Here is a 69,518-nt window from a genome sequence, read left to right on the forward strand (position 1 = left end):
TGGTGGCAGTGGTGGTGGCGGTGGCGCAGACCATTAATCCCAGCATTCAGGAGGCAGGTGGGATCTCTGAGAATTCCAGGCCAGCCCAGGCTTTATAGCAAGACCTTGAAGATAAATAAATTTTTTAAAAAATGTGTGTGTATACGCACACACACACACACACTTGGAGTAAATAAAAATCTATTTCCTCATTCTTAGGATGCATCTGGGTGTGTTGTCAGAGCACAGAGCTCAAACGTGACTTGAAATCACCCATTGTGTGGCGGCCTCATCAGTTTTAATGAGCTAGTGCTCCACCCCCCAATTTGGCTTAATTTATCTGGAGTGAAATGTTTATATATATGAAAGTCACGCTGAACAGCAACCATAATCAGAGCAAGGTGTGTGGTGACACGTGCTTGATGGGATGAGCCTGGGGTGCAGACGAGGAGACCCTGTCTTCCCCAAAACACAAAAGCTAAAACCCAGAGAAGTTATAACAGAGTCAGCCCTGTCTGAGCCACCCTGCTTCTCCCCAGCTTCTCCCCAACCGTGTATCATCTCTCTGGATGTTTGTGGGAAGCGACATTGAGTCCAGAGGACACATCAGTTAATTACGCAGGCCAAATAAACGGCAGAAAGTTTTACCTCAGACTGAGGACAGCCATGCACCTGTGAGTCATTGGCTCTCATGCAGCAAACATACTAGTGGGGCTCAGAGGTGTGCTGGGCAGAGGTGGGGCAGGGTGCCCCGGGATGGATTCCAGAGAACCAGGTGACCCATTCTGTGACCCCAGACACTATCTTAGACACCTCTTGTGCAAGGTAAGGTTGATGGTGTCCACTTCCAAGCGCTGTCAGGACTAATTAAGAGTACAGATGACACGGCTAAGTTCACAGAGGGCCCCTGTGCTGAGCCGTGGCACCCCAGCAAAGCTATTGTCCCATGATTCCCATCCTGTGGATGTAATCTACCAAGGCAATGAAATGAATTCCTGCTCCAGTCTCTGAACCTTTATTGTAGCCAGGCACCTGTACATGTTTGTCAAGGGCCAAGACTTGGGTGAGGAAGTGGTTCATCCCACGCTAGAACACGCTGTGAGCTGGGATGTGTCTCAGTAGTAGAGTTCCCGCTCAGACAGCACGAGAGTCCTGGGGGTGGCCCTGGGTCAAGCTGGGCCCAAGGAAGAAGGGAAGGTATATGGTACAGAGATGTTACAAAGATGCTCGCCCTGGGTCTTGAAATGGGAGTGGAACTTCATTAGCGCTGAGTGGGAGAGCATTAGTCCCAGCAGGGAAAACAAGTGGGAAGGAGGTCTAGAGGTCTGGTCTCACTTGACATTCTGGGGTGGGGGTGGGGGTTGGGAGGCAACGGGAGAAGTTAGGCAAACCATGGCAGCTGAGGAGGCTGGGTCTCTTTATACAGATGCTGACCGGAACCCAAGAAGGTTCTTCTACTTCCTGCTATCTGCAAGCAGGTCATCTTTAAAAACAAAAACAGCCGGGCGGTGGTGGCGCACGCCTTTAATCCCAGCACTTGGGAGGCAGAGGCAGGCGGATCTCTGTGAGTTCGAGACCAGCCTGGTCTACAAGAGCTAGTTCCAGGACAGGCTCCAAAACCACAGAGAAACCCTGTCTCGAAAAAAAAAAAATTAATTAAAAAAAATAAAATTAAAAAAAAAATAAAAACAAAAACACAAAACAAGTACCTGTAGGCATAGTAGTGTGTATGTGGACATGTGTGTGTGTGTAAATGTGTATGTAAGCAGTTAGCATGCATCTATGCATGAACTCACACGGAGGCCAAAGGTTGATGTTGATTGTCTTCCTCTATTGCTGTCTAATTTATTTTCTGAGAGTCAGACCTCTCTGGATGGCTAGACTGATACCAGCCCGTGTCCACTTGCCCAGCACTGGTGTTACAGGTGTGTGCTGCCAGACCTGGCTTAAAATGGGTGCTAGGCATAGAACTCAGGTCTCCGCCTTCAGGCAGCAGGCACTGTTGACAGTCATCTCCAAACTTTCTTCTCTTTAAATTTTTTTCAAGCTAATGTTTACATGTATAATGTATACACACGTTTATACAGGTGTTCAAGAAGTCCAGAAAGGGTGTTGGATCCCTTGGAGCTGACAGTTCGAGGCAGTGTGAGCTCTTTCATCTGGTGCGGGTGCTGGGACCAAACTCCAGTCTTCTGCAAGAGCAGTAGTGCCCCTAGCTACTGGGAGCTATCTCTGCACACCCTCTTCTACTATTTCTTTCTCTCTCTCTCTCTCTCTCTCTCTCTCTCTCTCTCTCTCTCTCTCTTCCTTCCTTTCTTTTTCTTCCTTCCTTTCTTTTTTGAGACAGTGTCTTTCCATCTATTTGGTTTTTGTTTTCTTTTTTTTTCTTTTTGGTTTCTCGAGAGGATTTCTCTGTATAACCTCCCTGGCTGTCCTGGAACTCACTCTAAGAGTGTAGACCAGGCTGGCCTCAAACTCACAGAGATCCACCTTCCTCTGCCTCCCGAGTGCTGGGACTAAAGGCGTGTGCCTGGCAGAGGCAGTGTCTTCTCACTCTGAGGCAGAGGGTAGCCTTTAATGCACAGCTATCCCGTCTTGGCTAAGATGAAAGGCATGAGCAATCTCCACATCGTCTCTGAGATCTGGCTTCCTCATCTATAACGGAAACACACAAGTCTCTCAGATGCTGCTGTCTCTCTTTGCTCGACTACCTCGGTACCCACTCGCCTGACTTTGCCGCCAGCTCCTCTGTGAGTTGAAGCAGACATTGACGGATATTCATTTGAGGACAGTCGTGGCAGGGAGACTGGAAGAAGGACTAGGGAATTCTTATTTATGGTCACCACCTAGGCAGGAGGCAAGGATGCTTGAACTGCCGGGTTACATTGCAGGAGGATATGAGAGCATAGAGAGAGAAAGCTAGGAGTGGGCAGGGGCTCTGAGGGAGGGGCAGAGCATCTAGAGGAGGCTTGGAATAAAGGTGATGTCAGTGGTTTTGAGCCACTTTGAGGCTGGCAGAAAAGAAGTCTCCATTGACCAGATTCCTTTTAGAATCTTTTTGTTTTTTGTCGGGGGTTGTTTTGTTGTTGTTTTTTTGTTTTGTTTTTTGTTTTTCCGAGACAGGGTTTCTCTGTAGCTTTGGAGCCTGTCCTGAACTAGCTCTTGTAGACCAGGCTGGTCTCGAACTCCCAGAGATCCGCCTGCCTCTGCCTCCTGAGTGCTGAGATTAAAGGCGTGCGCCACCACCGCCCGGCCTCCTTTTAGAATCTTTAAAAGAAACTTTTTTTTTTTTTTTGCCAGTCTGTGGTGGCACATGCCTTTAATGCCAGCACTCAGGAGGCAGAGGCAGGGAATCTGAATTTGAGGCCAAAGTAGTCTATAGAGCAAGTTCCAAGACAGCCAGGACTATATTATACAGAGAAACCCTGTGCCAAAAAACCAAATATATATATACATATATATATTTGAGTGTATGTGTCTGTGGGAGTACACCACATATGTGTGCAGGTGCCCTCCAAGGCCAGAAGAAAGTGTCAGATCTCCTGAAGCTGGAGAGGCCACTAAAAACCAAGCTCAAGTCCTCGGGAAGAGCAGAATGCACTCATTCCAGCCTTGTGGCTTCTTTGATGCGGACGAAAGGGTCCCATGCAACTGTGTGCCCATGCACCACAGGCTGCTGGGACAGGATGGCTTCCCAGTTCAGTCCATTGCCTTCCACACAGGTAGGCCATGCTCAGCAAACAGCCGTCTGATGGTGTTAAAGAGTCAACCTGGAGGCTGCAGGGGAGAACACTGTCCCTTTAAGGAGGCCTCACTGGTTGGCAGCAGCAGGGCTCCTCCCTGCCTTTTGGAGAATGCTTCTCAGGTAATTATACCTTCAGGGCTTCTCATCCAGCACCTTCAAAGCACCTGTGATTCTGGTGAGCCCCACCCTTGCCTTTGAAGTCAGGTTTACCTGGGCAGGCAGAAGGTTTAACAAATGAGGGCAACTCTAGACTTGGGACACCCAGGCCTAGCCCCTCAGCTCCCGATATGGCCCCTACATGCTCAGGGGGATTTCTCCTGTATTAGTTGCTTTTCTTCCTTTTGTGACAAAATGTCAGACATAGTTTAAGGAAGGAAAACCGCATTTCGACCTGTCATGATGGGGCATCATGGCACCCGGAGCGGGAAGTTGGACACACCGCACCCAGTCAGGAAGCTGGGAGAGATGAAGTCTGGGGCTCAGCTCACTGTCCCTCACCCTCTGTCCGGTCAGTAGGACAATGCTGCCCCCTTCAGTTAAAGCTTTCTAGAGACACACCTGGACGTGTCTAGAGTCACACCCAGAGGTTCTAAATCCTTCACACCGACAAGGATAAGCCACCAGCTTCCTTCTTTTTTTTTTTTTTGGTTTTTCGAGACAGGGTTTCTCTGTGGTTTTGGAGCCTGTCCTGGAACTAGCTCTTGTAGACCAGGTTGGTCTCGAACTCACAGAGATCCGCCTGCCTCTGCCTCCCAAGTGCTGGGATTAAAGGCGTGCGCCACCACCGCCCGGCACCAGCTTCCTTTCTTAAGGGCCTTGTTTCTCACTCTCAGCTGCCAGCACAGCCCAGCCCTGGACCTGCACGCCCTTAGCATGTCTGTGTGTGCGGACGGCTTTAGCAGGGGTTTCACCCCTCCAGGGTTCTAGGGACAGGTATGGGTGCAGCTGGGAGACACAGAGAGTTCTCTGGGTCTCCAATGCGGGCTCACCTCGCCGATTCATTCACACATCCCCAGATGTTCCCTCAGGAGCAGCCTTGTTCTGTTTCCTATTGACCACCTGTACCCTAAATGTTACCGCAAATGTCACCACTTCAACAGGAAGGATGGCCTGGGTTTTCTAATGCTGACTGGTCACCGGCTCATGGGGTGGGAACATGTCCTAGATTCATTTCACAAGTTGTCATTAGGCTCACTGTGTGCAGGGCCGCTCAGGGTGACTGAGTCCTTGTGCCTCGGTTTTCTCATTTGTCAAGTGGCAGTCACTGTTGCTTACTAAGCTAACAAGGCTCTGTGAATTTTAACTCCAGTTCCAGGGGATCTGATGCCCTTTTCTGAGTTCGGGTCCCAACACTCACAAAAGACAGCTTATGGCTGCCTTTAACTATACAGTCCCTGACCCCTGTGGCCTCTGCAGGCAACTGCACAAGCCCACACAGAGACATATGCACACACATACACATAATTCATAAAATAATTTAAAAATATTTTTTCAGTCAGGTGGTGGTATGCACGCCTTTAATCTCAGCACTCGGGAGACAGAGGCAGGTGGACCTCTGAGTTTGAGGCCAGCTTGGTCTACAGAGTGAGTTCCAGGACAGCCAGGGCTACACAGAAAAACCCTGTCTAGAAAACAACAACAACAACAACAAATACATACACGTAATTTTTTCTTTGTTTGAGACAGTATCTCATTGTGGAGCCCTGGCTGGCCTGAAGTCATCGTACAAACCAGGTTGATCTTGAATTCACACAGACCTATCCACCTCTGTCTTTGGAGCTCTGAGATTAAAGGTGTGCCCATAAAATATCTTAAAGAAAGAAACTGCCCACACATTTTAAATCACACACAAGTTTGCACAAATGAGATGCCCAGTGTGTGTCTTATGAATAATATTTTCCTTTTGTTAAAAACAATTTATTTATATTTTTGTGTATGTGTGTCTGTATATGTCTTGTGTGCTCAGGTGTGTGTGGAGGCCTGAAGAGGAAGTCAGGGTCTCTGAAACTAGAGTTAGTTATAGGTAGACTTGGGCTGCCCGACATGGATGCTGGAAACTAAATTCTAGTCCTTAACCACTGAGCCGTCTCTCCAGTTCTTATCTTTTCTTTCTGTACTGGAAGTTGAACCTAAGATCCTGTGTATGTGAAACCTCACCACCGAGTTAAAGACCCAACCTTTCTTTTACTTTTCGTTTTGAGATAGAATCTCATAAAGCTGCCTAGACTATCCTCAAACTCATTCTGTAGCCCAGGCTCTCTTTATGCTCACTCTGTAGCCCAGGCTAATCTCAAACTACTCTGTAGCCCAGGTTAACCTCAAACTCACTCTGTAACCCAGGCTCTCCTTATGCTCACTCTGTAGCCCAGGCTAACCTCAAACTCACTCTGTAGCCTAAGCTCTCCTTATGCTCGCTCTGTAGCCCAGGCTAACCTTAAACTCAATTTCGCGCCAGGCCAGCTCTATTCTTTCCTTCTCTTAGCTTCTCTAGACGCCTCTCTTCCTCCCCTCACGTTTCTTTCCCTGCTTTTTATTGCATTTATTTATTTTGTGTGCACGCATGTGTAAAAGGACAACTTGCAGGCGTCTGTTCTTTTACACGTCTTTTACACGTGGGTTCCAGGAATTGAACTCAGGTCATCAGGCTTGCGCAGCAAGCAGCTTTCCTTACTGAGCCATCTCACCAGCTCCTCTCTTTAGAGACAGGCTCTCACCCTGCAGACCAGGGTAACCTGCACTCACCATGTAGCCTAGGCTAGCTCCATGCTTGCGACAGTCCTCCTACTTCAAGCTGTAAGTGTCCGGGACACTGGCGGGAGCTACTGCAGCTCCCCTCCTTTTATTTTCAGGTTTTGGAGACAGGGTCTCATGTACCTGAGGCTAGGCCTTGAATTTGCTATGTATCCAAAGCCGGATTTGAATTCCTGATCCTTCTGCCCCTGCTTCTCAAGTGCTGATGCTATCGGCGTGCTTTCGCATAACCAGACTGTGCGGCACTGGCCCTGAAAGAGGGCTTCTGGGGCAGCTGAGGAAACAGAGGTTTCCTGGGGCTGAAGGACTTGCCCAAGGTTGCTCTGCCTCAGTGGCAGACTGGGGCTTCAAACCAGGGGGTTTGGCCACTGTACAGGCTGTGGGCCTCCGAAGAGCCACCCTATCCTGATGGCTTTGCCCTACTTCCTGTTTCTCTGCTCTGGGTGAGGTAGCATTTCAGTCCCAACAAGGCTCTTCTTTTCTGGGTGTCCCTAGAGGAGTGGCCTCAACTTCCTGATCTGCTCCCCTGCCCCCAGGCAGTTTCTTCCCCGTGCTCTTTCTCCCCTCAGCTGTAATCCTGCCATTCTTCAGGTACTCGCCATCTCCCTCTAGAGTTCCCTGGGTTCGGAAGAACTCACCCCGCCATGTCTCTTGAGGCATGACCTTTGTCCAGCCTGGCTCATCACACACACTGGCATTTCCTCTCTTCAATGATTGGCTCAGAGATGGGACCCTTATCACAAGCCGGGCCAATCAGGCAATCCTAAGACAACTGGAATTCTTGGGAAAGAGGTACACTCTCAGTCAGGGGGTGAAAGGCCAGCTGGGAATGCAGCCAACACACACACACACACACACACAGCGGGAGAGTGAGCAAGAGACAGAAAAAGCAAGGCACCCCGTTTGCCCCTGTATTGTAGCCCTCAAGTCCTCCACCTTGAGCCTAAGTGAGCCCATCACATCTGTGTTTAGCTTATTTTGTATTAGATATCAGTCTGCTGTCACCAGAAGGTTTGACTCTGAAAGGGCTTAAATAGGAGGTTCAGCAGCCACTGCTCTGGACACAGCAGCGAAATACTTGAAGTTGGGGAACTTAAGCTCAGAGGACAAAGTTACAGGCCTAAGGCCATTCTGCTGGGAAAACTCCTGCCTGCTAAACAGACGGACTCTCTGGTTACCAGACTTGGTCTCCTACAGTGTGCCTGTAGACACAAGGATAATACAGAGGCTGTGGGAGAGCCGGGTCCCTCATCAGCATGTATGCCCGAGGCCTCTGCTCTCTCCTCCCTACCTTCCTACCAGGAGCCAGGAATGGACTGGAAGGAGGCCGAACCTGACACTGGACTTCAGTCTCCTTTCCAGTATTGGGTAGACTTTGTCTGTGGCTCTTTACTGAGCTGAGCATGGGAGCTTACAGAGAGACAGTGACCCTGCATCCCCACCCCACAGAGGGCCTCTGTCTCCGCAGCAGACAGATGACGTGTGGTGTACAATGGGAAGAAAACACAGATGGGCCAAGGCATCACTTCCCGAAATAACTCTTTGCTAAGTTCGGAGATATGACATGCTCTGGAAAACAAATTATGGAAAATTAAAAAAAAAATCACTACTCACAACTCTGCCACTTGCGCGGATGCTTTGACAGCCCATCTGCTACAGCTCCTGCCGACCTTTTCCTCTCCGCGCCTTTGAAAATAGAGTTCAGGCCAGGCCGCCACACAAACTTCTTCTGACCTTTATCATATGATACCATCCCTAAGAATTTCCTCCACGGCCAGGCTAACCATGTTGAGAGACGATGTTTTAGACTGTATAATTACTTTTAACTTTGTATATGTGTGTAGCATGAATAATGAAAACCCAGAGACAGATACTGGGGTTCAAGCTGAAGATCAGAAAAGCAAAACAGCCGAGTCATAGGAGAAGTCTTATCTCTACCAAGGATGGGCGACTTCAGACTGAGCCCTGAGCGCTGTCTCCTCCCGTTTTATATTCCCCTTTAGCGCTGGGATTAGAGGCATGTGACCCACGAGTACCGAGATAAAGGTGTGAGCCACCACCACACGGATCCATTTCTGCATTGATCTTGTGTAGCCCAGGGTGTCCTCGAACTCACAGAGATGCCTCTGTCTCCCGAATCCTGGGATTAAAGGTGTGAGCCATCACTGCCTGCCTTCTCGTGGCTTAGTTTAACCCTCTGATCTTCAAGCAAGCTTTATTGATTAAAACATAAATATCACTCTATATGTGTGTGCACGTGCACACACACACACACGAGTGCCTATGCCATGCAGGCCATAGCAGTGATGTTATGTTCATATGTCCATAGCAGGGAACTGAAGTTTTGTGCTCTGCAAGAGCAGTACATGCTCTTAAGGACTGAGCCTTTCTCCAACTACATTAAGAGACAATTTTTTTTTAAGTTTTTTTTTTTTTTTTTTTTTTTAAAGATTTATTATTTACTATGTATTCAGTATTCTGCCTATATTCTGCCTGCAGGCCAGAAGAGGGCACCAGGTCTCATTACAAATGATTGTGAGCCACAATGTGGTTGCTGGGAATTGAACTCAGGACCTCAGGAAGAGCAGTCAGTGCTCTTAACCTCTGAGCCATCTCTCCAGCCCCCATTAAGAGACAATTTTAAGGGGATTGGCAAGATGGCTCAGCAGTTAAGAGCACTGGCTGCTATTTTTAGAGGATCTTAGTTCAATTCCCAGCACCCGCATGGCAATTCACAACCATCTGTGACTCCAGTTCCAGGGAATTGACACCTTGTGAGGGCACCAGGCATGTACATGCAGGTGAGACACTCATACATAATAATAATGATAATAGTGATAATAATAATAATAATAATAATAATAATAATAATAATAGAGGCTGTTATCCAGCAGTGTGTGGTGGTGCATGCCTTTAATCCCAGCACTTGGGAGGCAGAGGCAGGTGGATCTCTGTGAGATCGAGGTCAGCCTGTCTGGTCTTCATAGCTAGTTCCAAGACAGGCTCCAAATATAGAAACCCTGTCTCAAAAAACCAAAAGAGAGAGAGACAGACAGACAGACAGACAGAGAGCGAGACAGAGAGAGAGAGAGAGACAGAGAGAGAGAGATTGTTGTTTTAATGTCTACGTTGAATGTCATTGTGTGGATTGTGTGGATCACCCAGTTTCTTTAGCCTTTCTTTGGTGACTGCCAGGTTGTTTCTAAGATTTCCTTAGGGAAAAATGAACTCAAGAAGAACAGGGAGCTGTCTGTAACCCCACAGTCACCATAAATTAGAGGTCAGTGTTGGCTACATAGTAAATCCCAGGCTGAACTGAGCAACCGAATGAGGCCCTGTCTCAAAACAGGACCAAGGACAGAACAGCTGTGGTCCGGCTCAGCGGTACAGCAGCGTGCCCTGCATGCAAAGACCTTGGGTTCTAGTCCCTGTCGCAGAATAAGTGAACAAACAGGACGAAAAGGAACAAGAAAGTGATACCTGCTGTGCTCCCTGAAGGAAGCTGGTGGGTTCCAGAATAGAAAGGGGGCGGAGCTGCGGGCGGGAAAAGACTTCCTTCGTCTTTGATGGGCAGGTGTAAAGGAGATTGGCCTAGAGGCTGAAGCAGGGTAGCGGCTGCAGACTTGGAGAGAAGGCTGGCCCCCAGCTCCTTGTTAAACAGCCTAAGTGGTGAGGGGAGCTTTTCCTTCAAAGAGGAGCAAACAGCCCGGCAACACCCGCCGCCCCCGCACCCTACCCCACCCCCGCCCCGTGTGCCATCTGCCAAAATCTTGGTCACCAGGTAAGGTGACTGTCTCGGGGCCTTTTCTGGCAACTCCTGCCTAAAATACCCACCACCTGCCTGCACCTCTGCCAGACAAGGCTTCTGTAAATTGAGCCTGAGTACCCCTGGCCAGCAGAGACTAAAAATCTGGATTTGGATGTGGTTTGGCCCAACAGCTCTGGAAGGGACAGGAGCTATCAGAGTGAGTCTGGTTTGTAAGCGGAGTTGATGAGGTGTGGGGGGGGGCAATTTGCCCTAGAGAGAGCATAGCAGGTCTGGAGGGGGAACCAGGAAGTTGTGAATAAACAGGGATTTCAAACCTGGATTGGAAAGATGCCTTTCTTTCTTTCTGATTATTTACTTATTTACCTTTTGGATTTTTGAGACAGGGTTTCTCTGTGTAGTCCTGTCTGTTCTGGAACTTGCCTGTAGTCCAGGCTGGCTTTGAACTAAGAAATTCACCTACATCTGTCTCCCAAGTGCTAGGATTAAAGGTGTGTGCCACCACTGTCCAGTTTATTTTTTTTGAGTGACTGTCCCACTATCACTGGCCTTGAACTCACAGAGACCCACTGGTTTCTGCTTCCCAAGTGATACAATTAAAGGTGAGTGCTACAATTCCTGGCTTTTTTTCTTTGAAAAAATATGTATGATGTATGTATGTATGTACTTATCAATCTATCTATCTATCTATCTATCTATCTATCTATCTATCTATCATCTATCTGTCTGTCTATTATCTATCTATCTATCTATCTATCTATCGTCTGTCTGTCTATCTATCTATCTATCTATCTATCTATCTATCTATCTCTCCATCTAGTGTTTGTGTCACTGTGTGTGCATGTAGGTCAGAGGACAACTTGTAGGAGCCTGTTCTCTCTTTCAATCATATAGGACCTAGCAGTCGAGCTCAGGTGGGCAAGCCTTCCGTCCTGCACAGGGGTTCCCCCTTGGACCTTGCTATTGTATTTGTACATGTTACAGATACTTTCTGCACATTTGCCATGCCGGTTTCTATCAGGAAACGAAGGGTCAGACATCTTTGCCCTTGCTACACTCACTTTTCCTGGTCCCAGGAAAGACACCAACCCCAGAACACAGAAATGCCCCTGCCCAGTGTACCTTGGTGAACCAAGGAGTTTAGCACAGCTGCTTTTAGGAGAAAGAGTGAAGGGTTGCTTACAGATGCATGGGTGAATAGAAAAAAAAAAGGTCATACCAACTCAGCGTGGGTAGTGATCTCCCCATAGCTTTACAGGAATGCCCCTCCCTTGCATTCATTTTCTGCCTCCTAAATACTGCAACACTCTCAGAGGCCACAGGCAGCGGGGCTGCGAGACCCACATCACACATCGCAGCTGTCACTAAGCCCTCACCCATGTCGCCACAGTCGGTTCAGTAAACTCACTGCTTCACAGAGGGAGTTTTGTGTGGCATCGTTGGTCTGTTGTGGGTGCTCTCCCCTCACATCTGCCAAGGAAAATTTTTTTTTGTTTTTCGAGACAGGGTTTCTCTGTGGTTTTGGAGCCTGTCCTGGAACTAGCTCTGTAGACCAGGCTGGTCTCGAACTCACAGAGATCTGCCTGCCTCTGCCTCCCGAGTGCTGGGATTAAAGGCGTGCGCCACCACCGCCCGGCGTGCCAAGAAAATGTTAATGCAACCGTCTTTCTGGAACTTTCTTCTCCTGGAAGAAGACGAAGAATAAAATATAAAAACGATGTGCTTCGCCTTTAATCCCAATACTTGGGAGGTAAAGGCAGGCAAACCTCTGCCTTCAAGGCCAGCATGGTCTACAGAGTGAGTCCCAGGACAGCCAGGGCTACCCCCTGGTTCGAAAAAACCAAACCAACCAAACAAAAGCCAATGTGCTTATAGGACAGGACTCAGTAAAGTTTTGGATGTGGAGTGCCTGTGGGGCTCGGCAACCTTATTCTGGTAGACATTTGTCTCAGAACAATCCTGCCTGGGCTTCGCTAGTGTAGCCAGCAAAACAACCTTTGCAGGTGTGGCTGGGGAAACTCCAATCCCCACAGGTGCAGAGGCATGGAAGCTGAAGGGCATCGCTGACTGTGGGGACAGCAAGAGGCCTGTGTCCAGGGAAAGGAGGAGGTGGAGTCAGGCATGCCTTGGGAGGGAGAATGCCAGACCAGGGCCTGTGCAGACATCTGAAGATGTTGGTGTCTATTTGGGATTTAGTGAGGAACTGGTGGAGGCTTTTGAGCAAAATGCTATAGTGCAACTTGGGTTTTGTTTTATTTATTTTATTTTATTTTTGTGGCATAACAAATCAAACCCAGGGTGTAATGAATGCTCCTCGATTTTTTTGTTTGTTTGTTTCCTTGTTTTTTTTTGTTTGTTTGTTTGTTTGTTTTTGTTTTTTTGAGACAGGGTTTCTCCGTGTAACCCTGGCTGTCCTGGAATTCCCTCTGTAGACCAGGCTGCCCTTGAACTGCCTGCCTCTGCCTCCCAAGTGCTGGGGTTAAAGACCTGTGTCACTACTGTCCGGTTTAGACCTGGGCTTTAAAGGAATCCCTCTAGTTCCTACATGGACAGATTGGCAGAGGACAAGGTTAGAAAACCCGAGCTATCTTAGTTCACAATACCTGGTCAGAGCCTGAATCACATGGTAGGAGTCAGGTGGGATGTAGGGGGTCAGAGTCTAGGGGTACAGAATGTTCTACCCAAACGGATGGGGGCGGGAGGGGATTCAAGGATGATTCCAGACCTTCTGACCTGGGGACTGGAAGTAGAGACGCAGGAATGCTGTGGGAGGGGAGGCTGCTGAGCCCTCTTAAGTAAGAGGCGTCGGTAGACAGTTGGAGCTGGAGATAAAAATAAACTTGGTTGCATATTACGCATTTCAGTTAACTGGGTAAGACGTTTGGGACCTCGCAGATCAAAATGGGGTAGGGGACTGGAACGACACTTGCAGAATTTGGTTACTTAGGCCGCCTGAACGAGTTGGGGCAGAACCCAAGGGATCTGGGTGGAGTGGAAAGAAAAAGCCTCTTTTGGTGCTTTGCAGTTTCGTTTTGAACAACTGCACAAAACGCTCCGTGGAAGCCCGTTCCATAGTCCCACACCCACCCTACACGTCGCAAATGGTCACTAGATTTCCTTTCGCCTTCAGCATAGGCTCAGGAAAGGCTTCAGAGAATTTGAAGCGCTAACCAGCCCACGGGTGTTCAGGGCAGAGTCTGTACCCAACGGGTCAGTCTGTGCATCCCAGGACCGTGATGGGTGGGACTCGGAAATCTGGGCCTTAGATCTTTCCCAGAGCGTCTGCGAGTTGCGAGAGGACAGAGCCCAAGATTCGGTCGTGGGGCTTCGCAGCGCGCGTCCCCTTTAAGGCTCGGCGAGTGACCTCAGTCGCGCGCTCCGGCCCCGCCCCCGCCAGCGGCGCTGCCAGCGCGCAGGCGCGTCCAGGCGGCACTCGGCGGGGCTCAGGACGCGCCAGCGGCGGCGAAGGTACCGGGCTGCGGCGCCGCCTGCTCCGCCCGCAGTCGCCAGCGCCATGGGCTCTTGAGGTACCCGGGCGGCGGGATGCGCGGGATGAGCGGTGACCCGGCCAGGGCTGCTCCTTGGGGAGAGCCCCTCATTGGGGGCTCCCCGCGGGGAGGAAGGGACTCACAGGCCCCCGCGCGGCCCGTGGGTGTGCCTGTTCCGCCAGCGTGGCGGGGCCCTGAGAGTAACCGGACCTGCCCATGGGGGAGCAGGGATGGGCGGCGCGGGGCCCAGCCTCTTACCGGTGGGACTATGGGCACCGCGGTGGGTATGCTGCATCCAGTCTGGCACGGCCGTCGAGGCGTCTGTCCCCTGTGTGGTGGCCTTGACCTGGCCAGGTGGCCGACCCTCGGAGCGGTACAAGCGTACACGGGGGATGTGAGAGCCTTGCCCACAGGTCAAGTAAATTTGTAGGTGGACAGATAGGAATCCGGGGACCCCAGGAAGTCGGTGTTCAAAGGAACCCTAGAGATTGGTTTGAGAGTGTGCGTCCGACCAATGTGTTGTGCCTGTATTTTCCTGGGCACGCCCTTTGGACACTTTGCTTGAATAAGACCCAGCGCTAAGGGGCTCCGGGCGGTTGCAAGGCAAGGGAGTCTGGGGAATGGGCCCGAATTTCTGGTCTGTAGCCTTTCTGGAGGACTGTATGAGGCCGGTCATCTCATCCTGCCCTCCCTTGCAGGCTGTGGTGGGGCAAAGCAGGTGTCTGCCTGCCAGATACCTGTGTGTGAGGTGAAGGGCCATGTATTATTCATCTGGCTGCCAGGTGCTGTATGTAAGGAGAGAAGTAGCAATCTGTGCCCTGGAGGCTAATACTTGCAGACTCAGTCAACACACACACACACACACACACACACACACACACACACACACACACACGGTGGTAGCAGCAGCATCAGTGAAGGTGCATGTCGTAGAGGTTCGGCTTTCCTTTTTTTCTTTTTGTTTTGTTTTTCAAGATGGGGTTTCTCTGTGTAGCCCTGGCTGTCCTGAAATTCACTCTGTAGAGCAGGCTGGCCTCAAACTGGGAGACCTGGGATTAAAGGTGTGCCCCGGGATTAAAGGTGTACACCACCACCACCTCCTCCTGAGGTCTGGCTTTCTTGACAGGCTGTTCGCAGCATCCCTTCCCATGTCAACATGGTGGGTCCTTGGGCTCTTTGCACATCTAAACATCTTGAGAGTTCTGTGTTGTGCCAGAGTTCGAAGGGAAGAGTGGTGTTCACCAGGACACAGATTGGATGATCCAGGCATCTGGGAACTCTGAGGTGGCAGGGCAGAAACTGACTTGGAAATAAGTAACTCCAGGGATTCCAGAAACGCAAGACAAAGGCAGAGGAGTGCAGAGGTGGGTTTAGAGCTGGGTGTCTGGGGACAGGCCAGCGAAAAAGACTTCAGCAGGAAAGGACAGTTGAGCCCAAGCTGGGCGACTGACATTCCTCAGGGCCTTTCTGTTTTTCATGTGTATTTTCCGTGTGAGTAATGTATTGTGCATAGTTGTGGATGAGGAAACTGAGGCAGCAGGTGGGGGGGCATTAGTGACTCACTTGTCAGTGTGATACAAATAGACTGGTGGAACCCATCATCCTTGAGTCAGGAACTGTGTCTTGCCAGGCTGCCTTAACTTACTGAGCATCTACTGTGTGCCAGGCTATCTCTAGTCCCTGCTATGTCCAGTTTCTCCTTGATGTCCCTGGAGTAGAACATGGAGGGAACGGACCTGTTACCTGCCTCTAGGGGCTCCCCATCTGCGGGGGAAGTGGACATAGATGGCGACCCCACTGGCCAGTGTGGGTGGAGAGGCTCTAAGAATTGTCTAGGGGCTGGACTGGTACCCTTGTGCAGTCCTGCGGGATGGATTGTCAGTTGCTCCCAGGGCGGTGGGGTTGAACTAGGAAGGAGTAGAGGGAGTTCTAGATGAGAAGGATGTGAGTGACCAGCTTGTCCTAGTTCAGGGCATTGGCTGAGTTCTGTGGACCTGGACTCCTGTCTAGGGATTGCTCTCTCTCTCTCTCTCTCTCTCTCTCTCTCTCTCTCTCTCTCTCTCTCTCTCTCTGAATTGGGCTAAGGCACTCCAGGCGCTGAGCCATGTCCTCAGCTCTCTCACATTCTATCTTCGAGGTTTTGCTCCTGTTTGCCGGCCGCCCTGCCCAGTCCTCTCCCCAAGAGGTGCTCGGTGCTATTTCCAGTCTCTGCTGTGCTCATTTCTCTCTGTACGCTCCCTGGAGTAGAAACTGCTAGGCAAGGCAGGGTACAGCCCTTTATTGTTTTGAAAGCGAGTAGCAGCAAATGAGACTGGGGATTTGGTGTGAGTGCTAGAAGGCCTGGATCTGGGCTCTCAGAGTTCTATATGGGGTCTGCCCCAGGACCTTGGCCGAGGCTTTGGGGACAGCAAATACTGAGTATCACGTGTGTGCCCAAATTTGCTGGCTGTCGGGGAAGTGAGACCAGAGTCCTGGGTTGGCTGAGGTAGCCCAGTGTGTAACTAATACATTTGAGACAGTGCTCTGCCTGTGGTAGGAAGAGGGCACTGAAGGGGCCCAGAGGACAATAGGAACAACAGTTTGTTTCTTGAGTGCTTGCTGTGTGCCAGGCACAGTTCAGAATGCTTTCATGACTTATCTTTTCATCTCCACCATCAGGTGAGGTGGGCTCACCTTTCAGATCACAGGTGAGTTGGTCCCATCTCCATCTTGTTCTTCCCCTCTGCCATGGGGTATGCTGAATGTCTTGCTAGTCCCAAAGGACTAGGGATTTGGTACTGAGGAAGAAGAGGAGGCCTCTAGGTAGCAGGAGCCCCGAGCAAACATGGAGGCCTGGCATGCCTCCCCTCTCAGAGGGTTTTGATTTGGTCCTGGTGTGGTCAACAAAGAGCCTTTGAAAGTTTGAGAGGAAGTGACAGGCACAGCCCTGTGTTACGAGAGGCTGTATCATCACCCTGCATCTTGCTTCCTTCAGTCTGGCAAATAACTCCAAGATGACCTGCCTCCTTCCTGTTTGTAGCCCCTTTGGTCCCTGGTTTCCCTTTAGTCTCTGCATCTGGTTTTCTTTTGCATCTTCTGGGCTGAAGGTTACTGTGCCCCAGGTCAGGCCTCTGAACCTTCCCTTGGAACAGTTACCTGCTCTCCTGCTGGCCTTTTCTGCTTTCTGTCATTTGGGCTCACTGAACAAAAACCTGTTGGTTGGTTGGTTATTTGAGCAGGGTCTCATGTATTCCAGGCTATTGACTATGTGGCTAAGGATGACCTTGAACTTCTGATCCTCCCAAATGCCTAGTATTACAGGCATGTGCCATCTGCCCAGTGTATGTAGTGCCGCACATGACAGGAGGTACTTCACCTGCTGAACCAACCCCAAACTTGTTTTCCTAAGGAGTTCATGGAGAACTCCTGATTCTCCAGGGATCCTGGGGTCATAGCTTCTCACATCCCAGCTTTCAAATATCCTTGTGATTTAGGGTCTGTTATCCACCGTCTGTGCTCTGAGCACTCAGGTACAGCAAATAGAGCTGGTAATGGAGCCAGGGAAGCTGGGTGTAGCTGTGAGCTCCGTGAAGACTTGCCTGCTCTACTTTACTAGGGACCAGGCTGCCTGGCTTTTGATACAGTGACTTGCCAGTCCTACCAGAGTGTGAGGAATTAGACGCATCCCTTATCTGGACAGAGGCTGTGAGATTGTGCATGCCCCACTGGAGGGTCTTTGCAGAATACTGCTGAAGTGCAGCTGTGTGAGGAGGCGGGGGCTGTGGGCTGTAGGACATGGCATGAGAGTTGGGGGAGAATACCAAGTTGAGTGCCCTAGCATGGGCAGTTGAGCTGTCAGGAATCTGGGCCAGCGAGGTGGCTCAGTGGGAAAAGCACTTGCTGTGCAAGGCTGATGACCCATCTTTGATCCCCAGAGCTTGTGGTGGAAAGAGAGAACCAGTTCCTGAAAGTTGTCTTCTGACGTCCGCATGTGCGCTGTGGTATTCCTGTGTGCACATTCACACACACACACACACACACACACACACACAATAATAATAGTAATGGAAAAACTAAAGTTTAAAATTAGAGACTTCATAGAAGGTTTGAAAATGGTTAGTGAGAGCAGGAGAGAGGGAGCTAATGAGCTGAGCCTTCTGGTGACCTGGAAAGAGAATGAGGAGTTGCAGGTCAAATCCATGCTTTTGTTAGCACCGTGTCCTTGGGCAGGTTGCTTACCAGCTGTAATTCATGTTTTTTAAAATTAAGGTAGTCAGGCATGGTGGCACATGCCTTTAATCCCAGCACTCTGAAGGCAGGGGTAGAGTAGATGGATGTCTGTGAGTTCTAGGCCAGTCTGGTCTACATAGCAAGTTCCAGGACAGCCAGCCTGCATAGTGAGACTTTGTTTTATTGAGATAATTGTTCCAAGCTATAAAGCAACAAATAGTTAAGGTTGTGGTATTGCTGCACATAATCCCACTACTTGGGAGGTTGAGGCAGGAGGATAAGTTCAAGGCCAGCCTGAGAAGCATAGCCTTACAACAGTACCTAGCAGGACTGTCATGCATGTTCATTGAAGGTGATTTCTGCTTCTCAGAGACCAGAACAGGAAGACAGAGTTGGCACCATGGAGGGATCTGAGTGGGGCCCCCTAATTTTAGTTTGTCTCCTGATTCCTCCTGTACTGTTTCTGCTGTGTGGAGTGTGGGATATAATATATGTCTTGCCCAACGCACACTGAGAAGTCATGGGCAGCGTTTCTTTGTTTTGTTTTTTAAGATTTATTGATTTTTATTTTGAATGGATGAGTGTTTGCCTGCCTGTGTACCACGTTCCTAGGGAGGTCAGAAACAGGTTTTGGATCCCTAAGAACTGGAGTCACAGATAATTGTGAGCTGCCATGAGGGTCCTGGGAACTGAACCTTGTCCTGCAGGAGCAACCAGTGCTCTTAACCACTAAGCCGGCTCTCCAGGCCCAGTCGGCAGTGTTCATAGCAGCCACCGCTGGAACTCTGCTTTTCAGAGCCACATGTGGAGGGCATTCAGGACTTGGCCTGAGCACTCAGGCAGAGGTGCTCACATCCCTAGATGCTGCCCGAGAGCAACATAGCCAGCTGGCATGCAACATCCAGCGGCATCTTCTGCCTGCAGTTAGCAGGTGTCCTGTCCGGCATGAAGCCTGCACTGAGGAGGTGCTGAGGTGGTTTTGAGGGAGCAAATGGAACAGTGGGCTGTTAATGGCTCTGCTCTTCAGGACTGTTCTTGAGGTATGGTGGCTCCTCCATGGTGATCAGGACATCCTGTGTGTTTCCTTGATTTACTTAGGTTTTGTTTGTTTGTTTTGCTTTTTGAGACAGGGGTCTCTCTGCATAGCCCTGACTGTCCCTGGAACTCATTATATAGACCAGGCTGGACTTGAACTCACAGAGATCCATCTGCCTTTTCCTTCAGGGTATGGGACTAAAGGCATGTGCCACTATGCCCAGCAGTTTGTTTTATTTATCTAATAATTTTATTTATTTATTTTAGACAGGGTCTCTCTGTATATTCCTGGCTGGCCTGGGACTCTCTACATTGATGAGGCTGGCCTCAGACTCACAGAGAGCTACCTGTCTCCGCCTCCGAAGTGCTGGTATTAAAGGTGTATACCACCATGCCTGGTTTGTTTGTTTGTTTGTTTGAGATAAGGTGCCATGTAGCCTGGGAGCCCTGTAGCTCCTGGTCTTCTTCTGAGTGCTGGTATGTACCACCGTGTCCAGCTCCAGAACAGGCCTGTCTGTTGGGGCTGAGGTTGCATCACTGGGGCTAGCAGTGCCCAGTATCCTCCTGCAGGGGATAAGGGAGGTCTCGGGCTTGTGAGAAGGCAGGAAGCCCAGCAGACACCCCCTTTTCCTTCTCTGGAGTGGAAACCGGAGGGGGAAGATCCCACCCAGAAAGCCTTTGTGCCTGACCCGCGTCACTTCCAGCTCTCGTGTGTGTTAGAGAAAGCCACACACAAAGAGGTGAACACTGACATAGCGAGAAGGTCTGTAGTGTGGGTCCGGCGCCCTGCTGGTGCTGGTGGGGTGGCTCCTGTTGATTAAAGCCACCTTGGGTCATACAAGACCCCATTTAACCCCTCCACACTTCCCCATAAAAGAAGGGATTGCCGTTGAGTTTGATATATTCTAGGTAGGAACTTACACTACCTCACTGCTTACTGAGTGTGGGGTCACAGGCATTTGCCTAGGTTGTTATAAAGTTGGCTACAAGCCGGGCGGTGGTGGCGCACGTCTTTAATCCCAGCACTTGGGAGGCAGAGGCAGGCGGATCTCTGGGAGTTCGAGACCAGCCTGGTCTACAAGAGCTAGTTCCAGGACAGGCTCCAAAACCACAGAGAAACCCTGTCTCGAAAAACCAAAAATAAATAAATAAAGTTGGCTACAGGTAGAGAAAGTGATGGTTCTGGTACTTTGCTTGAAGTTCTGTGGGAAAGATGAAGTCTCCAGCCTCCATCCTGGCCAGTACCATGGTGTGAATGATGGGCAGTGCATCCTCAGAGCAGGGCATCCTCAGAGCTGGAAATTGGAGTGACCTTAGGACACTTGTTCTTCCTAACTTCCCTTCATAGTGGGCTTCTTAGCCCTCTGCCCACCTCCCTGTGCCAGGTGGGTTACCAGTCAGAAAGCCTGGTCAACAGCAGGAGGGCCACAGTTTGGAGGGTTGTGAAGAAGGGTGTGCATACACCTGTTGTTTCTGTTTCAACCTCAAGTCTGAACAATGATCTAGTGAAGACTTTCTCTTGCTGAGACCAGCAAGCCCTTTACGTGGGTGTCATGGCCTATTCCAAGATGGCTATTCTCTTCTCTCTCCCTCCCCTCTGAGGTAATTGCATCTGTCATTCTGAAAGGGATTTTCAGATCAGACGGCTTCCCCACCCTGAAGTACATCTGGCACCTGTATTTTCCTCCTGGTAAACCCCTATGGGCAAACTGCACCCTGTCCTCTGGCAAATGACTGAGGCCTCTCACTCTGCAGGGCACAGCTGTTCTCCAAGGCCCATGGGTCATTTATAGAAAAGCTCTGAAGGCTCTGCTGTATCTGCTGTAGCCTCTGGTTTGCATCTCTGTTTATCTCCAGTGAGCAGTAAACAGGGATCCCAACAGCACCCTCAACACAGTGATGGGTGCTGGCAGTGTGTGTGTGATCATCTTTATATTGTTACTATTGACATGTATTTATTACCCTAATTCCATCTTCAGTATGATCTGTGTAGGACTTTGCAAGTGACGCTTCCCAGTGGCCTCGGCCCTGGGAATCAGTATTCTTATTCTGTGGATGGAGAAACTGGGACTCAGGGTGAAATGCCTATGGTCCTAGAAGGGAGCCCCAGGCTTTCTGGCTCTTCCTGACCTGACCTGAGTGTCCACCAGTGTTGCTCTCCCCCAGATAGCTTGCAGCGTCTGGGAAAAGCCAGGCATACCAACTTGCCAGAGTGGAAAGTGTATTATGAAGGTCCTGGTTGATCTGTGAGGACCCAGGAGGCAGCAGCAGTGTGCTCTGCTTGGGGTGGGCTGACAGGCAGTTGAGTTGAAACTGTGGATGGGGGATCATGGCTCTTGGAGAAGAAGGGAGGTCCTTCAGACAGTGGGGCCATGTGGAACACACCGAGACCTGGGACACAAGCAGGTGACATAGCCCGGAGGTGAAGTGAGCCTTGAAGTGAGTTTGGGGTTCTGTCTCACCTCCAGGAAGGCGTTGCATGATGCGTGAGTGTTACAGTGTGCTTCAAGGGAGCAGGCTTGTGACAATTGGGATTTGCCTCGACTGAGTCTTTGCTTTATGAAGCAGCCACCCTAGTGGAGTTGGGGCCTCGGTGTTTTGTAGTTCTGCATGTCTGTGGGGTTGGGGCTTCTGTGTGGAGACAGGTGGACCACCTGGCTCTCTCTGGCAGAGGTTTTTTCTAGTAGCTATGCCTGATTTGGGGAAGAGGAGGAAGCCCCATCCTGCTGGCTGCATGTTCTCAGTTGCCCTCATTCTCAGGGAGGACATTTGGATTAATGCCTGAGACTACCCCCATCCTCCATGACTGACTGACTGGAGAGCAATGCTTAGGGGGGTGGCTGTTGGGCACGTGAGTTATGTAACAGTAATGGCTCAGGAGTAGGGAGGGTGGATGTCATGTGAGTGTCTGTCTGACTGTGATGTCCCCACAGCTTCGGCAGGAAGGCTGATGAGAGGGGCTTTTCTCTCACTTGGGAATGCTAGACTGGAAGCTAGAGGCCTTCGGCTCTCTGTCCCACCACCTGGCACTCCCGGCACTCCCTTGCATACCAGTACCTTCATTCAGAGGCATCAGTTAGAACTGGATGACTTGGTGACATCAGAGCTGGAGGTGGGAAGGGATGACTGTCTAAGTCTGGTCTTTTCATTCTTCCTTTTTGGCAGTGCTGGGGTAGACCCTGGAGCTTGTGCATTGCTAGGCAGGGGCTCTACCTCTGAGCTGCACCCCCAGCCTGGGTCTCCTCTCTTTTGTGTAAGTGAGGAAACTAGTTCATGGGCAGAACATTGAGCAGGTTGGGTCTGATCTAATGCAGTACTATCACTCAGAGCTCTGTTTGTTGAAAACTCAGCTTTTCTCTGTCCTTTTCCCCCACCACCTCAAGTGTCATTTTCAATACCAAGATTCGTTCCCTAGGTGAACAACTTAAGTGCACTCCCCCTCTATCTGAAGGTACATTTCTGAGCCGCCAGAAACCACGTGAAGATTAGCCTGCAGAGGTGTTACTATATGAGCAGAGTGATCGGTTTACATGGCTGGGCATTGCTGTCACTTTTGGACTCAACCTCAGAGTCTATTTACAGGGAGACACAAAGAAATTATGGCCTGTCCAAACATGGGATCCTGTGCAGTCACGGCAGAGCTGATAATGGCTCAGGGGCTGTCACAGATAAACCATTGAATGAAAGCAGCAGGTGGAGGGCGCAGCGTAAAACAAAGGAGGTGTTTCTGTATGTAGAGGGTCTCTGGGCAGCCACTTAAGAAGCTGCGCCTCTGGGCTGGGGTGTGCTGGTGCTGGCCTTGCTTGGTGAATGTCCTGTGTGCCTTCTTCCACCCACAAGGAACAGGGGCTTGAGAACCTGCCCATAGCTGGTCCAAAACTCCTTTGTGCGATCTTCCTGCCTCAGCTTCCCGAATGCCACCAAGCCTAGCTCCCCGTGTACTTCCGATGGCTGAAACATGTGAATGTTCCATCCTTTGCAGAAAATCAGACAGGCTTAACTGAACTCACCTCTGACTCAGTGTAGGAAGGCCAGGCCACCCTTCATGGGTGGCCAGCCTTACTTAGGCACTTGACCTCATCCGGTAAAATACACACCTACTTTTCACAAAAGGGTCTAAGAAGGGGCATGTGGGGGTTCCTTAGTGAATAGGACCTCTGGATCCCCAGCTCCTATTGGGGAGTTTGTAACTTTAAACCCAGGGCCTCGCTCAGCTCACTTCCTCTGGAGCCTTCAGGGCTTTCCCCATGGGCAGCCAAAGCCCTGGGTGTCCCAGACCTGTAGTGGCACTTTGAGTTATGCTTGCTTGAGAAGCTGCTTTTTGCACTACTGGGTCCATAGTGCCCCACCTCCATGCCTGTGCTCATCCAGCTCCTTGGCTTCTCTCCTTCCCTCCACAGCAGCTCCAGCTACCAGTTCAGTGCTCATGAGTGTCTGCTCTGCACTGCCCTCTGCCCCTCCCACAGCATGTCTGTTCCCTGCTGCTATCACATGGGACCTTCTACATTGTGGCCCAGGTATCCCATTCTTCCCTGGGCCTCCTTGTGATCACTTACCATCTGCTGTAATAACTGCTCACAGCTCAGTACCTAGGGTTCACTCTGCCTGGTTTGAGCCGTCTGGTGCATGGCGGTGCAAGTCCCTGGTGCTTGGCTTCTCCCATGTGTCAGTGAGGCCATCCAGCTTTGTAGAACTGTCCTTTGTTCTTTTTCACTGTGGATGTGTCCTCTGGCTGAATTTGATGCTGTTTGTGTAGCCTTCCTGTGTGGACAGGCATCTGGACTGGGGCCTCTTCTGCTTTTGTCTTGAGCCCCATGCTCACTCTGGGGGTGCGCGCCAGCGTGGGCTGCCTGCTCACTGCATGTTTGTGAATGGAGTTGATTGATTGGGGTTTGCCACCTCCTGATCCTGGGCTGAAGTGAGACTCTGCTGAGAGGCACCTGCATCGGTCCTTATTTAGGCAGCCTGCTCCCAAAAGGCCGTGGGAATGTTGGGGTTCAGGATTCTGCAGGCATGTGCTCAGTACTAGATGGGACGTTAACTAGCTGTCATTTTAGAGAGGCTCCAAAGCTTAGCCCTAGAGGCTACACATTGATCTACTTGTTCTCGGTGTGGAAGAGAACTGAGCAGCCAGAACTCAGCCTGGTACTATTGAAAACAAAAAACAAAACCACTGAATTTGCTGGGCATGATGGTGCATGCACTTAACCCCAGCCCTCTGGAGGCATAGGCAGGCAGATCTGAAACAGCCTGTGTTGTCTACATAGAGAGTTCTAGGTCAGCCACAGCTACGTAGTGAGATCCTGTCTTAGAGAAATCAGCAACAAAACCAAATAAACCCCACTGAATTTGGGGCTGAAGTGGTTTAGAGCACTTTCCTCTCGCAGAGGACCCAGGTTCAGTCCCGCACCCATGTGGCGCTCACAATCTTCCTAACTTCAGCAGTTCCAGGGGGTTCATTTCCCTCTTCTGGTCTCTGTAGGCACTAGGCGTGCATGTGGTACACAGACATAACATTCAGGCGAAGCATTCACACACAATCACACATTTTTAAAAAAGCAAACAAAACAACAACAAAACCTCAAAGAACCCAAAGCAAAAAGCACTGAATTCAGGGCAGCTGTAAATAATTCCCTGCTGAAGACTTGGATTCCTCTGCTGTTGCCTTTTGCTCCAACGTCCCCCACTCCCATTGGGCAACAGGGCCAAGCTGGGTACGTTTTCCTCTCTGCTTCAGCCTTAAGTGGCCTGTCTGGGGGTGTTGATGGGATGGTATGTAGGAGAAGTGGACCCCTGTCCTGTCGTGAGTCATGTGACCTTTTTCAGAAGGCTAGCCAGGCAAAGCTGCAGCTGCTGGCCAGCCACTCTTTCCTCTAATCCCCTCTGGAGAAGGGCCAGCCTGTGGCTGTCGCCTATCTCTGATGTGGGTCAGTTTCACTCCAAAGGCAGCCACTGGAGCTGACCAAGCTGAGCAGCCCCCAGAGGCCTCAGGGCTCTGCATTCCCAGGCTGGAGACTCAGGAGCAGGGAGCCCCTATGGGGAGAGGGGAGGAGGCATGTAAAAATGGACACTCCTCCAGGGGATAAAACAAACAAGAACAAAACTTTCTTTCAGGGTGTGTGTAGTCACATTCCAAAGAGGAGCCTGCCCACCTGTTGCTGAGCAGCCTGGCCTGTGCATAGCAGCTGCCTGAGCACACATTCCATGGCTACAGCTTGGAAGGGTTCACATCTGAAATGAATGAACAAAAACCTGACTGGGTGTTGTGGCTCATGCTTATAAACCCAACACTCAGGCTGAGGCAGGGGGTCAACCTGAGTTTAAGCCAGCTTGGGCTACAGTGAGCCCTTGACTCATAAAAGCGGGAAGTTGAAATGAAGTGAGACCGGAGGGGGGCTTGGTGGCTAAGAGTGCTTGCTGCATGCACAACCATGAGGACCTGAGTTTGGATCCCAGCACCCACTTATGATCTCAAGTGCAATTGGAATCCCTGTACTGGGGTAGGGACCTGAGCCAGGAGGATTGCTGGGGTCTGCTGGCTGCTAGCCCGAGCCCAAATGCTTGAACTCTAGGTTCAGAGAGAGACCTTTCCTCAAAGGAATACCTGATGCCCTCCTTGGTCTCTGTTTGTATACATGTAATATGTACACAGACACCACACACACATCATATTCACACACCACGCAACACACATATACATATACTACAGATACACCATAGATACCATATATATATCCACACATACCCCATATACACACAACACACATGCACCACATACACACACCAAGCATGAATATACCATGTATAGACGCGCACACACACACATGTACACACACAATTTGAAGAAAACCAGTGACAAGAGGTAAGGCCAGCCTGGACTCAGAGACTGATAGGAATGTGACACCCACCCTATCGCCCGTGATGGGAGGATGTGGTGGTGGTGGCAGCGGCAGCAGCACATGGTACTTGCATCTTGTTCTTTCCTGGAAGCTCCTCTGACTTGCGTGTGACCGTGTGCCCTTAGTGCCAAGCAGGGAGAGGTTGCATAATTTGCCTCTGACACACAGCTAGAGTTGGCAGAGCTTGGAGTCAGGTGCAGGTGAAGAAGGGCAGTGTGAAGAGGGTGGTCTCACAGAGGGACCCTATCTTTTCGTAGTGAAGACTGAGGTGTGGGACATGTTGTGAGAGGGGAGTTTATTGAGCGGGTTTCTGGGTTTGGCATAGATCATTGGCAAGGACATGGCGACCGTCCTTCCTGTTTCCCACTGATTCTGTGCTCTCAAACTTCTGGCTCAGCTTCAGCTCCCTTGATCCTCTGGGGTACAGCAGAGGGGATGTTGTGTGGGCTGCTACTTGTTTTTGAGCTGGGTTTGCTCAAGCTGGCTTCCTTCTTTCCTGTTAGCCACAGACCCCACCCCAACATGAGCCCAGCCCCTGTGTCATGGTGGCCCCATAGGGGCTCTGCCTGGGTGCTCTGGCCAGATGAGCTCTCTTTCACACGTGGCCAGAATGCCATCTGTGACCTGCACACCACCTTGCAATGACTCTGTGTGAGGCCTTCTTGGCACAAGCCTGCTCAAAAATTAGGACACAGGCCAGCTCCACATCATTCTCCATCCCTGCTGTGACCCCTGCCCCCAAATCCATGTTCAACAGTTATATTCTAGCCCCTACACACTTGCTGCCTGCCACCCTCAAGGCCATAGTCCCTGCTCTCCCGGAGCTCCTCTCACTGGGAAGGAAGGTGTTGAGTGACCGATAGCATCACAGTTTAAAAGGCTGAGAGAAAGACCCTGCTAGCAAAGTGGCACCGCGGGTGTGATAGAGGGCGGCGATGTGCAGGCAGTTGGGGGACAGAGTTCTTCAGGGAAAATGACAGAACAGTCTGGTCCCCAAGGCAGATACTCCAAGACATGACCTTTGACCTCCAGAAGGTTGCATTGTTGTCATGGAGAAGGCAGGAGTAAGCTCACCTGTGGTCAGTGTCCCTAATTCAGGGAACTTCTTTATTCCAGAAGTAGGTAGCCCCTTGCTAGAGTGTTCCAGCTGGTGAAAGCCTCTGTCTTCACAGACGCCTTCATGTGCCCCACCAGGATCTAACAGTCCTTTGCTCTCCTTGGTGTGGCCTTTCCAGGCTGGAAGACAGATGTGACTCAGCATCTGTCCTCTGCCCTCTCTATACCCTCCCTCCAGCCAGACACTTGGGTGCTCAAGCCACGCTGGGAAGTGTCAGTAGCGGGGAGGGTTCTGCTGACAGAGCCCACAGAGCAGCCCGGGGGCTGTAATTCCAGGCTCTCCATCGCTCAGTTGCTCACACAGTTGCCTTTTCCCATGCCCTTCTGCATGCCTGGCATCATGGGCCTAGAGAAGCAGCAAATGTGGGAGACAAGCGTGCAGGCCTTGGCACTGAGCACAGCCAGGTTCCGCTGGAGTGAGCAGGGCCTCGGGGTGGTGGTGAGGCGAGGGTTTAAGGTTTTGTGATCATGCGGACCAGGGCGAGGAGAAGCTCTTGGACACTCAGACGTGTGCTCACGTGTGGCACGACAGGGTGTTTGCTGCTGATGCTCAGACAGGAGACTGGGACTCCTGACAGCGCTGAGTGGATGTGGAAGACGGGCCTTGTAGCTCATGGGCTCTCTAGGCATTCCCCCTCTCCACCATGGTAGACTTAGAGCTTGCAGAAACCACAGATGCTCCTCCTCACTCAGCAGCAGACTCATTTCCCAGCAGATATCTGACCTGAATTGAGGTGAGGCTAATTATAGCCTTTAAAAAGATTTTACCTGGGTGGGTGAATTTCATTTTTCGCCATGGAAGTGCTATGCATGGGAAGTTTGGAGGGTTGTCTAGACCCGTGTGTGAACGCTGAGCCATGTGCAATTCTATAACCTGTATATTTGCCTACTTAATTTATTTAATTTTGTGGAACCAGTCTCACACACCCAGGCTGGCCTCAAACTCACTGTGTAGCGAACACTAGTCTTCTACCCCTTCCTCCATAGCTCTGGGATTATAGACATGAGCCATCATGTCTGGTATATATACTAGGGGTGGAACCCAGGGCTGTGCACACCGAGCAACCATTCCACCCACTGAGCCACATCCCAACCCTGAATCCTTTTGAAAGTGTAGATAATTCTGGTTTGCTAAGCTCATTGACTCAAAGGCCATGGCAACAGGACAGTACGCACCTTTGCTCTGTTCCCCAGATAAGAGCCTGGTCACTTGTTCAGGTCTAGCTCAGGTGACAGCACACAGATTCCAGCTCAGCTACCCAGGACTCAGGATCTGGGACAAAGGACCAGCTTGAGGCCTGGCCTCTTACAAGCTGCAGGCTGGCAGGTGGGTGGTGGGGTGACAGTAATCGCTGGCAGGTGGGCCACTGAAGGGACCAAGCAAGTGCTTGGCTTTACTTTCTGTGTGATCTGCAGCCTGGGACCAAGGGACTAAAGGACTGTGCTGTAAGAAATAAGGACAGAAATGTCTGCAGAAAGATGAACCATGTTAGTAGCCATTGCTTGCTGTACTTGTACACTTTTATCAGCAGTGGAACCCCCAAACTTGCCATGCTTTTGATCTTAGCACTTAGGAGGCAGAAACAGGTAGATCTCTGAGTTCCAGGCTAGCCAAGGCTGTCTAGTGAGACCCTGTCTCAAAACAAAATAAAACAAATGAAAGCCAAATGTGGCTGTAAGATGGCTCAGTGGGTAGAACCCTTTCTGTTTCAACCATGAGAACCTGTGCTTGGTTCCTCAGCACCCATATAAAAAACCGGATGCGACTGTGCGTACTGGTGGGGCAAGATCGTTGGAGCTTGCTGTCAATCTAGGTTCATTGAGGGGCCTGTCCCGAGGGAATAGGTACAGAGCAATAGAGGACACCTAGCACACACCTTCCTTTGGCCCCTGCACATGTGCACATGGGGCACACATAAACAGCATGTGTACATGGATAGACAAACACTGGGCTTTTTGAGCATGCACCTCCTTTTTGTGGGTTTTGATGTACTGATTAGTATATATAACTTGCCTTTCCCATTACATTATATCTATAAGACCCATTCAACATAGAGGTCAGAAGACAAGCTGAAGATGTCCTAAGTTTTAAAGTTGGCGTCACTTAGAGTACAAGCCCTCTGGCTTCCTAGGCTCACGTTTTCTGGGCAGCGGAGCTTTGGTGCAGTGGAAGGCCTGACTGCCGTCCGTGTTTCCATGCCCAGTTTTTGTGGCTCCCTCTCCCGACAAGGCTCCCTGCCCATGCCGCAGCCCTGGGCAGTGCTTCTCCCTTGGCTCTTCTCAAATCAGGTTACTCACTGTCCATCCCAGCCACAGGCTGTAAAGGAATTATCAGAATTTAGCTGGAACATTTCCGTTTCCTGTCAGTCAGATGTTTTTGTAACCCAAACAGACGGCATTTGCTTCAAAGTCTCTAACCACCAAGATTCTCTGGGAATTCTTTAATCAGCTAGAAAATTCACTTCATAGTATCTTAGAATTTGAAAACTTTTTTGGGGGGGATTGTTTTGTTTTAATTTTTTTAAACCGATGCCAGCTGTTTTTTGATCATAAAGCTCTGCACCAGTGGAGCCTTCATGCTTGTGGCTTCTGGTGGTGTCCTAGGCCTCTCACACAGGCTCTTTCCTGGGAAGGAATGTCACAAATGTGCCTGAGGACATTTTGAAGGCAGGTCCAGGAAGCTAGCCTCCTACAGCCAGCATAGAACTAAATGCCCATGGTGGTGGTACAGTTCCTCTTTCCTTTTCAGGGCTTAAGAGGAAGGAAGCACCTGGCACTGAGTCCAGCCTCAGTTTCCCTATTGTTAAGTTTGACCACTCAAATTATTTTTCTGCAAGGTAAGGAAAGAAGACATTCTCTCCCTTGGGGGTTTCCACGGTCACTCAACTCAGTCTCAGCTTTTGTGGTGGTTTTCATATTCTGCCCAGTGAGTGTTTCATTATGGAAAATTCTGTACATGCTGAAGAGCCTGTCTACCCCCGCTACAGTCTCAGCAGTTACTCTGTGTGCTCTTACTCCATCTTTCTCTCTTCCCTTAAGAAAGGACACTGAGCTGGATGCTGTGCTCAGTCTCTGGAGGCTGTGGCAGGAGAATCCCTGCCTCCCTTTTGAGACGGTCTCGGAAGCCCAATCTGGCCTTGAACTTGCGAAATAGCAGGGGGTGGCATTGAACTCTGCTCCCTTTGGTCTGTCTCCCAAGTGCTGGGATTCCCAGTGTACTGCCATTCGTGTCTTCAGGTATGCTAGGCAAGTACTCTGCCAACTAAGCTTCACCCCACAGAGACCTCTCGAACACAGAACACAGAATTTTCGTTTGTTTGTTTTTTTGAGATAGGGTTTCTCTGTGTAATCTTGGCTATCCTAGACCAAACTAGCCTTGAACTCATAGAGACCCACATGCATCTGCCTGCCTCCCAAGTGCTGAGATTAAAGGCGTGAGTCCCCACCACCCAATTTAATACACAAAGTTTTAAGGCCAGTCTTGGGCAGTGGGGATGGGCCTGGGATATAATATCATGCTTTTTAAAAAAAAAAACAAAAAAAACAACCCATATTATATGCCAGTATGCTTCCCTACATGCTGGAGACTTAAAAATCTATTTTGGGGCTAAAGAGGTGGCTCATCAGTTAAGAACACTTGTTTCTCCTGAAGAAGACCTGGGTTCAGTTCCCCGCACCCATGCTCTGACCCAGTCTTGTGGCCCCTGGGGCACTGGTACACTTGTGATGACATAACATATGCAAGCAGAAATACTCATATGCATGAAATAAAGATTTTAAAAAATATAAAAACAAAAATTATACAAAAACTAACCCTCTATCTGAAACAAATGGAGACCCACAGGAAGTTACAGACCTAGTATAAAAGGTGCAGTGCTCCCTCCATGGGCCATGTCTGTCTTGACTGTAGCTGCATCAAAGTCTTTCATGGAAACAGGTTCACACAGGGCAGCACCATGGGAACCGGGCTGTAAGATTTTTCTGGTTGGGGCTGGATAGATGGCTCAGTGGTTGAGAGTACTGACTGCTCTTTCAGAGGATCTGAGTTCAATTCCCAGCACCCACATGGCAGCTCACAACTTCTGAAGATCCAGTTACAGGGGATCTGACACCTTCACACCAATGCACACAAAATAAAGTTAAATAAACCATAAAAAATATTTTTTAAAAAAAGATTTCTCTGGTTTGCCAGGTGGTGGTGGTGCACGCCTTTAATCCCAGCACTGGGGAGTCAGAGGCAGGTAGATCACTGTGAGTTTGAGGCCAGCCTGATCTATAGAGCAAGTTCCAGGATAGCTAGGGCTGTTACACAGAGAAACCCTGTCTCAGGAAGAAAAAAAAAAAAAAAAAAGAATTCTCTGGTTCTATAGTGTTACCCATGGGAGGGCATGTGTCTGTGAGTTTGTTGGCCCCTCACCACTGTCAAGATACCAGCTATCTCATGAGTGGAGGAAACCTGCTTACACAACCCCCTTCTCACTGTCCCCGGCGTCTGTTCACTGCTCTCCTGAGCTCCTCCTTTACAGTCTTGTCGCGTTGAAAACGCTCTGTAAATGGGCTCTGTTTCTGACTTTTGAGATTGGCCACTTTGACTAAGCATGTGCCCTTGAGGTAACCCCATGCTTTCCATTTTAAAGTTCCTTCTCTTGGCAGGTTTCCAGTCCCGGGCCAGACTTCTCTCTCTTTGAGCAGGTCTTGAGTTCCATTAGAACCGCTGGGTACTGCCACGTGTGCTGCTGCTGCTGCACCCTAGGGTGATGGTGTAATAGGAGTCTTCTGAATAGCTCTGGCCAACAGAGAGAGCTTCCTGTGCCTAGTGTTGGGGTCTTTGTTTTTCCAGACTGGATCTAGCCTGTTTTTTGTAGCCCTGGCTGTCCTAGAACTCACTGTGTAGAGCAGGCTGGCTTTGAACTCAGAGTGCTGGGATTTAAGGCACGTGCCACCACCACCAGGCAGACTTCCTCTTTTTTAATACTGAGTAGTAGTCTGAAGTCTGGATGTAGAGTCCCCCCCAGTATTCACCTGTTGACAGAACTTTGGGTTGTTCTCGGGCTTTTTAAAGGAGAAAGGGCTTATTATAGCTAACAGTTCCTGGTTGTAGTCCATCGTGGTGAAGAGGTCAGGGCATCAGGAGCTGACGCTGCTGGTCAGCATGACATCTTCAGTCATGTGTGTGCTCAGCTTGCTTTCTCCACTGTTAGACTGGTCAGGATCCCCTGCTTAGGGAATGGTGTCGCCTACTGTGGGCAGACTTTCCCACCTCAGTTAACATAATCGGGATACCCCTACAGACAGGCTTAGGTGCCCACCTCCCAGGGGATTCCAGATTTTGTCAAGTTGCCAGTTAATTTTGACCATCACAGTAGTTGTAAACTCCTGAGCTCAAGTGATCCTCCTGCCCCAGCTCCTGCTGATTGTGTAAGAAAGTCCCAAACCGTACTCTGCCTGTCCTTCATCGGTGTGCTTGTGAGGTGCAGTTTCTCTGCTTTCTCGCCAGCATTTGGCATTGGCACTGTTTCTCGGTTTGTAGTTCTGGGGTACCTCACTGTGGTTTTCATCTTTTTCTCCATTGTCTTTTGATGCTGTGCTCACTGTGTATCAGTGTAGACAAACACTCTTCATATCTCTTGTCTCTTCAGGTTGGATAGTGTAGTTGAGCCTGTGACTGTTTGTTCTGCCCACGATTAGCTAGCTATGCCCAGGTTTGTGCTGCAGACACCCTGCCACTCTGCGGTGCATCTTTCTTAGCATAAAAAGCTTTCGCGCTTTCTTTCTCCCCTTTCCTAGAGAGTTGGAGTTTATTAAGAGAGATAGTTTTAGCAGGGCAGTGATGACCACCACCTTTAATCCCAGCACTCAGGAGTCAGAGGCAGGTGGATCTCTGAGTTCAAGACCAGCCTGGTCAACAAAGCGAGTTCTAGGACAGTCAGGTCTGCACCACAGAGAAACCCTGTCTTGAGAAACACACAGATGAACACCCTCCACCCCCCACATGACAATCTGCTAGAACAGTAGAGTAGTTGGAATTCTGAGCCTTGTCTTGTATGTTCCTCCCACCTTGAGGAACATGGACTGTATGTGAAAGGGAAGCCATAGAGACCACATAGATTAGAGGGGCTGTGCCAGCTGCAGTTGTCCCAGCCACAGTCCCTGTTTCTCTGAGGCTCCAATGCTGAGCTCAGCCAGTGAGTGCTCCTCCCCAGGGAGACATCTGTCTGTCCTAGTTATGGAACGCTGGCCCCGGGGTCTCCACCATCCTCACCCTCTGCACACACTGGGAACCATTCGCGAAGTTAGTGTGTTGTAGACTGGGCTGCAGATGTTGGCAGCCTCCACGTGGGCCTTGTGTCGGGGCGGAAGAGCTGCTACACTTGTTTCAAGGGACCAGGGACTGATGTTTGTGAGTGAGGGCATTGCTTTAACTGTTGTCTGGGAGTGTTCTAGAAACCTTCCAATCTTTTGGTGGGGGCTGAAAGCCAAGTTCTACCTCTTTTTTTTCCCCCTATTTCCAGGATGCAGATATTGTCACTTTAAAGTTGACATGAGAGAAAAGAAGACACACGTGAGATAGTGTTTGGGGGACATGCTGGCCATTTAGGGGTATTTGTTCATGTTGTGCCCACCCCCATGTTTATTCTTTAATCTGACAGGCAAAGACGTTGATTTACAGTGCAAACCTTCATGAGGAAACTCTCAGGCGCTAGCTCTCAGCCTGGCAGCCGCGTCTGCAGCAGCTATTCTTAGGCTGCCGCTGTACCACCAGTCTTTATATATAGACACCTTCTCCATTTTTGAGTCTTGAATCTGTCTTTTAGGCGATGGGTTAGGGATTGTTTATGTGAAAGAAAAGAGCAGTATGAGGGATCTGCAGGAGTGACAGGTAGGTGTGGAGCCGGGGTGATAGAGGGGAGCTAGGCAGGGTGCGGCTCACTCATAGGACAGATGTGAGCTGTTTGGACCCCACGAAAACCCCAGGGGAGTCATCTGCAGGTGTCACTACATTCTGGCCTGGATATCAGTTCCTGGACTTGGAAGGGACTGTGAGCTTGGTCTCCAGGACTGACAGTGAAGCTGGGGACTCAAGCTTCGTTCAGACCTCTTCCCCAGTGTCTGTGATGTTCACTGTCTCTGCTTTTACTCCTCTCAGTTTGTGTGTGCTCTGGGGCAGGTGAGTCGTGGCCAGAGTTTGTGGTTTGGGCAGTTGGTCTTCCAGGTCACCTGATGGTGGAAGACATTGACTCTTGTCAGTAGGTGGCAGCATCGAAGAGGATGAGGCTCGCGGGCTCTGGGCTGGGGTAGAGGGGGCAGTTAGACTCCTCCTCTCCAGCTGCTGTGACAGCTGGAAACTAGCCTGTTTCTCACAGTTCTAGAGGCTGGGCAGTTGAAATCCAGGCGCTGACCGTACTCTGACCAGCGGGGCCCATTTCTGGTTCATAGGCAACTCTTTTTTCTGTGTCTTCAAATTGCAGAAAAGGCAAAGGGTCTCACATGAAGATACTAATCCTATTTGTGGGGTTTCTACCCTTCTGACCTAAGCACCCCAAATACCCTACCGCCTAATGCTGTCACTTTGGCAGTCAGTCTGGGGCATCAAACTCCTAAGAGCACATTCTGGACGACCCTGGAAAGCTTCACTCTTTGCAAGTGGCTCAGGTCTCTGGCCCAGCCTTGGCCTCCATTGGTAAACACCGTGGGTACCTGAGAGCAGCTCTTTTCTGGACTGTATGGAGTTACTGTTCCAGGTCACATGGGACTCCAGCTCTCCGCCTAGAAGGGCATTGGTTCTGCAGAGTGCCATCCTCTCCAGCCTTGCTTTCCCACCGGGACTTCCTTAGTGTCGGGTTCCTCAGTTCTGCCTTGTTCCTTGTTCGTGTTCTCTTTGAAATATGGATTAAAGCCAGTAATGAAGTTGAATGGTGGTGGGGATTCAAAGACAGGAATTGGGACTGCCTCTGAAAGGTGGGCGTGTGTCACTTAGACAGTAAGGGCCATGAAATGGATTGGAGTGCATAGGCAGGGTCTCAGGACGAGATGGTTGCTGGGGGCTGGCATGGAGATGAGTGGCCGGGTGCATACACGTGTGAAGTCCTAGCTTCGATAGCTTGCAGTTTGAAGGTACACAGTTGGGAAGAGCCATGAAGGCTCGAAGAAAGCACGGCCGGGTCCAAGGGGCAGATGGCTGTCAGCCGTTAGGGAAGTCAGAAAGTCAACTACCAAGCTCTTTGGGTAGATGTCCATAGCAGTAAGATGGTTTGCCAGGTCAGAGTGGTCCACATTTGTAATCCCAGTACTCAGGAGCCTGAGGCAGGAGGATTGTGAGCTCAAGGTCTGCTTGGACTCCACAGGGGGGTGACAGAAGAGCCCATGAGGCAGTTGTATGTGCCATATGAGTGCTCTAGCTGGCAGCAGCAGCACTTGGGGACTGTCAGGTAGCAAGCAGGCTGAGCTGTTTGTGACAGCTGTGGAGTGGCACTCTTCTATACCCCTGCATCCCCAGCCATGTTTTGGTTTCCTAACTTTATAGGTAGCCGTTGGGGACTTTTGACAGACAAAGGTCCTGATCTGACTAAGGTCTTAGTATGTCACGAGGCCATTGTGTATTGGCCTAGACATGGCAGGGCAAGGGCTGAGTAGGGCATGTCTGGGGCCAGAGTGCTGTAGATCTCAGAGGGTGCTTCCAGCACTAGACTCACTCAGATTTCTTCTCTAGGCCAGCCCATCACTACTCCAAGAGATTCTCTCAGGGAGCCTGCTGCTGCTAGGCACCATGACAGTGAGGGGGGCTGCGCTGGCCCCAGACCCAGCGTCACCCACAACCGCAGCAGCTTCACCTGGCATCTCTGCAACCCCCGAGGGCAGTCCCACAGCCATGGAGCAGCCTGTGTTCCTGATGACCACCGCCGCCCAGGCCATCTCCGGCTTCTTTGTGTGGACAGCTCTGCTCATCACCTGCCACCAGGTACCTGGGTGTGAAGAGGGAGCCTCCATAAGTGTCCCGTGTGGACTTGTCTGCACTTCTCTAACAACCAGAACAGCAAGGATGGGAGGAGACACACAGATATGTGTCTGCCTTGATCTAGAAGTGACACTGTGACTTCTGCCCATGTCTAGCTGAAGCCACACAACTGTACATGTTAGAGATGTCTTTGCAACGGAGAGACTTGAGAGCGTGAGGGAGGAGCTGGTCACATGTATGTGGGTAGCAGCTCAGAGAGAGAAGTCAGGTCTCGAGTCTCCTGTACTCATGGCCCCAGGGGAGGTTGGGTGTTCAAGATGGAGGCTTGATGAATGCCCCACTTCAGGCTGGGTGAGTCTGCGCAGTCCCTGGCAGTCCCTCACCAGCTGTCATGTGTCTCAGTCTCTTTTAGATCTATCAGTGTCCAAGAGATTGGCTTACAGCAGATGGGATTGTTTTGTCCTTTTCCCCAGTCAGGGCCGGGCTGGGCCAAGAGTGATGTCATGAGAATTGAGACCAGTCACTGGGGCTGGCTCTTGGCTCTGCTTTCTTCTGCCTCCTGGGGACATCACAGTGCTGCCTTAGGTGAAAAGCAGCTTTAGGAACAAGGCATAGTGTGAGCACGCCACTGTGGCCACATGGCCCGGAGTGTATCTATGTCCTCCAGAGTGAGGCCCCCGTCTGTCCCACCCTTTCTGGCATCTGCTAAGATACAAGGCAGAGGGGCCCACAGGCAGATGGCCTTGATTCGGCCCTTGACCAGCCCTTCAGTTAACTCAGCGCTGCTGCTGTGTAACCCTGGGAAGGTGACTCTGGGAAGGCAGAATGAACGGGAGCACACATGGAGGATCTCAACTTCAACAACACCATGGCCTTTCTGTACCATCTAGCTGAAAGGTGGTTGTAGTTGCTGCTCACACCAGGTTTATGTGACACCTTTGATTTGACTCTCATGATGGAAGTTTTATCAATTAACTTTACTGAGCAGGACTAAGTCTCGGGGGTACTTTGTATCAGGCTATGGAGCAAGAAGAGCAGAGACAGAAGTTCCCTTGGTGCAGGAAGATGAGGGCAGGTGGCCGGGAGGGAGGCAGGTGGGTAGCAGTAGGTCTTGACTGACTGATGCCCTTTGCCCAGATCTACATGCATCTGCGCTGCTACAGCCGGCCCAATGAGCAACGCTATATCGTGCGCATCCTCTTCATTGTGCCCATCTACGCCTTCGACTCCTGGCTCAGCCTTCTCTTCTTCACCAACGACCAGTACTATGTGTACTTCGGCACCATCCGTGACTGCTACGAAGGTGAGGACATAATTTGGAGTGGGACTGGAGGGAGGGCTGGGGAGCTGGGGGCCATGGGAGCAAGGGCAGTGCACTTCGCTCATTCTTTTCTGGGATATGGGGTCTGGGCATCATTTCTCACAAAGATGAGTATAAATTCCCCTTCCCCACCTAACTCTCCATCTACCCTGATAGATGGGTACACGTGTACCCAAGTCTCCCCTTACAGACGTGCTTTGGTGTGGGGGACCCCAGGACACATTCACAAATGCCAGAGGCAAGAGCGCCACCTCTATCTCATCTTTCTCAGTTCCGGCTTCTCTAGCTGGTGGGCAACTTGTGAGTGGTCCATCCGTGGATAGAAACCCCAGATATGGGTGGGACGATTTATACAGCCGCAACCCCATGTGTCCCATGTGGTGCTCTGTTGTGTCTCAAAGGAAAGGACTTACACCCTCTCCTGGCCTCGGCTCCCTAGCTCCTCCCACCATGTCCCCCCTCATCACTTCTGCCTCCTCCACACCCTCTACAGGAAAGACATCAATTTCCACCCTAGCTAGAGCAGAAGGTAGTTTCCTGGTGTTGGGAGCGGGCATGGTCTGGTTTTCCAGCCCTGTGTGGGCCTGAGGCCTGACCCTCGTCCTGCCTTTTCCCAAGTGTCACATCCTCCTTGTCCACACGTAGACCAGGTGCTGTCTGCGTCTGCAGCAGATGCTGCCCTCAGTGGAGAGCACAGCCAGGCACATGACTCAGCTGACTTCTTCCCCCACTTTGAGACAGAATCTTACACAGCCTAGGATGGCCTCAAACTTTTTTGGGGGTGGTGTCAGGGTCTCATTTTATAGCTCCAACTGGCCTGGAACTCAGAGGTCTGCCTGTTTCTGCTCTTGAGTACTGGGATTAAAGGTGTGCACCTTATAGTCTTTGTCTGTCTGTCTTTTATGTGTATGAATGTTTGCCTGCATGTGGGTCTGTGTACCACATATGTAATGCCTGAAGAGGCCAGGAGAAGGTGTTGATAACCAAGCCAAGATGCTCCTTTGGCAGAGCAGCTAGTGCTCTTAACCTTGATCCATCTTTACAGGACCAGATCTCAAACTCTTTATCTTTTTTTCTTTTGAGACAGGGTTTCTCAGTGTAGCTCTGGATGTCCTGAAAGCTGATCTGTAGACCAGGCTGACCTTGAACTTAGAGATTCTCTTTCCTCTGCCTCCCAAGTGCTGGGGTTACAGGTGTGTGCCACCAAACCATATCTGTTTTTTTTTTAAAGATTTATTTATTTATTATGTATACAGTGTTCTATCTGCATGTATGCCACCAGACCAGAAGAGTACACCAGATCTCATTACAGATGGTTGTGAGCCACCATGTGGTTGCTGGGAATTGAACTCAGGACCTCTGGAAGAGCAGGAAGTGCTCTTAACCTCTCAGCCATCTCTCCAGCCCCCCATATCTGGCTTTATGTGGTGCTGGGCATGGAACCCAGGGCTTTCTAGATGCTAGGCAAGCATTCAGTCAACTAAGACACTTCCCTGTCCAGTTTGTGTTGGAGGAAGGGGGGCCAAACATGCCAGGCATGTACTTTTGAATAAAGGGACTTGAGAAGCTCACACCGTGAGCCCTACCCAGCCCTCTGTAGGGCTGCATTGATTCCCAGTACCCTCCTCCTGGCTGGTGCTCTCATAAATTCCTTCCAGGAGAGAATAAAGAGGTAGATGGGGATCCGCTCAGTGCTCCACTGTGCTTGATGTTCCTGGAAGCAGAAACCCCCAGGGAGACTCTGGCTGGGGAAGGGAAGAGCTGAGCACCCTTCTCCCTTCAGGTGCCAGCCTCAAGTGGGGCAGCTTCTACTCACCTGGTTCTTATAGAAGCAAAAGGTTGTTTTCATACTGTGTATGTGTCTTTGTGCATGTTTGTGTCCCTGTGTCCTGTGTAGTCTAGGGGCAAATGTAGGCTTTTCTCCTTGGTTCAGCCCTGAAGGTGGGACATCTAGCAAACGGTGGGGACTTGGGGGAGCTACTATTGTGCCCTTACTCAACACCCCAGAGTAGCAGCAGATGGTGGGTGGCACCCCCACTTCAAAGGCCTCTCTGTTGCTCCCACCTGCCCCAGCCAGCCTCCCTGCCTGTGGAAAGGTTGGCTCAGGAAGTCTGCCACTCTGGGAAGCTCATCTCCTAGCAACACTATTGTCTCAGACGGCCCATCTCCTAGGGACTTTACAAACAGCGCTGAGCACCTGGAGTTGAGGCTGCCTGAGGTCACTGGCTGTTAGTGTCTGGAGTCAGCAGCCTGGCCCTCACTCTCACCTGTCCTTTCTGTACCCTCTTTTCAGGTCTCTTTTAGTGGCAAAACTAAAAAGGCACACATGCATGCATGCACACACATGCTCATAAACACTTCTCTTTTCTTCACCTTACCAGGGAGACTGGACTACAATTTTTTCTAGGTGTGCATTTAGTGCTTGCATTTTATATATTTAGATATTGTCTAGAGGTGAGAGGTGAGTCGTGCATTGCCCCACACTCCTTTTCTTTCGTTTCATTTGTTTTTTTTTTTTTTGGTTTTTTTTTTTTTGGGGGGGGTTTTCGAGACAGGGTTTCTCTGTGGTTTTGGAACCTGTCCTGGAACTAGCTCTGGTAGACCAGGCTGGCCTCAAACTCACAGAGATCCACCTGCCTCTGCCTCCCGAGTGCTGGGATTAAAGGCGTGCGCCACCACCGCCCGGCCTCATTTGGTTTTGTGATGGGTTCCATATGCTTGGTCCTCCTGCCTCCGTTCCTGAGTGCTATGTTTGTAGGTGTACCTCAGGCTGGCTCCCCCTGCCCTTTCCGTGTAGAAGTCTGGGTCTTGCTACAAACACTGACTACATATTTAATTTTGGGGTTGTCCAGTTTTCTATACTTATCATTCATTTATTCCTGAGTGCTACAGTTGAATAACCAGCCTCGCTCTCCCTGAGACAGCAGGCGCTGTGTGACTCTGTCACTCCTGGCTTTTTCTTTGACCACATTTCCCTGGAGTCTGCAGTGCTTGCTTGTGAGGCCTCCTCTCCTCAGCTGTCACCAGGCTCTGTCATTCACCTCTTTGGACTTGTGTTGGCTTCTGTACAGCGTGGGCCACCTGCTTCTGTTTCTCCTTTGTTTGTGGTTTCTTCTCTCTGTTGGTCTGTGCCCATCTTTCACCAGCCTCCTGGACGAGCAGGTGCATAGGGGTGCTGACGTGAAGTTCAGAGTGTCCTTATTGGACTGCTCTGTGATTGACATCCCTGGGAAGGGACCGCACCTCGAGGGTGGGTCCTACAGGCCACTTCTCACAGCTTCATCTCCTGGTGTTGCTTCTGGGAAGTCTGCTGGATTCTGACCCTGTGTAGTCACTTGCATATTCTTTGGTTTGTCTGAGACAGGGTTTCTCTGTAGCTTTGGGACCTGTCCTGGAACTAGCTCTGGTAGACCAGGCTGGCCTCAAACTCACAGAGATCCGCCTGCCTCTGCCTCCCGAGTGCTGGGATTAAAGGTGTGCATCACCATCGCCCAGCTTTCTTCCTGCCTTTTAAGATCTTGTTTTCAACCTCCAAGTTCTGAAATCACAGAAGATAGAGTAATATTCACCATGTTGACAGGCTTGAACTCCCCAACTTAGGACCTGAGACCTTTCCTTGTTTGTGTCTTTGATACTTTTCCTTCCCTTTTACAAATGATTTAATTATTTAAACTTTATCGTTTAGTTAGTAATCTGGAAAGAGATACTCGCATCAGGACTCATCAAGGTTGGGTTCCAAAACTACCCAGGTTTTGCTTAACTTGTCTGAATATAAAGTATATACTAGAGTTAAAGCAAGCCAGGACCACCCACCACTAGCCATAGCATACCTAATCTTTGTGTCCAGGTTCCTGTCACTTCATCCAGAGGCCTAGTTCCAGGGCCTCCGTGGCTTTCTCAAGTATGAACACTCCTCTTAGCCATGGACTGAAGCATCTATTTGGTTGGAAGTTTGCACAGGTAGGAGCCATAAACCATGACCTTGGTGAAGTCAGCAGTCCTGAGTCTTCATCAGGAGCATGACCTTACTTATATGCTCAGTATAAGGGATTCAAGATCCCAGTGGGCTGAGCAGGTCTTCCAGCAGCCGCACATGGACTTGAAACACTTCTCCATCTTTCAGGTCTTTGGGAATGTTCACCCAGGGAGGGCATCGTTATGGTTCTCAGCTGTTCCACCAAGTCCCTCGGAAGTATCTCTCTTTCCTCTTTTCCTCTCTGGGACTCCTGCCGTGGGATGTGCTCCTGGAACGAGGCTCAGAGGCTCACGAGTCTCTCACATCTTTTGAGCGTCTCTTTTCCTGTTGCTCTCCAGGAGCTGTTGGTTGGCTTGCTTTTCACCTCATCATCTGTGAGCGTCCTTCCCCAGCCCTACTTCTCTCACCTCGCTGTGATGCTTGCTGGCTCTTCTCTGTGCTTTTCTGAGCCCCCTGTTCTTGGTGCTGCAGAGTATTCTTTTCTCTGGAGATATTAATTACATTTTCTTCTGTATCAGCTCCTCCTTGAGCTCTTTGCATCTGTTTTATTTGCCTCTGTCTGTCTCTCTCCCTCTCTCCCTCTCCCTCTCTCCCTTTCCTTCCCTCTCCCTCCCCCTTTTCTCCCTCCCTCTCCCCCTTTCTCTCCCTCTCTGTGCATGTGCTGTATGCATATGTGTGTGTGCATATGCAGAGGCCAGAGGAGGTTGTCTGGTGTCCTGTCTATCACTTTCTGTCAGGGTTTTTCTTTGAATCTGGAGCTAGACTGTGGTGAGAAAACCATATCAATCTTCTGGTGTGCCCGAACATCCCTCACCCCTCACCAGCTTTGGAGTTACAGATGCCCAGTTGCACATGACCATGCTTGGCTTTGTGGGGATTTGAGCTTGGGTCTCCATGCTTATACAACAGTGGTATCACCCTCTGAGCCATCTCTCTGCCCCTGCTTTAGTTTTTTACCTTTGTGTTAGCATCCTCAGCTATCTAATGTCTTCAGCTTTGTTTCCTGATAACTGGGCCTTCCAGTTGAGCATAGACAGTCTTCCCTGTCGTGTTCATAGAGACATGAGACAGGTGCCGTGTGATTCTCCACAACATACGATTCCTTTCTTCTCAGAAAATGCAGACAGGTTGTGTGAGCAGTGGGTATGGGAATGGTTGCATTTCTGCCAATCTCATTACCACCCTCAGCTGGGCCGAGTTCTAGCCCTTTAGACACACACAGCCTAAAGTTCTGTGTGGAGTCTTTGGGCCACTTCCCCACTTGGACACCCACAACCTCAGCTGCACCGACTGGGGTCCTCTGGGCTCTGCCCCACCCTCCTTTTTAAATGAGGTTTTGTTTCATAGTTCATGGCCTAGAACTCACTGCTTCTACCTCTGCTGAATTACAGGTGTGTGCCATCACGCTCAACTCTGAGACTCCCTGTGTAACCTAGGCTAGCTTTGAGCTTGCAGAGATCTCCCTGCATTATGTGAACCACCCACCTGGCTCTTTTGGGGTCCTTGTTGGCACCTCCCTTCCCCCAGGACAGCTAGCCCAGAGCATCACCCAGAGCTTCTGTTGTCTCCCAGCAGTGGCCACGTTGGCATTCTTCCTGCCCTTGGTAGTGTGCTTCTTATATGAGGTCAGTCCAATTGTCTGGTTGATTTTAGAGGGGACAGCTATGTGTTACACTCAGGAAGTGTACAACTATACTCATGTAGATGACAGGGTTCCCATTCTCTAAGGGATGTTGGGCCCCTTTCCCAGGATGCTTCAGCTCCATACAGTGTAGCACGAGTAATAAAAACCCAGAGAAGATATTGGGGTTCAAGCTGAAGATCAGAAAAGCAAAGCAGCCAAGCCACTAGAGAGATCTTACCCCTATCCTTAGTGTGACTGTAGACTGCAGTGCTCTCCACCAAGCCTCAGACTGCAGACTGAACCCTCCTCCCATCTTATATCCCTCCATAGTACTGGTATTAAAGGCATGCACCACCACCACCTGGCCTCTTTGGCTAACTAGTGTGGCTGCTGGGATTAAACGTGTGTGCCACTGCTGCCTGGCCTGTGTGGCTCTCTACTGTGGCTAGCTTTGCACTCTGATCTTCAGGCAAGCTTGCTTTATTATAACACAAATAAAATATCACTATAATACAGCACTCAACTGATGAGGCTGTAGTTCACACAGCACTGGGAAAGGTCACAGGGCTGAGTGAGAGACAATTGCCGTATACGTTTTGGTGTCTGAGTAGGTTTGGGGTGAGGTAAGAGCCTGGGACGCTTGGTGACTAGAGGCAGAGATGCAGCTTCCTCTGCTCCCTGCAGTGTGCTGTGTTACACATGTTTATGTGGTGTTTACAGTTTGGCCCAGGTTCTTCATCATCATTAGCACATTTGTACCTGCTAGTTACCAGGTGGAGTGTGTATCGCACACCACTACACAGTGTGGAAACAACTGCAGGGAGCTGCAAAGCTTGCCCAGAATGACCTGATAGCAGTGAGACACCAGACTCCTGCCTGGTTCTCTGCAGCCAGGATTAGCCGTATGCTGGGCTTGGTGAAGGAGAGGGAAGAAACCATTGTTTTCCCCAGAGAATTGTGAGCTCTCTGTTGGGAAGAGTGTACGTGCATAGGAGGAATGCAGTGTCCTTCACCCCATTTCAGAGTTCAGATTCTTGTTTTCGAGGTAACAGTCTAGATGTATAACCCTGGCTGTCCTCAAGTTCATAATCCTCTTGCTCCAGCCTTCCTTGTGCTGGCCTCACAGCTGTACAGTGTTACCCTTGGGCCAGAGCTCACATCCTGGACACTGAATCTTGTGTGTGGCCCAGAATGAACAAAGAGCCATAGGCCTGGGGCAGTGAGATAGCTCAGCCAGTGAAGATGCCACCAAGGCTGATGACCCGAGTTTGGAAGGAGAGAGCGACTCCTGCAAGTCGTTCTCTGTGGCACACGTGTGTTCACACATATATACAAATAAATGCATGTGAAATTTTTAATTGATTTTATTGAGTTATGCATTTTTTTCTGCTCCCCTCCCATCCTCTCTTCTCCCCTTTCAACCTTCTCCCATGGTCCCCATGCTCCCAATTTACTCAGGAGATCTTGTCTTTTTATATTTCCCATAAAAAGTAGATTAAATCCATGTATGTCTCTCTTAGGGTCCTCATTGTTGTCTAGGTTCTCTGGGATTGTGAATTGTCAGTTTGTTTTTCTTTGTTTTATGTCTAAAAGCCACTTATGAATGAGTGCATGTGATAATTGTCTTTGGGTCTGGATTACCTCACTCAATATGTTTTCTAGATCCATCCATTTGTCCACAAATTTCAAGATGTCGTTATTTTTTCTGCTGTGTAGTACTCCATTGTGTAAATGTACCACATCTTCCTTATCCCTTCTTCGGTCGAGGGGCATTTAGGTTGTTTCCAGGTTCTGGCTATGACAAAGCTGCTATGAACATAGTTGGGCACATGTCCTTGTGGCACTATTGAGCATCCTTTGGGTATATACCCAAAAAATGGCATTGCTGAGTCTTGAAGAAGGTTGTTTCCTAATTTTCTGAGAAATCGCCAATATATGTGAATTTAAAAAAAAAAATTTTTAAAGCAATTGGCCAGTTTGCTGTCAGTAGGACACCCTGACAAGTAATGGTGCCACGAGCCACAGCTCACAAACAGGAAGTGTAGGAGCTCAGTGGATCTAAGTACAGGGAGGGAGCCAATGGGTGAGGGCTCAGAAGCAGCATGTGGGCTGCCAGAAGCAGGGACAAGCAGAATTCACAAAGGATGCATTCACAGGGAAGGAAGGCTTTGGAGCAGTGTGGAATTAGGGACAGTTGCTTAGGGGCAGGTCCCCTGTCCAGCGGAGTTGGCTCATTGAACAGGGATTGCCTAGGAAGGCCACGTGCCTCTGAAATGTGGGAAAGAATGTTCTGACTCTCAGTGTACAAGCAGAAGGGACTCTTGTCAGAGCAGGCAAATTCCATTTTGCAGATATATCCTCAGTTATCTGGAATGTCCCAGACAAGTTAGTCATTCCAGATCAACTTAGAGTTTCCGTGTAGCAGAGGCAGAGACCGGCTGAAGATGCTCAGGTTTGACAGGAGAGAGCTGGGAGCAGCCAGAAGCACATAGGACCATCAGTTCTCTATGGTACCTAGCCTTCCATAGGTGGTCAGGGAGCATATAGTGAACAGTTTATGACTTCTGGCCTGGGGTGCAGCTGCAGGGACAGCTAGAGGACACTTCTGAACAGGTTCTCACCGATGTCCTGATCTCCCAGGCTATGCGTTGTTTGTTTGTGGGGCTCACAGCTGAGAAACTGGGTGGACCATAATGACTTAGACTGTAACCTCCTGTCCAGGTAGTTACTGGCTAGAGAAGTTGCCTTTGGGGGTTGGAAGGGACCCCCCATCTCTGCTGAGGGTTGCCTGCCTCTGATGCCTGCATCTAATGGCCAGCCAGGAGGTCACAGCGTCCTTCTCTGATGATGATGCTGATAAGAAACATTCTAATGGTGCACGTCTTTAATCCCAGCACTCCACAGGCAGAGGCAAGCAGATCTTTGTGAGTTTAAGGCCAGCCTGATCTACAGAGCAAATTCCAGGACAGCCAGGAATACACACAGAGAAATACTGTCTTGAAAAACAAAAACAAAAAACCAAAACCGAACAAATATTCTTTCCAAGTCAGGTGTGATGGCACTTGCCTGTAATCTAGCACTTTTGTGGGATAGAGGCCATAGGATCTCTCCCAGTTTGGGGTCAGCCTTACCTACATGATGAGTCCCTGTCTTGAAAAACAGGGAGGGAGAAAGGTTTGTTCATTCTGCTAAGCTGAAGTCCTCCTGGGATCTGCCCTGAGACTGTGGCTCTTGTCTGGAGTGTAGACAAGCCTCTAGTATAGTTCTGTTTGTTCTTGATCCTCACCCTCCTTTCCTGATGGCATACTCTTGTCTATAATTTGAGATGTGGTTTCTAGAATGGAGCAGAAAGTTCTAGATGTCCAACAGTCCAGGACAGGAGTAGGAGAGACCATCAGTTCCCTCTGAACTGTGGATCCCATGGTCACTGATGTGTCCTGGAGCTTAGCACATGGCCTGGTATTCAGGATGCACAGGGGCCTTCCTGGAGACCAGGTCTGTAACCATATTAAGAGTGTGGTAGGGTGACATCCTGCTGCCTGAGTTACACCTCCCTCCTGGCCCCTCTCTCTTCCGTTTCTGGCCTGTGTAGAAGCCTCTGGTGTAAATGCTATTGCTGGGTGTTTGAAACTTTTCTTTGTGAGCCTGTGTTTTGTAGGAAGGGATGGATTTTTCCAGATGGCCAGGGGGCCTGATTTGACCAATCAGGTCATGTCTAAGGAGTCTCTTGTCTCCTCTCTCTGAGAACTGGTTGAGTCCGTTACTGACTATTAATGGTTCTCTGGAGTGAAGCAGCACCCTGGCTGGCCGTGTACTTCTAGGCAGTCCTGAGCTGAGAGCTGAATGCAGTGGTGGTCTGAGTAGCTCAGTCAGAACTGGCTGTAGCTGAGGCTAGACCAGCAGCCCAGGCTTACGGCACAGAACGGGAAGGGTGTGAGCTTGATGGCAGGTCTTCCTCAGAAAAGCATTGCAGGACTGCTTGGCAGGAAGAGATGATGATGATGGGCTGTGTGATTTCTCTGAAGGTTTCCTTCCAGACCTACCAAAGGGAGTCCTGTGACAGCCAGTCTGCAGGGAGGCTTGTGGCCTGCCCTGGGCCTTTGCTGCAGACGCTTTGCTTTGGGGCACCACATCTATCCCCTCGGTTTTCATCCCATCAGTGTTAGTTGTGGGTACAGGTACCAGGGCTTCAGTCGGTACTGGAGGCTGGACTCCGTTCCTACCTGCAGTGTGTTCACAGCCTGGAGAAAGCCTCACACCATTTATTGAGTGGTGTCCTAGGAGCCTAGCCTCCAATCGGGCTTCATGGCCACTGCTCTTCTCACAGCAGGCCCTCAGGAAGCACTTTTCTCAGTTCACAGAGGAGGAAGCAGGCCCAGAGAGCTTGAGAAACCTGCCTAAAGCCACACAGCTTCTAATAGAAGCATGGTCCATAGATGGGCGGTTGGGCTCAGGGGTCCATGGCTCTTTGCTCCAACTTTTTGCTGCCCTGTATCCTGAAAGGATCAGCCATCATCAGGAGCCTGCCGGGGCTAAGCGCAGCTGTGCTCAGCCCCTTTCCTTGCTGTTGTATTCTGAGTGACCGTTCTGCTGACCTGAGTACTCTGGACTTCCCACAGCCTTTGTCATCTATAACTTCCTGAGCCTGTGCTATGAGTACCTTGGGGGAGAGAGTGCCATCATGTCTGAGATCAGGGGGAAGGCCATTGAGTAAGTACAACAGTGTTCTGACCCCCACGTGGGCACCCACAGCCGTGCAGTTGCACATCCAGACCACACCCATGCCCGTGCTCTGCTTGCCTTGCTCTCCAGCTCCTTCCTTGTCCTCTTTGTCCTCTCCTGTTTGCATTTCTCCTGCAGTTTTTCTTGTTCATTCAGTGCTTTCTGGGCCATTTTGTGTGTATTGCCGACCCCACCAGGGCCCTAGCTTGTTTGATGCAGAGGGCAGCCTTTTCCATCCCACCCTTCCCTTTTCCCAGGGTTTTCTACTTGTCTCCCCTAGGTCAAGCTGCATGTATGGCACATGCTGCCTCTGGGGAAAGACCTACTCCATCGGTTTCCTGCGGTTCTGCAAACAGGTATGTGCCCAGAAGCAGCCCCAGGTCAGGAGGTTCAGACCTGCGTCTCAGAGGGCAGTTCCTGTTGCATGCTGACCTGTGCCTTACCGGTGGAGGTCACCTGGCCCCCAGCTGTCCCCAAACTCATCTGGAGACACCAAGTTAGCACCATCTGCTAAGGCGGGCAGTGAACATCCTGGGGTACCCCGCAGCCTCAGGCCAGGGAATCTAGTCTGGAGTCTTGTTCATTTGGACTGAATCAGAAAGCATACAGGAGTTGTAGCCTGTCAGTTTGAGAACTCATCCCTTTGTCCAGGGCTGGAGGGTTTAGGTATTAAAGATACATAGCAGACAAGACTGTGTGGTCCCTGCCCTCTCCCACATTCCAGTTGGCAGTGCTGCAGCTTTTGGTTTCCTTGGCTACCACTTCCTGGCTAGAGTTGGACTTCTAGCTTCTCTGGCTATGTGACCTCAGATTATTTGCTCAACCTTTCTGAGCTTGTTTGTCCTTTTATAAAATGGGGGTGGCAGTACTTATCTCAAGGGGTAACTAAAAGGAACAGATGAGGCAGTGGGTGTCAGCCGTTAGCACAGCTCTGGCTCATTCAGGGAGACACAAGCTGAGGGTGCCACACCCAGTCTTCGTAACTGCCCTTGGCCTCTGCAGGCCCTCAGTCAGTCCCTCCAGCATGACCAAAAATAATCGAGAGAAATGCGCTCCCCCCTCCCCGCCAGGAACATTGCAGCCTACCCTAGGGCCACCCTGTTTTCATCCTCTGTGGAGAGCTCAGGGCCCACAGCACGGCTGCCCACACAAGCAGCATGTCAGTAGACATGCCCAGGCTCCAATTCAGCTACTGGTTCTGTCTCCCTGAGGGAGCCTCAGGATCTCTCTTGTGGAGTGGCCCAGAAGGGGTTAAAACTGTCCTGGTCCAGGGTGGGGCTTGCAGAGCCTTGTTTACGTGGTCCAGCCACCCGGTCCAGGCCCAGCTATGACTCATCCCTGCTTTTGATCATTACATTGTCCTCAGAGTTCTGCTCTCAAGAGCAGAGCAGAGGTCACAGCCAGAGCACAGTCGGCCTCACCATCACCAGGTGTGGGTCATTCCCTGCCCTGTGGGCTCTGAGACTCTGCTGTTGAACTTGACGTGGCAGGCCAGCAGTGAGAGGAGAATAACACACGAAGGCTCCCAGCAGGCGCCCCAGCACTCATAGTATCTTTGTTCCAGAGCCACAGGGTGGGCCAGGATGTCCTTGGGCCCAGAGCCCAGTGTCTGAGTCTTTTGGAGCACTTGTTAAAAGTGGAAATTCCTGGGCTAGGGCTACAGAGTGGTGGAAAAGCACTTGCCTCACATGTGTGAGGTCCTGGGTTCTGTCCCTAGCATTGCCAATGAAGAGGAGAAAGGGAGGAGGGAGGAGGGGCAGACAGGTAAAGGAGGGAGGAAGGGAGGGAAGATGTTTGGATCAGTGACCCCAACCCATCCCAACAGAGTAGAAAGGACTGCCCACTCCTGGGACCGATGTCACTTTGACATCTAACCTGGTTTGCGAATCTCAGACTGACCCATGGAATAGCTGGACAAAGGCTCTGAGGTCTGCTGATTTGGGCTCCAGTCCTTCGTCTGTCCGTTCAGCTCCATGCCTCAGTTTTCTTGTCTGACTGGGGTATGAACCCCTGCTCTTTTTCCTTCCCCGAGCTCGCTCTGGGTGGAGATTTGCAGTCCAGGGCTTTCTAGTAGCAGCACGTGGCTCTTCCTGTCACATGCTGCTCTGCCATGGCTCAGCCCAGGTCCTCAGTGGGGCAGAGATGGGTCCCAGGCTGCCCTTCTGCTCCAGCCACTGGTCCTATCCAGAGCCACACTCTCCAAGGCACGTGCTGGAGTTTCATGTGCCCTCTCTTTTACTCAGGACTTCGGCTAAGGATGAACACTTTTAGGTTACTGGGAGCCTGTGGATGACACGGACACCCACTTCCATCCCCATATTTGCAACCCTGTGCCGTGGGCATGGGTTACTTTAACATTGCCCAGGTGGCTACCACTTGGAGCCCAGGTGATTGCCTGAGAGACTGCAGTGGATAGCCAACCAGGCCTGAATGCCCACGTACCTTTTCAGGCTCCCATGTATTAGAGGGATGTCTTCTCCCCGCTTGCTGCTCTTGAAGGCCAACTCCAGGTTACTCAGACCCTGGTTCCTCAGAAACCCTGACCCAGGCCAGAGCTGGGTCAGGGAAGCAGAGGCCTTGTCCTCACCCGCTCCCTGTATGGCTAACTCCTCCTTAGAGCTCACTTGTTCAGAGAATGCGGTCCAGGACCTGCTGTTCTCTCTAGTGCCCACTTCCTGTCCTTGTTCACACTCTGCCCTGGGTGAGCCTCTGCGTGAACTGCACCTTTGTATGTATATATGCATGCATGCATATATGTATTTATTTGCATGAGTGCATGCATGGGTATGACTTGCAGGAAGTTGTTTCCTTCCACTGCGTGTCTTGAGGATCAAAGTTAGGTCAGTAGACTTGGCAAAGAAGTCTTTACCTGTGCCTTTACCTGCTGAGCCACCCCACTGGCCTAAAGCTGCTCCCTCTACCTGGATCCTGCCTCTCTCCATCTTCCTGAAGACCCCTCATCCTCTGAGCTGTCTCTGAGGTGTCTTCTACTCCTGGTCCACTGGGCCCTTAGTCCTTGAGTCCCCAATATCATCATGTCTCTTTACCCATCCTGCTTCCCCCTGCACACAGTTCCCTTTTCCTCCTTCCTAGGAACCAGCATAGACCCAGCTGCCAGAACTGGTGCTTTCCCGCATCCCTACTTTATCCTGTCTTGTTCGTTTCCCAAACAGGCCACCCTGCAGTTCTGTGTGGTGAAGCCACTCATGGCTGTGAGCACTGTTATTCTCCAGGCCTTCGGCAAGTACCAGGACGGGGACTTTGAGTAAGCAGGGGTCCTCCCCTGGGACCTATGGGTATATTGGCACAAGGGTGGGTGCCCTACCTTGACAGATCCTGTGCGTGTTTTTTTTTTTTGTGTGTGTGTGTGTGTGTGTGTGTTTTCCCTAAATTGCATGGGACTCAGACCTCCCTGACTCTCAGCCTGAGCCTGGCAGTGGCCATCTTGCACTTGGTCTTATCAAGTCACATCCATATTCATATTCAGGATGCATAGTAACCGTGGGTGAGTCTCAGAGGGTGGTGGCTACTCTAAGACAGGTTCTAAAAGTGAAGGAGCCTGGGAGGCAGTCTTTAGCCCCAGTAGAGTCACACAGTAGACGCTACTGTGTGAACTGGCCACACCTTTTCATTTGTGGGTTAGTGAAGGCGGCCTTATACCTGGTCCCATACTGTGAGTTCTTCTTACTGCCTGGAATGTGTACTACAGCCCACTGAGGTTAGGAGAGCAGAGCAAGCTTAGGGGTACCCACTGTGTCCTATGGCCTGCAGCATAGCCCTGGCTTCCCTCTAGTGCCCTCCATCAGGAATGGGCTCAGAGCAGGGCCACCATCTGAGTGAGTGAAGCAGGAGTGGAAGACCGCTCGCCTACAGACACACCTCTGTAGTACACTCCCAGTGGTCCCCATCCCCTCCCTCCCTCAGAGCACAGCCGTGACCCATGGAAATAGGATGTAGGCAGGGCAGAGGAGGGAGCAGTCTGCCTTCTCAGGGTCGGTCCCAGCCACGGCATGCCTGTTCCACAGTGTCACCAGTGGGTACCTCTATGTGACCATCATCTACAACATCTCAGTCAGCCTGGCCCTTTACGCCCTCTTCCTCTTCTACTTCGCTACCCGGGAGCTGCTGAGTCCCTACTGCCCTGTCCTCAAGTTCTTCATGGTCAAGTCCGTCATCTTTCTCTCCTTCTGGCAAGGTGAGTCTCCTCTCGGCCTGGTGATCACTGCCCCGGGTCCATCTCCCACTCCTGCTCATGTCTTCACAACTGAGTCCCAGGCCAGAGTGCTGTCCTTTATGTCCTGCCCTGGAGCTCAGAGATGCCTTGGCCACTGAGCATTTGGGAGGGCTGAGGCTTTCAGGAAACTTCAGTGCAGCCTTGTACGGTTAGTGATGTCGCAGTTTTCTGACTGACAGGTAGCTGCAAGGATTGGGTTTGCAGAGACCTTGACTTTATGTCATCATTCCTGCCTCCAGGAGCAAATGAGCCCTACCGTACCCTGCAGTGTGTGGCTATCCGTGTGGCTTTGCATGAAGGGCTAGGGAGGGGGTCCAGTGTGTGACCAGACAATGCCTCTTCCTGTCCAGGCATGCTACTGGCCATCTTAGAGAAATGTGGGGCCATCCCAAAGATCAACTCAGCCCGTGTATCAGTGGGTGAGGGTACTGTGGCTGCTGGCTACCAGGACTTCATCATCTGTGTTGAGATGTTCTTCGCAGCCTTGGCCCTGCGGCATGCCTTCACCTACAAGGTCTACGCTGACAAGAGGCTGGACGCTCAAGGTATGAGCCAGGTTCCTAGAGCAGGACCCCAGCCTCATGAGGTCAGCTCCAGAACCTCCCAGCATCTTATAAGGGTTGACCCTGTCTCTTCTGAAAGAGGGGCTAAAGAGGTCAGAGCATAGGGGTTTTAGGTCCCAGAAGGACCCCTGGTTTGTTTCTGGAAACTTAAGTTCAGCCTTTAGGTCCTAGTGTGGAGACCCACAGATAGGGTAGAAGGGTGTATACCTATAATCCCAGCACTTGGTAGGCCGAGGCAGAAGGGTTACTGTGAGTTTGAAAAAAAGAACAAAAAAGAAAGTTGGGACAGAGACTAGTGACCAGACACCACCGTGCCGAGTCTGCTCTGTCCTGTTCTGTCTGCTGAGTGAGATTCTTCATGGAAGAAACAGCAGGAAGTTGTTTCCCTGTGAGAAGCAGGATCAGAGGCAGTTTCCACAGCTTGCTTTTCACACCTCTGCTCCTTGTTGCTAAAGAATGTTCTGCAGCCCTTGGTGTACAGGAGGTTGGGCCCCACCCTGGGTGCTTCTGTGATTGGTTAGGACACATAAGCCTTGAGGAGCTTTCTAGTGACTGGGAAGTTTAGCTGTCTGGAAAAGCAGCGGGCCAGTGGGGCAGAAGGCCTGTTCCTGAGGGGAATGCCCGAGGCTGGCATCCACAGTGGGAGACTGCATGGGTTGGGAGAGGGAGGTCTCCTGTCCAAGGCATATGCCATCCAGTTGTCGTCAGCTTTCCCCCATGACTAGAGACCAGACAACCTCCTTCCCCAGGCTTCAGTGCCTACCACGGGTCCCTGTGCTTGGTATGGAGAGCCTTAGGGGTCCACAGGCACAGGACTCCCTGTCCAGGCCTCGATAGTTCCTAGCCTGGTTGAAATGCCTCTGCTGGACCGTGCTCTCTGCCACACTGTGATGCTCTGGTTGCCACCCTGGTCTTTGATGGCATCCCTACTCTGTGCTGAGCCACTTGCTGGCTGGTGTCCCTTGCTACCTGCTAGGCCCCAGTGGGAAAGATCTGATAAGTGCACACACACACACACACACACACACACACACACACACACACACACATATGTTCCTTAAGCCTGGTTTAACAGGCCCTGGCCTGGAGCCAGGCCATTTGCAGGAATAAGCTGGGGTGTTGTGTCGTGGAGGCTCTCCAGGAACGCCTTACTGGTGACCTGACTGTCTTTCCATGTACTGCCCTCAGACAGCACCCCACCATTAGGTGCACCCCTCCCCCCAGAAGAAACAGCCCACCCAGGACAACCTGCTGTTGGTGTGAGCTCTAGTCCTTCCTCGTAACCATGGCACCCAGTCCCTCCCAGCTTCACGTTAGTCTGGGGTGAAAAGTCAGCTCTGCTCTACAGTCATCCTCTGAGCCTGTGCAGAGGAGTGAGCTTTGCAAGGCACAGGGCTCTGTGCAGGTATAGCTCCAGCAAACCCTGGGAGAAGTGGGAATAGAGGCCCTGACTCAGATGTGAGACAGATGACCCCTGTTAGCATGAGCACTGTCCTTCAGGGGCAACCAGAGCAGCCTTGGTATCTGGGGATGGGTGGGAGTGTCACTGGGCATGGGGTGGGCAGGCAATTTTCACTCAGCTGTCTCTTGTCTTCTCTATCCCTCCGGCTTCTCTCCCTGCCCCTTTACCCTGCATTTGCCCCGGGTTTGGTCTCGGGCAGTGCTGACATACGGCCCATACGGTAGGTCTGCTCTCTTTCTCTGTCTGTACGTCTGTCCTGCACGTCAGTCTGGTCCATGTCACTGGCATGCCTTTCTGTGGCTCCTCTGTGTACCCATCTCCCCGTTGGCACTTCTGGTTGAGAGCCCTGAGCACCTGCCTAAGAGGGCTGCCCTTTGTTGAGCTTGGCTGCCTTTGCTCCATGCTTTAGTTTTGAAATACACCCTGCTAGATTATGGGGCACAGTGCCTACTAAGGATGGCAGGGGCATTTGGCAGTGTCTCCAAGACAGAGCACCCAGAGGGTGGAAAGACTGAGTCCCAAGTCCTGGGTCCAGGGTTGAGTTCATCCTTCCGGCCTGACTCTGTGGCCTGCACTGTGCTTCCACCCCTGCCCCATTCCTGTAGGGCACATCTTCAGATGGAGGGTGGAAGCTCCTGCCCTCTAGAGGGCCAGCCTGCTTCTTGTGGAGCCTCTGCCCAGTCGCTCCTGCCTGTGAGCATCATTCCCTGGGATGGTTGCCTTTGTCCCTCCATCTTCACTTCCTTCACAGCTCTCCTGTTCACTCCAGTCAGCAACAGCACTGTTGTCTCAGGAGGGGACAAGCGAACAAGCACATTGGGGTGGGGTCTATCCCAGGAGTAGGGGCAGGAACTAATCAAGTTTCCCTCTTCCTGCTTTGGCCCTTCCCACCCGCTCGCTCCTTGCAGGCCGCTGTGCCCCCATGAAGAGCATCTCCAGCAGCCTCAAGGAGACCATGAACCCACACGACATCGTGCAGGATGCCATCCACAACTTCTCCCCTGCCTACCAGCAGTACACACAGCAGTCCACGCTGGAGCCTGGGCCCACCTGGCGTGGTGGCACCCATGGCCTTTCCCGGTCCCACAGCCTTAGCGGTGCCCGTGACAATGAGAAGACTCTGTTGCTCAGCTCTGATGATGAGTTCTAAATGTGGGCCCTGGTGGGGAAGGAAAGGTGCCTCCTCCGGCTTCCAGCCAGGCTGGGGAGCAGCCAGCACAACCTTGCTGTTGTCCTTTTATTTATTGGACCAGAAACAACTCGCATATCGCTTCCAGAGGAACAGGCCTCAGGAATGTATCTACATGGCCAACCCTGCACTACCCGGGGCAAGAGCAGAGGACACTGGCTGTAGCTGCCACACCTCTGCTGCCCGTCCTGTACTGGGGACACGTCTGGAACCAGCCATGCTTGGGTCTGAATGCTTGTGTTTTGGTTAGAAGCTGCATTCTAAGCCCCCTCCCAGCAAGCTATCTGCCGAGGCTGTCAGGCCCAGCCCACCCACACCGTGCAATATCCAGACCCAACCTGATCTTCCCACCTGTCTGTCCTTCCCTGTTCATCTTTGTCCATTGTGAGATTTGTCTCATTCTGGGCAGCAGGAGGCAATGTGAATGCCCCATGGACTCTCCCCTTCTCCCACCCTAGGCCTGCCTAGCATGCTACAAGGATCGGAGCCAGCCCCAGGAGCCTCAGGGCACCCCTAGGAAGGATGCCTCTGTGCCTCTGGGCCCTTTGGTGACATGTGGGGCGCAGGGCCCTTGGGCGTCCTCACTGTGGCCACTTGGGCTGCCTCTTAGCTCTTCTGGCCTGCTGAGGACAGCCAGAAGCCCATACTGCTCTCTCACTTGGGTCCAGTTCTTGATAGTTTGGGACAGAGCCCGTCTATAATTCCTGACTGTGCCAGGGCTTGAGTTCCCTACCACCTCCTCAGTGGAGCAGTAAGACTCCTGCTGGTCCTGGTCTCCTCCTGGGTCGTGGGAGAAGTCTGAGTCTCCACATTTCAGACCACTTCCAGAAGAAGGCTGGAGGAGGGATGGTTATACAGCGGGGTCATGGGAGGGGTGCTCTCAGACCCTCCTGGGTCCCCTGGCCATGCAGGGCCTGGTGTTCCGCTCTCTCTGGCCCCCGGCCCATCTCTTCTGTGCCTTAGTCACATATGAAAGCCCTCCCCAGTCCCCAGTCTCTCCCAGGCACTTCCTTGTTGAGCTGCTGGCACTCAGGACTTTGCGGCACTGGGTCAGATGCCCTTGTCTGGGACCACCCATTCTCTCCCCTGGCTCCCTCTCCACTCACGTCCCAGAGCTGCCTCCAGGCCTGGGACTCCAAGGTAGGGTGGCAGAGAACCTGGCACGTGGAATCCAGGCAACACTTGGGTTTTGGCTTCTGTAGCCTCTGAGGTGGACAGTGATGTGGAAGGAAGAGCCTGCCTTGTGGCCTTCACTGGAAGCCCTCCCTCCCTCTGGTCACTTCTAGAACAAACAGGTTCCTTCCCTAGGGTCCATGGGGAGGGACCTCATGGGGCTGTTGCATCCTAGCAACCTTCTTAGCCTCCTTCCTTCCTCATGGCCTAGAGGCCAGCGTGTAGGGTTCAGAGGGCAACTCTCAGCCCCACCCAGTAGGCCTGGCCAGATGGTCCCAAGCTGCCCAGGAAGGCAGGTGGGGGCTCCTTGGGACGTTGCCATGGTTCCCTCCTGGGATTGCTTCCACCAGTCTGTTTCTCAGGCTTTTCTCTTCCTTCCAGGCCAAAGTATGTTGCTGGTCCTGTCCCCACTGGTCCCCACCCACCCTGACACTTGCCTGTCGGCATGGTGGGTGAGGCTGCGGGGGAGCTCAGGGGCAGGAAGCTAATGGTCCATGGGAACACAGGACAGGAACCTGTACCCCACTGCCCCATCCTTCCTAGGATGCATAACCTATCTTGTCTCATTTATTTTTTATTTTTTTCCAGGTAGAATAGCTCTTTGTACATAAAAGGAAATACTTGAAAATGAACTGTATGCTGTATGAAGCCAGAGCCCCTAGTTTTCTATCTCGTCTGTGACTGTCCTGCGTTCCACCACAAAGGCGCTCTATTTTGGTCTCTGTGATATTTTAAATGAGTGACAGAAGCAAGCAAATAAAGTCAGAAGAAATATATATATGAGATAATATAGATTGTATTGAAATCTCTTCTGACTGCCAGTGTGTTTTTTTTTTTCCTGCCCCCTTTGTCTGGGAGAGGTGTAGTGGGCATGGACAGGGGTGTCCACCCTCTTCCTGCGTGTGATGTGAATGTACGTCATGGGGTGTCTGGAATTAAAGTCAGGTTCCACATCCCCATTGGACAGTTTCTCCTTTCTTCACAGACAACCGACCACAACGTGTTCACCCTTTCCCCATCCCCATGAGGGCTGGGCCTCATTCCCTGTTCTTTTCCAGAGGCAGGTAGGGACCTTTCTAGGTATCTCCCAGAAGATCAAAGACCTTCCTTGGCTTCTCTTAGCCCGTCTTCCATCCTTAGGAACCGGGAGGCCTAAGGCAAGTACCAGGCCACAGCACCAGGCCCAGGCACTGTGCTGTTCTAGGTCTGGCCTGTGGGTGAGAGGCATGGCTGGAATGTGTGTGGGTGGGGGAACTTCCCAGGCAGCCTATAACCTGAAGGTAAACAGTCTACATCATCTCTGCACCCCCACTTCCACCCCCCACCCTTTCCTGCTGCCAGGCCCGAGCTTGGCCTCTCAGGAAGGACTTTAGCACAGCCCCAGTTTGAGGGGGAGACCGTTCTGTGGGTCCAGCTACATGATCTAACTCTTCCCTACAGTCCGACTCTGCTGCTTTCCTTGGCCCCTCCCTTCCTCCCTGACCAGCCACAAACAAGGTCCTCACCCTGGTCCTGTGGACCGTCATTTATTATGCTTTCAGGGCTTTTCTAGACCATGCCTCTATAGCACCTTCATTTTTAAGGGATCCAGAGCTCAAGAAACTAATCCGTGCCATCCAGAGAAAGACCCCTGGCTGAAGAGCAGAGTATTCCACTCCTTTCCAGGCAGAGTAAATGAGTGGGTACCCCTTCCCCCTTCCCTCCCAAGACCTAAGATTAAGGCTGAGGCCTGCTGTCCAGAACTCAGTGTTTCACTGGGCTGTAGAAAGTCAGACCTAAGTGAAAGTGGTAAACAGTTTGAAAACCCAAGACTTTTCTCTGCCTGAGGCCGCACACACTGTGAGCACAACTTTTTCTTGCTCAGCCTCCATCCACACACCTGCAAAAGCTAGCAATGGGATTTAGCCTCCCAGTGACCCAAAAGTGGTCTGGGGCCATTCATTCAGAGCACACATAAAACACTCGAGGACATGCACTTCTCTGTGGAAAAGAGAACTCAACTTTATTCAGAATGTCTACAAAATACTCAAGGCAGATAACTGGCTCACTTTAAGTCAGAAAATAAATAACTCTGGGAGCTGGGCAATTTTTTAAAAAAACCTTGTTGTTGTTGCCATCCAGCTTTCCCTAAATATAAGATTAAATGTGATTTATTTGTAGATATAAAATATAAAGTCCAGCTCAGGGCCCACGTATTTCCCAGGGAAAAGAAGCTGGGCTCTGTCTGGTGAGAATAACTTAGATCCGTGCAATAAATAAGAATGTGGAGGGTCAGCAGTATACAGCATTGGGGAGGTGCTAGGGCCAGACTTCCCAGGGGACCAGTGGTCAGCCCCCACACCACAGATAGCCCAGACCAAAGTGGAAGCCTTAATTCCAAGGGACCCCCTTTTCTCCGTTCCCTGCATCAGGACTGTAGTGTCTGTCTCTTCCTACCACAGAGGTCTCTCCATTGCTCCTCCTCTGGCTGGCCAGCTTCTCACCTCATCCCTTTGTATCACCTTCTCTCTCCTGCTTCTCTCTCCCACTTCGTAGATGAAGGTCTCCCAGGCTGTGTCTGTTCCCCCGTGAAGTCAATCCATGGTTGGAATGTTAGGGCAGCCGTGAGAGGCCCATTTTGGGTTGCAGCTCAACCCCTCAGTGCTGTGTGGCCTTGGGTCGTTTTGCATGGCAGCTTCCCCATTTGTTAGAACTCCACTGGTCTGCTCCAAAGACTCTTAGCTTGAGAAAGTCTGACCCTAGCTAAGAGTCTCCTAGGTCCCAAGCAGAGTTGGGAGGTCTTTTGAGTTCTGCTTCCCAACAGGGCAGCCCCACAAGGCCACACCTAGTCCTAAATCTTGGGAGGATTGGAAGGGCATACTGGTACAATCTAAAGCCTCCCCGCCCCCCAGCTCTTCTGTAGGCCATCTCTGCACCACCTCGCTTCCAATCTGAGATGGACTTTCAGCCCAGGGAAACCCAGGACCCCAACGTCGTTCCCCCTCAACTTAGCAAAGTTGCCCCTCCCCAGGGCCACCAGGTCCCAGTCTCGGGACCTGCAAGAGTTAGAAAGAGCCCAGGAAAGGAATGTGAAGTCACCACACTGGGTAGCGGTGGCAGAGAAAGGGACCAGGAGCAGGAGGCACTCAGGCACTTTGGGAAGGGAATCGGGTCGGAGAGGGTATCGCTGAGGGGGAGGGGGAGGCGGGATAGAGGGGGAAGGGGTGGGTACTAAGAGCAGGGGGCAGGGTCAGGAGCGGGGGCAGGGCCTGGCACCGATTTGACGATGGTGATGACGCTAGCGGGCGCCACCAGTGCCGGGGGCCCACGGGCAGCGGCCACCGAGCGGGCAAAGCCCTGCAGCGCCTCGCACTTGCCGCGCAGCGCGTCGAGCTCCAGGCGCATGGCGGCGTTCTCGCGCGCCAGCTTGTCCACCTCGCGCTCCAGCTCGGACTTCTGCTTCTGCAGCTCCTCCTTCTGGCACACGCGCTTCACACGGCAGCTGGCCGCGTAGCCGCGGTTCTTGAGTGTGCGACGCCGCTGCTTCAGCCGTGTCACCTCCTCTGCCGACAGACCGCGCAGGTTCCGGTTCAGCTCGCGCACCGACAACCCCATCAGCGCCTCATCCGAGAGGTGCGGTGTGTTCTCGCTCAGCTCGCGCTTGACCTGGGGAAACAGAGGCACGCAACCCGTGCTGGGGATGCCGCCCCACTTCCCAGTGCGCCCTCCTTCCCCGTTTTGGCGGTTACTGGACTTGAGCCAAGACCTTGAAGGTGACTGGGACCCGGCATTAGCACACAGGAGGCCACCCAGGGCTCAAACTAACCAAGTCAAGTCCTGGACCTCCGCTGAGAAACGCAGCCTGGAAAGTCCCTTTCCATAGGGGAAGCTGGCATAGTGGGAAGTGACCTGCCCCTCTGGCCCTGAAGCTGCTTAGTCCCCTTTGGGGCTTCCAGGAAGGAAAGGGGAATTGGGACAACACTGCTGTACCAGGAGCAGCAGCAGCAGAGAGAGCCCACAGGAGCTAGTGTGGTCCACAGAAGCTAACTCACCTTCAGGGCTTTGCTGGATAAGGGATCCACAGACATTTTTGCAGAAGGTGCCCTCTGGGTTGGAGGCCTGGGAGAGAGAAGTTCAAGGTCATTGCATTGGTTTGTTCACGGTTTACTTCACACAGGCTTATTGGAAGAGGAGAGAGAAGGGGCAGGGACAGGTCGGTGTGGACAAGAGTGGCAGAAGAGAAAGAGGCAGAGAATGTAGCAGGGAATGTAGCAGATGTGCACAGGAGGAGCTCTTAGTGGCTGCAGCTGAAGACAGCCCGTTAGGACCCCAAGGGCAGGCCAGTACAGATGCTTGAATACTGACACATAGCCTAGCATTCAAGGCTCCTAAGTCAGCATTTAGTCCTGCCTCCCTTGACCCCGGCTCCCTGTAGTGACTCCTCATTATCTAGGTCTTTGCCGAATGCCAGTGTCCATCCCAGTTAATGGCTTGTCCGCCCCCCCCCCAGCCTTACCGCACCAAGGTCAGTACCTGCACACACTAAGCACTTGACAGACCTGAACTGAGGGAGTGGACAACTCCTCCCATGGGCCACTCTCCTGCATGGGGCCAGGACATGCATGCTTTGGTTTGTTTCAGTTGTATGTGTTAGCTGGGTCCACCAGAGCCCTGGCAGCTGTGTGGAGGTCAGAGGATAATTTGCAGGAGTCAGTTTTCTCCTTTCACCTGCGGATGGTTCTAGGGCATCCATTTAAGATCCTAGGCTTGGCAGCAAACTCCTTTAACCACAGAGCAATCTCACGTAGCCAAGGCTGGCCTCAAACTCCCTGTTCTCCTGCCTCTGCCTCTTGAGTGCTGGGGTTACAGGCTGTCTATAGAAATGTGCCCAAATGTGTGCAGGTCAGTGAATCTCCAAAATTCATCCTGTACCTCATCAAGATACAGCACCCAAGTGTCCTCCCCAGCAGCACTTGGCCAAGATCATATTTTGGGAAGATTTCCCAAACTGCCTGGGGTCTGCCCACCAGTCACTAACTCTCCATGGCTCTAGAGGGGATAGCAGCTATCCTCTAGCCTATGATGAGCCCAGTGGTCCCCAGAGCCTTCCCCAGGGCCTGCAAGACTCACATTCCTTCAGTGACCATTTCCTGATTAGCTACAATCTGCCATGTATCTGGCACTGGGGAGACAGGTGAACAGAAACTTGTAGGGGGAGGCTGGTGTGGTGGTGCACATCTGTATCCCAGCATCTGAGGTAGCGGATCAAGAAGGACTTCAAGGCCAGTGGTGGCCACATAGCAAGTTTGAGGCCAGCTGGGGTTGCATGAAACCCTGTTAAACAAGTGCTCTTAGCCACGAAGCCATCTCGCCAACCCTTTTCCTTTCTTTTTGAATTGGGGATTGAATACATGGTGCACAGACATGCATGCAGACAAAATACTCATGCACAGGAAATAAAAATAAATGTCAAAATTTTAAAAGGGCAAGTGAAAGGCCCAGGTTTTGGATCCCCGAAAGTCATGTAAATGCAGGGTGAGTATGGTACCCCACCTGTAATCCCAGGATGGGAGGAGGATAGAGACAGGACCCACAGAGCTAACTGGCTAGCTGGGCTAGCTGAACCAGGAGCTCTGAATTCATGTACGTCTGCACACAATCAAGGACACTCAGTGCCAACCTCTGACCTCCACACACTTGCATCCTGCATGCTAACACCCACATGCACACACATCTCACACTGAGTCTTCACCACACTCACACACATGCTGCATCTTGCTCAGTGTCTGCTCTGTAAGGATGTCCCCTCTCCAACAGCAGGATCCTTGCTGACTCTACAGTTTACCCCAGCTTAGCACAGGGTCTGCCCTGTAAGGATGTCCCCTCTCCAACAGCAGGATCCTTGCTGAATCCTGTACAGTTTACCCCAGCTTAGCACAGGATCTGCCCTGTAAGGATGTCCCCTCTCCAACAGCAGGATCCTTGCTGACTCTACAGTTTACCCCAGCTTAGCACAGGGTCTGCCCTGTAAGGATGTCCCCTCTCCAACAGCAGGATCCTTGCTGACTCTACAGTTTACCCCAGCTTAGCACAGGGTCTGGCCAGAGAAGATGCTCGTGTGGCAACTGTGGAATTCTCAGTTGTGACTCAGGCTTTGGTGGGGACAGTCTGGAGCTTCTGAGAAACTCCCACTAGGTTAGGGGTCAGTGGAGCAGCTCAGACAGCAGGAAGGAGTGGGGCAGGAAAGGGAAGTTGCCCATTCAAGACACTGTTTTGACTGACACAGCTACTGTGGTCCCAATGCTAGGAAGGTCTTATGGGGTCTGCAGGGGAGCAGAGGCACAGGGCAGGGCTCCTGGCATCAAGAAAGAGTCAGGAGGGTCAGAAGTTCAGGTCATCCTGTTAGATCATGAATTCAAAGCCAGCCTGGGCTACGTGAGACCCTGCCTCAAACAAAAGAGAACTAAAACTAACAAAGAACCTCTAGGTCAGGCACAACACCCTGTAACCCCAGGGCTGGGGAGGCTGAAGCAGGAAGATCACAATTTTTAGTCCATCCTCGGCTATACACCACGTTCAAGCAAGACCCTATCTCTACACAACAAAAAGCCACTGTGCCCCTTTTGATGTAGCTGGAAGCTGCACTTGGGGCCCAGACCAAGACTTGGGCAGTTCTAGACGTCCTGTGCTGATTCTGGAGAGTGGGTCTCCTTGACTTCACAGGATAGAATAGAAGTTGCAATCCTCCCGCCTCAGCTACCCGAGTCCCTGGCATAATAGGTGTGTGCCATCATCTCTGGGATTATAGGTGTGGCCATCATCTCTGGGATTACAGGTATGGGCCATCATCTCTGGGATTATAGGTGTGGCCATCATCTCTGGGATTATAGGTGTGGCCATCATATCTGAAGTGGCATGTGTTTTAAACAGTTCCCTGCCTGAGCCACATACTATGGTGGGGTGATATTTATTCATTAAGAAAATCTGACATGCCATGGCCACATGGCACCTTCCGTGAGTCCTATTGGCCAGAAGACAAGAGTCCAGGCACCATGTAGTGCTCCAGGCGGCAGGCCCTGTGCCCAAGCTCCACCCTGCTTCCCACTAGTCTGCCTCCAGTCTGGAAGAATCTTTCAGTTCCTATCACCCTACCCCCTGCTGCCCCTCCGCTTTCCCCTCAGTCTGTCTGCCAGGTTCCTGCTTACTCTGTCCCTAGGATAGGAAGCCCTCCCTGACCCATAGGCCTTGCTGGGTGCCCCCTGCCCCCCAGCCCTTCTTGCCCTTGCTTTTCTTCCTCGGTGGTGTGACCATCCCTTTACTTGTTGTCCCTACACTAGACAGCTGAGTCGGCCCCGGGTGTTTGAGGCTGCCCTGCCCGGGCCCAACATGGGCAGGGGGCAGGCGATGGTGTGGGTGGGTGGAGTTTCTGTCATGGTCACCCAGCTGGTCAGTGTCCCAGCCAAGTTCCAAGACGAGCTCAGGGGAACATAGTGTGAGTGGAACTTGCTCGTTGGCCTCTACGTTCTTCTCTTTGTCTTCCGCCTTGTGGGACAGATGTCACAAGTGCCAGGAGAGTCGGAGCAAGCATAGGGACCCCACCCAGGTAACCTCTGGCCCAGATCAGGGCTTGGGAAACGGAAAGGGGCAGCACTGGCTGAGAGGCAAGCCCCAGAGTTTGAGTCCTGTCCATGTTTTCTCCAGGCTGTGCAGCCTGGGGAGAACTACTTCACATCTCTGGTCTCTACTATCCCATCTGTAGAGTGGGACAGTTTCTTCCATGATTTTAGTGGAAACTTGTCGTACAAACGGGCAGAGGTGGTCTGGCAGCTTAGTAAAATTGCTGAGCCTGGCCAGGTGTCAGGGCGCAGTCAGCTCTGGGGGCTTGTTCTGAGTCAGCACAGCTAGCCAGGGTCACCACAGAACTGCATGCAGGAAAGGCCCTAGAGACCACCCCAAGAGGAAGTAGTGACCCAAGGAGGCACCTCATTTGCTAGAAGCCACACCGCAGCCTGTCTGCAATCCAGGCAGAATTCCGCCTGACTTTTTTTTTTCTCTTTGTTTTTTTGAGACAGGATTTCTCCGTGTAGCCTTGGCTGTCCTGGAACTCACTCTGTAGACCAGGCTGGCCTCGAACTCACAGAGATCCACTTGCCTCTGCCTCCTGAGTGCTGGGATTAAAGGCGTGCGCCACCACCACCCGGCTCAGGACCGACCCCTGGTTCCTTCCGACCATCATTTTCACAGTCTTCCTGATAACACTGTCAAGTAATGCCCCAAGACGATGACAGAGGGGTCCCAGCTACCCAGGGCAGAGCCCAGAACTGAAGCTGTCCTGAGCTGAACAGCTCTGCAGTATGCCCTCGGTACAGCTCCTTCTATGAGCCGTTTCCTCGCCTCTGTGAGGAGGAAGTCACTCCACCTGTGCTGTGCCTGGACCTGGGTTAGGTTGGCCAGGGATGGGATATTCAAGTTACACCAGATACCCAGGCCTTTTTGTCAGCTGTGAGGAACTGGACTGGTGGGGGATAGTTGTTTAGTCAAGAGACCTGGTGGAAGAAGGGGGCCTCTCCCTGCATAGGTTAAATAAGGACCTGCAGGGTGCCGAGTGCTGGATTCCTCTGACCCAGAACCTTGGCAATATAGCCCGGCCCCTCAGGATCAGTTATCTTTCCTGGTCTCCTTGCATCTTAGTCAGGGTTGGACTGGGTTGGCTGGGCACTGGGCACTCTAGCCAGGCACTTATTTCCAGGGAGATGAAACAGCCCCTGAAGCTTTCAAAACCTCAGGTGGCGCATGCCTTTAACCCCAGCACTTGGAAGGCAGAGGCAGGTGGATCTTTGCGTTCCAGAGAGAGTTCCAGGACAGCCAAAGTTACAACAAAGAAACCCTGTCTCAAAAAACAAAACAAAACAAAAAAACCCCAAAGCACCCCAAACCTCAGCTTTCCTCCTGAACCTTCTTCACACGGCACAGCCAGCCCCCCAAGAGGAGGGACTGCAGCCATACCCTTGAAGACAGTGAATGCTAGGAAGGCTGGGACCCGCCCCTCATCCTACATCCCGCCAACCCGCATTCTAGCCTCAGGCCCCTCAGTGGCATCCTCAAAGTCCATGAAGGCTCAGATTTGCCCAGGAATGTCCTAGCTCAGCAGTCAGCCAGTCACAGAGGGACTGTCCCAACATGAGAAGGGGAGAGATTTTCCCACTGCCTTTGACTTTTGGCTTCTAGCAGCAGGCCCCAGTTTCTAGGACACAAGGCAACGAGACTCCACTGCCACCAGTCTGCCTGACCCAGGGACCCCACCCTCAAGACTTTTCTTCTTCCTGGGGAAGCCAGCGGGGCCAACTCCAGGTCTGAGGTTCCTAGTATTCTTTGGAGACTCAGGAGTGAGCTCATTCTCGGGGACATGACGGCTGACCAGCCAGGGGCCTTGGCCTTCCTGTCCCTGTCTCTGGCCCCTCGCTGTACACCCGAGACATCCTGCAGACGGCCCACCCACTGGCATGGGCTCCTCTCTGGCTGCTGAGCCACACTGCTTACTTGGTGAGGACAGAGGGAAAAAATGTGTTTGCCTGGGTCTTGGCAGTGAGTATGAGGCGCCTCCTCCCTCCTGGAAGGGCGCAAGACTGGGAGAACTGAGCAGTACAGGCGAGCAGCAGCCTTGGGTTCCAGCTCCATGCTGCTACCCACACTCTCACTGTGTGACTCCAGGCTGTCACTCCCTTTCTCTAGGTCTGGATTTCCCAACATGCCCAGCCTCCCTGGAACCTAAGGTACCACCCAGCAATGGCAATGTCATGAGTTTACACTGTCAGGTTCTGGCCCAGCGTGAAGCTCCAAAGCCTCCAGCAGAGTGGAGACATTGGAGGAAAGGAAAGGAAACCAGGGAAGGACTCCTGGAGGCAGAAGCATGAGCGCACAGCAGCCAGGCTATGAGCCCTGACCTCCTTTCTCCTCCACCTGCACAGTTAGGGGCCACTTCCTCTTCCAGTCAGACCAAGACCACAGTGGCCTGACCACTGCCTTACCCCCTCCTTTGCCTCACCTCCACCTCCACCTCCAATAGCATCAAAGGGGTCACTACAGACACGAACCTGCAAACTTGGCCATGTTTGGCAGATTTCGAGACCTTGTCCTAGTCGGGTGTGGTCATGTACACTGTGATCGCAGCCCTCAAGAGGCAGAAGAAGGCCAGAAGTTCAAGGATGCCTCAGGCTACATAAGACCCAGGATCACGAAACAAAACAAAAATAGGGCTAGAGAAATGGCTCTGTGGTTAAGAGCACTTGCTGCTCTGGCAGAGGACCTAGGTTCTCTCCTCAGTGCCACATCGAGTGGACCATATCAGCCTGTAACTACGGTTCCAGGGATCTGACACCCTCTGACCTCCATAGCCATCTGCACACGTGTGGGACACAAAACTCCACTAAGGCACAAACACCTATATAAATAAAAAACTGAACTTTAAAGTCTTCGGGGAAAAGAAGATCAAAACCACAGAGCCCATGCTACCAGCTGCCCAGCCCACAGAGGAGCCTCCAGCCGATAAACTGTTCCCTCCAGCCTCCCAGCATTCTTCTCGCTAATAATCAACAAATGAGCAGATTGGATTTCCTAATGACTATTAGCCAAAAGGAACACAGGCTCCGGGTGTTTGAAGGAGGAAGCCACCTGCACCCTGAAGGACCTGGTCATGGTTGGGGAATTCCTACAAGACTCCTCTTGTCCACCGTCTTGCTTTCTGTTTCCTGAACCTGTGGTCCTCTTTCTTTTTTTTTTTTTTTTAAATATTTATTTATTTATTATGTATACAATATTCTGTCTGTGTATATGCCTGCTGGTCAGAAGAGAGCACCAGACCCCATTACAGATGGTTATGAGCCACCATGTGGTTGCTGGGAATTGAACTCAGGACCTTTGGAAGAGCAGGCAATGCTCTTAACCTCTGAGCCATCTCTCCAGCCCCCCTGTGGTCCTCTTTCTATCTGTGTCATTGGGCTCAAGGACATGGAGCCATTGCCCATTTCTTTAGCTATCCACATATCCAAGAAGCACCTACTGTATGCCAGGCCCTGTGTTGAGCCCTGAAAGCCCCACAAGGAACCATAGCCCTTGTCCTCTGTGTTCCTGAGTCACTGCAACATTAGACTCTACTCCCTAGCCACCTCCCCAGGGAAACCTTCCATGATTGCTCTGGCTAAGCAGGAGCCCTGTTGCTACTTCCCCTCTGGGCACTTATCGCAGCTGCCACGTTGTAGTTAGCTGTTTTACTTTGTTTCCCAGAGGGCAGTCCCTGGGTCTGTCTGTTTACCGCACCCCTAAGTGTGTGGTCCAGTCACTATGCAAGGCTAAGTGTCAGCAGAGCTTCCTAGTGCATGGAGACAGGAGACAGCAGCATCCCCACTACCACAGCCACGGGTGAACTGGTCTCACCAGGCCTTCCTGCCGAAGCAAGTGTATATAAATCCTCCCATCAAAAACTGAGGTGGACAGATGGCTCAGTGGTTAAGAGCACTTGTTGCTCTTGCCCAGGACAGTCCAGATTTAGTTCCCAGCATCCACAGAATGGCTCACAACCATCCATGACTACAATTCCAAGGGATCCAAGACCCTCTTCTGACCTCTGCTGGCACCAGGCACACACAGGGTGCAAACACATACATGCAAGAAAAATGCTCATTTTAAAAAAAAAGTGCATTATCTAGGGATCCTGGGCCCTAGTAGACCTCTGGGTATTCAAGGGGAAATAGAATCTTTCAATGCTAAGTTTCCATCTGTCAGTGAGCCAGTTAGCCGCTTCCCCTCACTACTGACCCCCAGCCCCACTGGGGAATGTTTCTTGATGTTTTAGATTGAGGGTGGACCCACCTACATCCTGTGGTCCTGACTGCAGCCCCCGCCCCCACCACCAACTCTACATACATCTCCAGCTGCAGGCCTTGGGGTAGGTTCTGCTTTCCCAGTTTCCCCTGGTAAACAGGCTGCGCTTCACAACTGACAGACGGCTCCCCTGCCCTTCTGCAGCAGACTGGGACCCTGGAGTCCTCACAGGTGGAAGCAGCAGAACTCACTGGGCTCAATGTTAAAGTATTATTGATTCCACCCCCTAACAAGCTTGGTTGTCACCCCTTGGATTCCAGTGCAAGAGGGAAAAAGTCTGAGTCGGGTCATGGGGTTCCCAAAACTGGCTACCCTTCAGGTTGCTGGCCTCAGCAGGTGTTTTCTTGCAGCGCTCCCCTCCCATATTAACCCTTCCCGCAGGAAGACAGGGATTACACTGCCTGCTGATCTTGCTGGTCCGGGGTGGCCTCTAGGTGTGCCAGTCTTTAATTAGCCCTGGGGTCCAGCAGTCCACATACAGGTCCAGTATAACGAGTCCCACCTGAGAACTGAAACTACCAGGTGCGTTGGCTATCAGCCTCTCTCTCTCCCTCCTTCAGGACCCAGTGCGGCCTCAGAAACCCAGACCAGTCACTTGTAGCCACCCGAGCAGCCTAGGAGCCTTGCCTTCCCCAATCTTTGCCATGGCCTTTCTGGCCTTCCCTATTTCTCCTGAGACAGGAGGAATGGGACAGTCCAGTGATGAACAGTCCATACTGAGCCAGAAAACCTGGGGATAAGGAAGGACTTCACGCACTTCATTACCAGGTCCACCAGGTGGCCAGGAGGAGGCTGGCTCTGCTCTACCTAACGCTGCAGACACCCGCGCTGGGCAAGAAACAAACACTGATGTCACATGGCTCCATCCAGGGGAAACTCCGGAGACAACTGGGGCCGGGCAGTCCCGTCTGGTGGGAAGGGGGAGGATGGCGGAGGGTGGAGAGGAGGGAGAAGAAAAAAAAAATCCAGACCTGGTATGACCATCGACTGGGCCACTTCCTTCACTCGGGTTCTTATTCCGCATTTGCTCCAGTGGACACCGGTGTGACACTCACTTCAAGGTACACTGGGCTAGTGTCAGTATCCAGGGAGCGCGTGCAGCCGAAGACAAACACACACACACACACCCCGAGGTAAACGGGGCGCACTCAGCCCGCAGGACCCAGGGCGCTCCCTAGAGAACACACACGCACGCACGCCACCGGGGGACGTAAACAAACCGCGCACACACGGTGCTGGGCGCGGCTCCAAGAACTGTTCTCACCGAGTCACGTACGTGTACGCCCCGCCCCCGCCCCCGCCTCCGCCTCGGCTTCCTCCCGGGGCCCGCGCACCGCCTCCCATCCAGCCCCTCGGAGGCCCCTCGGTGGGCAGACGTACAAGGGGCGCCGACAGCACGGCCCCACGCGCGGCCCACGCGCGACCCGGAGCGCTCAGCCCTAGCGTGGTCC

The 69,518-nt window shown here is 51.5% G+C and overlaps 2 protein-coding genes across 5 annotated transcripts in view; one reads left to right on the plus strand and one right to left on the minus strand.

Annotated features, from left to right (window-relative positions):
• Positions 1-13,642: 13,642 nt before the first annotated feature.
• Positions 13,643-57,017, plus strand: Tmem184b (transmembrane protein 184B). Of its 3 annotated transcripts, XM_057792203.1 has the most exons (10): positions 13,643-13,768; positions 35,699-35,947; positions 37,082-37,247; positions 47,485-47,575; positions 47,868-47,943; positions 50,761-50,852; positions 51,613-51,782; positions 52,172-52,366; positions 54,046-54,066; positions 54,755-57,017. In XM_057792203.1, exons 2-10 carry the CDS (start codon positions 35,756-35,758, stop codon positions 54,994-54,996), a joined length of 1,245 nt encoding a protein of 414 aa, XP_057648186.1. In that variant the 5' UTR covers positions 13,643-13,768; positions 35,699-35,755; the 3' UTR covers positions 54,997-57,017. The 3 variants fall into 3 exon arrangements, with proteins under 3 accessions (XP_057648186.1, XP_057648187.1, XP_057648188.1); XM_057792204.1 differs by lacking the exon at positions 54,046-54,066; XM_057792205.1 differs by lacking the exon at positions 54,046-54,066 and having other exon boundaries at positions 56,797-57,017.
• A 1,173-nt stretch (positions 57,018-58,190) lies between these two features.
• Positions 58,191-69,518, minus strand: part of Maff (MAF bZIP transcription factor F) — an 11,590-nt gene continuing 262 nt past the window's right edge. The window contains exons 1-3 of one of the 2 annotated variants that reach the window (XM_057791963.1): positions 69,039-69,285; positions 60,240-60,306; positions 58,191-59,853 (exon numbers count right to left, since the gene is read on the minus strand). In XM_057791963.1, coding sequence (XP_057647946.1) covers positions 59,419-59,853; positions 60,240-60,306; positions 69,039-69,091 — 555 coding nt within the window. In that variant the 5' untranslated portion in view covers positions 69,092-69,285 and the 3' untranslated portion in view covers positions 58,191-59,418. Of the gene's footprint in view, positions 59,854-60,239; positions 60,307-69,038; positions 69,286-69,518 lie in introns of those variants that run through there. The other variant, XM_057791964.1, reaches the window with a different exon arrangement.

This window comes from Chionomys nivalis, chromosome 17 (genome assembly GCF_950005125.1).
Source record: "Chionomys nivalis chromosome 17, mChiNiv1.1, whole genome shotgun sequence".
In the NCBI taxonomy this organism is placed as follows: domain Eukaryota; kingdom Metazoa; phylum Chordata; class Mammalia; order Rodentia; family Cricetidae; genus Chionomys; species Chionomys nivalis.

Excerpts from the sequence above, each read along its gene's own strand:
- Tmem184b (XM_057792203.1), top strand. The coding sequence starts at position 35,756 with ATGACAGTGAGGGGGGCTGCGCTGGCCCCAGACCCAGCGTCACCCACA. Across the intron at positions 35,948-37,081 it reads TGCTCATCACCTGCCACCAG|ATCTACATGCATCTGCGCTG; the intron begins GTACCTGGGTGT and ends CCCTTTGCCCAG. Across the intron at positions 52,367-54,045 it reads CAAGAGGCTGGACGCTCAAG|TGCTGACATACGGCCCATAC; the intron begins GTATGAGCCAGG and ends GGTCTCGGGCAG.